The sequence below is a fragment of the Chaetodon auriga genome, chromosome 14 (assembly GCF_051107435.1).
Source record: "Chaetodon auriga isolate fChaAug3 chromosome 14, fChaAug3.hap1, whole genome shotgun sequence".
In the NCBI taxonomy this organism is placed as follows: domain Eukaryota; kingdom Metazoa; phylum Chordata; class Actinopteri; order Chaetodontiformes; family Chaetodontidae; genus Chaetodon; species Chaetodon auriga.
Window position 1 is genome coordinate 21,228,765 of NC_135087.1, and position 67,294 is coordinate 21,296,058.

The 67,294-nt window shown below is 40.0% G+C and overlaps 1 protein-coding gene across 3 annotated transcripts; it reads left to right on the plus strand.

Moving 5' to 3' along the window:
* The first annotated feature begins 1,791 nt into the window (after positions 1 to 1,791).
* Positions 1,792 to 54,317, plus strand: gabrr2a (gamma-aminobutyric acid type A receptor subunit rho2a). Of its 3 annotated transcripts, XR_013078171.1 has the most exons (10): positions 1,792 to 2,267; positions 10,170 to 10,276; positions 24,566 to 24,633; positions 26,464 to 26,687; positions 32,021 to 32,103; positions 36,607 to 36,747; positions 40,617 to 40,769; positions 45,662 to 45,870; positions 51,466 to 52,895; positions 53,036 to 54,311. XR_013078171.1 is itself a non-coding variant. In XM_076749247.1 (9 exons), exons 1-9 carry the CDS (start codon positions 2,146 to 2,148, stop codon positions 51,799 to 51,801), a joined length of 1,443 nt encoding a protein of 480 aa, XP_076605362.1. In that variant the 5' UTR covers positions 1,807 to 2,145; the 3' UTR covers positions 51,802 to 54,317. The 3 variants fall into 3 exon arrangements, 2 of the variants coding, with proteins under 2 accessions (XP_076605362.1, XP_076605363.1); XM_076749247.1 differs by having other exon boundaries at positions 1,807 to 2,267; positions 51,466 to 54,317; XM_076749248.1 differs by lacking the exon at positions 1,792 to 2,267 and adding an exon at positions 3,625 to 3,636 and having other exon boundaries at positions 51,466 to 54,305.
* Positions 54,318 to 67,294: the final 12,977 nt, after the last annotated feature.

A 67,294-nucleotide genomic window follows, 5' to 3' on the forward strand; every position in this document is an offset into this window, starting at 1 on the left:
CCCACCATAATAACACAGTGAGGCTTGCCAAAAACATCACCTCAGACCCCGTCCATGTCCTGAACAGTGAATGCACATTGTTACCCTTGAAGTGGAGATCCAGGTTTCCACAATTGAATAAGGTTGGACTAAAGAGTGCTTCAATACACCAGAATTAAATTTGATCCCAGCTCAAACACTCATTGAAGAGCATTGAATGTTGTTGATTGTATTGTCATTTAAATGTATTAAACGTTTGTGTTTTGCTTATTTTTTTTTCTTTTTTGTGATATTGCAAATACTGTGAGATACTATGATGCAAAAAAATTTTCAGACTTCATCATCATCACCACCATCATCATATTTGCTTGATTTGGTCCTGCATTAGGAGAAATGGGGATACTTTTGCACAGTGGTTTGGTAAAAAGCAACAGCTAACTTTAACCATTGAGCCCTGAATCAATGATCAGAAGTAGAATCTCTGGCTTTTCTTTTTCTTTTTTTTTTTTTTCAGGGTGACCTTTGACCTGATGTTGTTGAAAGCGGTGCAGCAGTTTGTATAGAAAAGCTGAAGGGAGTGTGAACATATTCTGAATGTATCTTAACCAGTTCTATGTGCAGACCTAAACCAACACTGAATGCGCCCACGAAGAAGAGCTGTGTGCTTGTATCTTATTCCTCTGTGCCATAAAACACATCAGCGAGCCACCATGTTAATGTTTATTTTGACTCAGTGCCACATACACAGTCCTGCTAGAGGGGATGTCCCAGTAAGTTTTTCTGGCCCTGATCCCGATCACAGTCATTTAATATTGGGTGTATGCCAGTCCTATTTCATGCTTTTATTTATTTAAATGTTGACTAAATAAATGACACCTTGAAATAAAAGCTGCAACCTTAATCTAACACACCTTATTTTTTTATGAGCTACTTAATAATACCAGGGTTCTTGCCCCCCAAAATATTAAATTCATAATGTTAATCTTAGATAATTGACGACATTAATGAAATCGGAGAATGACACTATGCATCTACTGGAGCTGTTACACCTTAAGAAACACACACGCACACACACACACACACACACACACAGTCACAGAGTGGCGAAGTCAAAGTATTGAGAGACAGACTAGCACATTGTGACGGTAATAAAAACGTAGAATATGGCAAGCATTGACTTTTAACTACATGATTATTCACAAATATATTGACAGTTTGAAAACCCTGCAAGTAAGTAGCCGGTGCCTTTGATTGCTTTTTAAATGCCACGTGTTGACTTCATCGTGACAGGGGCGCATTGCGCTTTGCAATGCCCAACATCCACCCACAGACATTTATGCAGCGATAGTGATGAAGCTGCCCTGTGTGGCGCAAATGGGCTACAGAGTCTTGCTCAGTGACACTTTGACACACTGTTAAGAGCGGCGACTGGAAATCAATCCAGCAGCAGCCATCATAAAATATCATGTGGGATCTCGCATCAAACTGGCGACCTGTCCAGGGTGCATCTAGCCCCCCCCCGCGACCTTCCAAAAAGGATGAGCAGCTATAACGCTGATGACGGTGAATGGTGAATGATTGTGCCCATGGCCCCAAAATGCTGCTGCAGCACTGCACTAAGTGAATAAGTGAAAATGAGGCTTGCATTTAAACTGCTCCACCATGTCCCTGAGTTGAGTGAAACATGGTTCCTGTGATGAGGTTTTTTATTTACAAGAGGGAGGAATAATCTGCCTCTCTTGTTGTGTCATGCCAGGCGGCAAATAATCCCTGTGTGTGTGTGTGTGTGTGTGTGTGTGTGTGTGTGTGTGTGTGTGTGTGTGTGTTTGCGTGTTTTTCTCCCCCCTTAGAGCATGTAGGCTACAGATGTTCTCTCTCTCTCTCTCTCTCTCTCCCTCTCTCTCTCTCTCTGTGTGTGTGTGTGTGTGTGTGTGTGTGTGTGTGTGTGTGTGTGTGGTGTCTGTCTGTCTCTCGTGAGGATAAGTGCGGACAGTGTATGGGATCGCGCACACACGTTCCTCTCCTGCAGTGGGAGAGAGTCTGATGCCATGACCGAGGACACATCCCTCCTCTGCTGAGAAACATGCGCTGCCGGCTGAGCCCTGCTGGAATGAACCGACTGAAAGGGGCTTTCAAGGGACTCACCTGTGGATTTGCGCCGTCAAGATGCCTTATATGACCAAACCTCTAATTTTACTTCTATGTCTGGTCGTTACCGGTGAATGCCGTAGACACGGCCACCGGGTGCGGAGATGGACCGGCACCGTGGAGACCCAAAAGCATGGCACGTAAGTAGAAGATAGTGGGAAATACATACAGGAGACCGGTACAATACTTTTAATTGAATCTTCATCCTCGCAAGATGTGTCATCACATTCGACCGTGGAACTGCGAGTTAATGTGGAATGGAAAGCTTTAAGATGCTCATCCCACTTGACAGGTTATTGAGATTTACACTTCCCAAATTAGTAATATAATGAAGAATGAATTACCAGAAGAAACAGAAGTGGATAGAAGGCTGACATTGAGGTAAATCACAGCCGCTCCATCTGCAGATAGTTAAAGGGGTGTTATGGAGTAGACTATATGTTGAGTGAAAATGGTCTAAAGCCACGGGATCAGTTTGAAACGCATCTGTCTTGACACGTTCTTTTCATTTTTATTTCTCAGTATTGTCATAGACTTAAAAGGATGCTTTTATTTTCTGGTGTGGTAAAAAGCAACAGTTCAAGTCTGAACTTTGTGCGCTGCATGAATGAGGTGTGGTGAGTGGATCTCTGGCTTTATTGCAGAATAGTGATGTCCTGCTGATAACCAAGTGACAGTTTGTATGATAACACTTTAAAACAAGGTTATTAACACGTTTATCACACAGAAGGAGAGGAAATGACAAAATAATATAAAAAAGGTTAAAACAAGGCGAAATTAAAATTGCATGGACTGTACTTCAATGGGAAATGGACCGCAGTTATATCAGCGTAAAGTGCTCTGTCAAACATTTATCCACACACACACACACTCACACGTCATACACAGAAGGTGGTGAAGCTGCCTGCAAAGCACTGACCTGCCCATCAGGAGGAGTTGTGGTTCAGAAGGACTCTGACATGCTGTCTGAGACTGTCCTCTCCAGAAAAGGACGGCATCCATCATTGAGTTGCCTGCAGAACGACCAGTAATTATGTCCACCAGACAAAGGCCTCTAGTGGCTGCGTGGATTATGACTGGTGTTTGTCTGAAGCAAAGGCGAAAGTAACATGACGTTTACATAGAGCCTCAAAACCTTGTAGGATGGAAGCCAGGGTAACAAATTGGTTGACAAAGCTGTTGCTTACTGCACATGTTGCAGAGCACTGATCTTGCTGATCTTGTTCAGCTTCAGCAGAGTCCTCCTGGAAGGCAGCGGCTCACAACCGATTCGGCAGCTTGGTTTGGGGTAGAGGTCTTCACCGGTCCACCTGAGCCCAAGGACCCAGAACCTGACCAGGGACCCGTGAGGGTTTGGATCCATGTTTTATACAGTCAGCGGTGTCAGGGTCTGGTCCCGTTCTCTTACGGGGACAGACTGGGATAGCAATTTAGGCTAGGAGTCTAACCGAACATCAACTCACATCATCGTACATCTCTTCACTCTATTCACGACAGACTGCATATACTGTATGCGCTGTGCTGAAATATTTTTCTCTGTTAATGTTTATACCACTAACATATCTTTTACTTTCGAAAAAAGGAAGTTGTTATACGATGTGCTGAGGACAGCCCTGCTTTTATGTTTTTGCTTTTTAAAACACCAACCACATACCTTGCTCAAAAGTGCTTCTAAATGCTGTGATATCTTACAGTATTTAGCAGCACTTTCCTCCCAGGCTTTTCTCCTTTTAAAGCGCTCCCTCTCAGCTCTACCTTTTCTGTGTCTCTCATTCTCTTTTTCTCCTGTGCTGTTCTTTTTTGTTGTTGTTGTTTTCACGCACACACCATGCACTGACTGAACGTTGTGTTCATGTGCATGTGTATGTGACCAATCATTTGTGATGACAGACAGGGATGAAACGATCAGGTTAAAACCAGGTAGGGCAGCTGACGGTGTGAATTTCTCCCTGATTTACCCAATTCATTTAGCATTTTGAACACTGGCCTGACACTCCAGATCAATGAGCCTGCCAGGCCACTGGGAATTCTCCTAGTGCTCCCGATAGCCAGTCCGAGTCTGCTTTAGGTCTCAAAAGTGTCAGTGTCTATCTTTTTTCCAATCCAGTTTAGATGAAACTACGGACATTTATGTATGACAAACGCCTCGACGGCTGTGTTCCCAAGGAAACTGCCCTCAGGCGGGTCACTCCTCCTCCGACCCCCGGAGATGAGCAGCAGCAGGCTGAGCAGGAGGGACTGTTGCAGCCAAAGAAGTGTGTGTGTTTACTGAAGAAACTACAGCTCTGTACGGCTCTGCTACGCTGTTATCAGCATTGCTGCTGGCTGTTTGTTTTACCAACTGCGAGAAATACGGATACAACCAGAGTTTCACATAATATAGCCATTCTGCTTTTAATCTGTCAATTATTTGTTAGTTTTATAGTCCATAAAATGTCAGAAATTTGTGAAGCTCATTGATCAGTTTCCCGAAACCACAGATTATGTCCTAAAATGTCTTGTTTTGTCCACAACCCAAAGATATTCAGTTTACTATCATAGAGGAGCAATGAAAGCAGAAAATATTCTCATTTTAGAAACTGGAATCAGAGGATTTAGACTTCTTTTTTTAATAAAATCACTCAAAACTGATTAATCGAGTAGCAAAATAGTTGGCAATTAATTTCATAATTAATTAATCGATTGATGCAGCCAGGAATTAAGGTGAAAAAACCCTCAAGAGTCACTAGTCTTGGAGAGTGCAAATGATTGCATTAGCAATGCTAACTTTAGCAGCCATGGTAACAAACGAGCGATCATTATTAGAGTTCAAAATGACAAGCAAAGTTATCTTTATCATGTTAGGTGATCCAACAAAACCTCAAATCTAATTCTAAATGAGGTGTGTTTCTTTACAATGACAGCACGTAGACTTTTAAACTGAAATAACGACTGGAGATGAGTAACAGAAAACCTGGATGTGTGTTTGCATTTTACCAACCTCCTTGGCCAGAAGGATGGATTGTGCATCACAACCAGGCACAGAAGAGAAGTCTTCTTAGCTTCCATTCAGCAAGACACGAAGTTCTGTTTCGACAACTTTATTAATTAATTTATTGAGCCCAATCAGCTCTGAAACCGATTCTGATCGGGTCTGTGTCTCTCAGTAGGCTTCAGGTCTGACATTTCTCGGTTCTGCATGGGTGTGGGTCCCAGCTTTCAAATAATAGATGTGTCCAGTTCAGTTCCAGGTACTATATTTCTGAGTTGGGGACTAGTTTTTGTACTGTTGAAGACCTCCAGCTTGACAGACTCATTAGGAAGATCAAAGAGATTGACCTCCCAACTCATATCATTGTTTCAGCAAGTGGACAAGGGGTCAAGAGTCCTGTCTGTGGCTGGGCTCAGGCAACAAATACACCTTAGTTAAGGTGTTAGAAAGATTGTGGTTTTGGTTAGATGTTAATGTTGTTTTTAAAGGGGTATTTCACTGCTGGAAAGATGGTTTTGTCAGAAAACTGATATGTCTATGCAGTAGAAAGGCACAAGTATTTTTGAAATCGGTGCTGCATTACCAGAGGAAACAGAGAAGAATGACTGTGAGATACCGTTTTGCTCAAAAGGTACAACAACCACAATGCACTGCGCTTGTTGCCTTACAAGGCTACTCCCAGGCTGCTCTTATTGGATATGCTTGACCAGCACTTCCAGGCCACACCACCACCTTCACTTGCCTACACAGCCAGCCAACACTGCACTGATGCCCAAATTTTGAAAGGGAGCTGCAGTAACCCAATTCTGCCAGTTCCGAAGCAGACAGACTTCTGGCTGTGAGGGTGCACTGTGAACTAATTTCCAGTAACTATTGATTTGCTGTGAGATATTAAAATGTCCTCATTGGCACATTTCCAGTCTGCCCTTTAAACTGTCAGTTTCCTCAATGTTGTGGCAAAAGATGAAAAGATACAACAAAGCTCTCTGTTTTCAAACAGAAGTAGTAGGGTTAGATTACAAAATCAAATACTTTTGGGATGCGAACTTCTGAATTATGATTACTAATTTATTTATTAATTACTGCAGTATAACTGCATAAATACCATAAACACTTGATGCAGGTGCAGATTAAATCTATGCCAGCAATAGCTACATGCAAAGAAAATCTACAGCAAGAAGCACTAACCTTATATCTGCTGCTGCTTTGATAGCTCAGTAGGATGTCCTCAATAATGAATTTGGCATGCAGTAATAGAGCAAATGATTGTCTGTCCCAAGTTTCTTGCCCTGTAGAATCTGTTACAAGGAATGGAAATAGGCTGTCAGGCAACATTGTCTGCAAAAAGTAAACACAATATTAGCAGGCAAGCTTTACAGCATGTTTCATAGCAAAGCAATTTAAGTGCTTTACATGATGCTAAAGAATGCTAGCATTTGATGAATATAGCGTATCTAGCAAATATATCACTGCAGGTCCCTTTTGAAGGTCAAAGTTAAAAAAAAAAAAAAGAAAATTATTTGGAACATAGCACCCACTTTTCATAAAGTTCAAGTGTTTCTGTTTATTAGTTTTGTGGAACAAGGACATAACTATGTTTTGCAAACATAAAAATATTTCAGATGAAAACTTAAGCTGGGCTTGCTGAAATGTGAAGTTCCCAACTCCTTTAGCTAACCACTCTAATACTACTCTATACTAAGATTAGGCTAAACTCTGAACCCCAAACTGGTGCAACAAAACAAGTAACAAAACACTGTTGCTACTGCACTTACTTAACCCTCCTGTTACCTTCAAATTTACTAACATCTTTTATCCTTGGGGTCAATTTGACCCCAGCAATTTAAATCTCCAGAAAATTGTTATAATTAAATTAAAGTTCTCACGATAAAGATGTTTTATCAGTGGTCTCATATGATTATGTTAGGCTAGGGTCCTAAAGCTTTTTGAAGATTGGAAAATTGCATGTTATAGTGTCCTCAACATCATCTAAAACAACCACAAAAAATGTGTGGAAAATGTTGATATTTCTTATGTTTCATATAGCAAAAGAGCTTGGGGTCAAATTGACCCCAAAGAACACTGATGCGTACAAAATGTGTACAGGACATTGAAAACATATTATCATGTTAATTTTATGTTTACCCAGTTATCCCCATTAAATTAGGAAGTCATGAAATATGAAGCAGAAAAAATTATGTCAATCATTTATTTAGAGACGTTAAACATTGAATGGGGTCAAATTGACCCCAAAGATAATAGGAGGGTTAATGCTCAGACATTTGTATATTTTTCGGTATCCTGAAATACAGTAAATAGCCCCAAATGTCTGATTTCGGCATTACTCTACTAGAGGAGAAATTTGCCATTTTTATGCAAACCAAGAAGGAAGATAATGTTTTTGAACTGTATCTAGAGCATCACTCCTGGATACGCAGTGATGGAGGCTAAATATTAAAGTTGAAATAGCCTGTAGTTCTTCCAAGAACCAATGACAAAACTGGTTCCATGAAGAAGAAAGAAAATGATATCCGTAATTTGGATTTAATAAGATAAGAGATAAGGTTAAAAATCCTCAAAGTATCCTTTAATGTTGTTCAAGTCATTGGGTGCTTTTTCTGGAAGGTCTGCCTTAGCATAATCATCAAAAAGTTTAGAAATGCTGTTGTCACCACGACCAGATATTCACTGTGAGATATTTAAGAGAAAAACAAAATAATTTGTCAGTGAACATTTTACTGATTACTTCAGTACCAAAACCTCATTATGTTAGCAAAAAATGTCAGCAAACAGTCAGCATTACATTTCCTTCAAAGCATATGTGTTGTTGCAAATTAGTTGTATATAAAAAGGTAATTTCTAGGAGACAGGTTTGGTCATGAGAGACCACTATTCTGTCTCCTACCAAGATGTTAAGTGACTAAGTTAGTGACCCAGGTGCAGACAAAGACACAGTGCAAGCAGAGAGAGTAAGGAGTGGGTAGCAAGTCCAAAATGGTACCCGGGAAGATGCTGGACCGAACAGGAGTCCGAGACAGGGAAGCAGAGCAGACAGAACAAGAAATAGGTTTAGTTGCAGATAACATGCAAGGAGCAAATAAACTAGAAGTAAACTAGAAAAAGGACTGGAAATGGAGACTTACTGAGCAGCAGCTATGATCTGGCAGTGTAGATCTGGCAGAGCTCAGTCTTTATAGGAGTCTTGATTACAGGATAAGATGCAGCTGGAGAGGCTCTGCTCTCTCCAGCATGCCTGTCTCCACTCAGGCAATCACACACACAGATGGTCTTCAGAAGAGAGGTAACCTTTGGCCAGGAGTGTAAGCTAGGTCAGTAGCATGGCAACGGTTGGCCTGGGACTGGGACGAGGTGGAAACCCAAAGAAGGGCAGCTCAAGCTGCCAAACCTGCCGGCAGCAGCACATTTGATCCTGGACAGAAAAAACGGCAACCTCTAGCTCAAGAGAAGAAAACAAGAGGGGTCGATAACCAAGTAAGAATTCAAAAGTTTGAGCTGGGTGCTCCACGAGAATTTGTTGGCAGAAGTCACACCTCGCAGAGCGGTCTCCATCTCTTCGTTAACCTGCTCGGTCTGGATGTTAGACTGGATGATACTCAGAAGAGAGACTGACTATAACATCAACAGCTGAGTAAAAAGATTCACACCTGGGATGTGAAATGGGGTCCTTTTTTAAGGACTATGTCAGGAGGGATGCCATGCAGGTGGAGCACGTGGTTGACAAGCAGGTCTGCACTCTCTCTCTCTGGAAGATGGGAGTTTGGGGACAGGAATGAAGTGAGCTGCATTGGAAAAGATTTAAATGGTGAGGATGGCTGTTTTACCATTAGATGGGACAGTAGGACCATAGCATCAAGCCTTATCGTGGTCCAAGTTGAATAAAATTTCATAACAAGACCACAGAAATGGAATATGTCACATGTGTTTTTCTAACGCTATGTTCTCCAAAAAAGGCATAGCATAGACAATCCAGTCAATTTTCAAAATTCAATACCCTTTGCCAGGTGCAGACTCCAGATTGTATATCAGCAAAAAAACACAATTAAAACCATTTAACTAGATAGCCTACTTACCCATGGAAGCAGCACAAACATCAAGGGAAAATGATCAAATCAGCAAAATCTGTGCACAAGTCAGGCAGGCAAAGTGCTCCACATCTGAAACACTCTTGGTGGGGTATGAAGCCATTAAGAGGATGAAACAAAACTGCGTTGCAGCCGGAAGGCGATGCAGCTGTGTCTAGTGGAATCCCAGGGGAAGTGCAGCCCGAGATGGTGGGTCCTGTTCAGAGATTCCAAGATCTAGAGTGAAGACCATGGGCGACCATATATATATAAAGTATATGTTACCCAATTAATTCCTTGCTGTGTTATGCTCCTTTTATAATGCTTTTATTTTAATTGTCATTTTATTATAAGATAAATAATAATAAGAAGAATAAGAACAGTGAGAATAATAATCGTCATCATCATCATCATCTAGACATTAAGTCAAAAAGTTTCCCGAGAGAGGGAGATAGAGAGGGTAGGGAGGGCTACACATTTATCTCTTCTTTACTGCACACAAAAGTATATGTGTCTGTCCGTCCTGAGAGGTGATTTAACACAGCATGTGGTCTGCACAGTTAGACTGACACCATACCACTGACAATTATCACAGCACGACATTCCATTCAACCAACGACACAAATACAATTTTAAGAGTGACGTCTGCAGTCAGGGTGCTTGTTTTGCTTGAACACAGGGTTGATCTCAACAGTTCTGAAATACATTAGCATTTTCTCTCCTACACTAAGATACTTTCTGTGCAATTGTTCAGCTGCTGACATTTTATTTTTGGTCTTTTGGACATTTGGAATGCAGATGTGATGAGACAAGAAAAAAGACTAAAAGATAAAGATAAAGAAGAGGTTTTATATAAACGATCAAGTTGAAGTTCTTGCTCTCAGTTGTCATAGCAGATTCAATCATTGTGCTGTGCTTTTTATCTTTAAAAACTAAAACCCAGTCTTTCAGTGGACTGCCTTCTGACGGTGAATGTCATCTTCCTCTAGATCTTTGGCAAAGAAGCCTCCAGATGTGACCAAGTCTCGCAAAGTAAAGACGGAGCATCTGCTGAAGGTAGAAGATCATGACTTTACAATGAGACCAGCATTCGGAGGTAAGTGTGGAGTGCTTCGGACATTTGTATGCATTATCTTCGTTATTTTCCTTGTGTACATATATATGCATTTATTCACCATCACAAACACATCGATATATATTCAAGGTCCACTTACTAGCTTGTTCAAGCGCTGCGAAACATATATTATATTCTCAGTTGCAGAGTTGATTTCAGTTTTTTGTCAACACTGTCAAAACTGATATAGCAAGCCTCCTCTCACTGATGGATGAATTCATCATTCATCAGCATTTGTCTGAAAAGCAGAATTGCTGAAATTTTAAATGGTTACTCATTCAACATTTCTAGTTTAAAATATGGCACAGAAGAAAACAATGTCAGTTTGGCAATGAGAATCAGTTAAAACACTAAATTAAAAATAGTAAAAAAAAAAAAAAAAAAGAAAGAAAAAAAAAAGTACTGTGCGTTTTAATGGATCAAAAAGAAAACAAGCTATACTTTCTGCTCTTTTTAGGTGTTTCCACACTACTCAAAATTCAATTCATAAAAAAAAAAAAAAGAATGAACATAGAGCCCGACAATCAGCCCTTTTCAGAGGGAGAGGATGTAAAGACAGAAAAAAACAACCAACACAAACCACTGTGGACAGAGCAGGCTGGATACCAAACAACCTACCCCCATAAGACTTGCATCGACCCCAAACAATGGAGAACCCACTGAGAACTCCACGGGGAGTCAAATTCCAAACAGCTTTTGACCTAATAATAATAGTTAGTTCAGTCTGGGCCCCTGCAGACTTAACAATGATAAACAACAAGGTACAAATTAACAAATCCACTTCAACATCATATAACTGGGTCTGTGGAGTAAAAGCATTTGTAATTGTCCATACCAACGGAGAGGTACCCTACATCATCAGCATTATATATCTTTTCTCAGTTCTCTTAATGTCTCTGTTCTGATGACATCAGTATGACATCATCAGGGTTATTTTCCTCATACTTGACAAAACTCCTCTAATGCCACAGAAGAAATTATACTTACAAGCTGAGTAGTGCTCCTCATGACAAGTGAACATACCTTTATGTGTAATATTGGTGGAGTGTGCCTTTAGCCTTGTATTGGACATGATGCATTGGCCTGCATGATGGCAGGAATAGAGGAAATAGGAAAGTATGAGTGTGTTTCACCTGTTCTCCCTCAAGCTTGAAAAACCAATTACATGTCAGCCACCCGTCTGCACTCATGTCTCAAAACTGATTGGTCTTTGGTGTCCCCAACCTCTGATATGTACGGCTCTTTGATGTTATAGCAATTTAAAGTATCCATCCCTCTCCTGGAATCATCTCAAGGCATGAAGCATCTCTAGCCTGCACCCCTCCACACGAATCCTGCTTCGTCACCAGGTTTTGACTACAATTAACAGGCATTTTTTCTGTTCTGCTGGATCACAAGAAAAACTAGATCTAAAGCTTTTCTTTTGGCTGACAATGTCATTAATCCCCCCTTCTGGGTTTTTTAAGATGAATTTCTCAGCATGGCACATGCTCAAGCATTTAGAAGTTGTTCCCAAGTTAAGAAGCTTTTAAAACACCCCACTGGTGTTGTTCTTTGTGTGATCTAAAGACTGCGGTTCACAAGATGTTTCACACACTTGTGTTCAAGCTGCATGTCTTAACATCTTTTGAAAGCATTGGTTGAATGTAAAGATAGTGGTCTTTTGTCACTGAAATACTTCATAAACTAGCTCAAGGCTAGATCTTTGTTGATATGCTTAGAAGTGTTTGCCTCATGTATCTCAAATGAAATTCATAGGCTTAAAACTCGACTAGGCTTTCATAAAGATATTTCGCATCTAAGATAGATTCACATCTCTGCTTAGAAGAAAGTTGGGAAAGGAACTCATCTTCTTCTTACCCTTCATCTGAAGTTGTACCTTGTTGGAGCAGATGATGAAAGCGTCATTAAGCGAGGTCGCTTCTCCCCTGCTAGTATGATTGTTACTTCAGAGAAAGGCAGAGCATGTGGCAGGAGGTCACAGTGGAAATGGGACTAAATATAGCCTGGGTTCTGGCACAAAGTCTGAGCAGAGGATACATGGCTCTAGTTGCATTAGTGTTTCATACTCCATCCTGTTCACCCTGCAAGGGGTTGCCCCCTCCAGATGGGTTTAAACCCTGAGCTTTTTTTTTATGTTGAATAATGCTTTAACATGGGTTTTCTATTATAATAAACCAGTAAGCTACTGGCTTAGCTGCATCAGAATGAAAGAGACTGAAAATTGAAAATGCCCCCAAGAAACCAACAAACTGGCCAGTGATTGTTTCAAGACATCTTGCTCTGGATTACAGCGTCAGACACTGGATGATGAACATCTCCAGTTTCAAGAGTTACACCTCTGACCACAGCAAAAAAAAAAAAAAAAACGAATCTCAATTAAATTGGCACTCTAATAATCTCGAGCATGGTCATACCCTTCCCAGTATGGGTCAAATTCCCAACATTCAGAGCAATAGCACCTTTTCATTAGGTCCTGGTAAAAACACCTGTTGAGTTTCAGATCTCTCACCCAGAGTGTGAAATGCAAGCTCAATCCAAAATAACACCTTATCTCACCATCAGTGTTACTGGTGAGTACATAGCATATGCACTGTAAAACTATTAGATATGTACACGGTTGTGCACATACAGATTCAAAAAGATTTGGATCAAGTTAGATGCTGCATCTATTTGAGTGGACAGAGGGAGATGAGTGTGGCTAACGTGTGGGGTGTATTATTGCTCTTAATCCTTGGAAAGATAGCACATTAAGCTCGTTGTTAATCCATACTGAAGGGAAAGAGAAAGCCGGCAGCCAGATCATTTGATGTATGGGCTCGGAGCAAGTCATGTTATGATCTGTTAACTGTATACCAAAGCCACTGTGTGCTTTTCAGAAAATGTGGTGGCTTAGCAGTGTTGTGGATTTACCAGAGGTCACAAAGTCAGAGGTGGGTTGTTTCATGCAGCCTATTACTTTAATATATCCTCCACCCATCCCTTAAAGGCACACTGCTATATTCACTGCAAGTAAATCTGTCCAGAAAAACACAGAATGTATGGAACGCACAAACTGGTTTAGACCTCTCATTTGACCTAAAAACTGTAGTAATCAATATTTCATTTAAACAATGGATGGACAACAACAAGTACACACTGGTGGGTGATGGGCTAGAATATAGATCAGAAGGAGTTGTGATTGTTAAATACAGTCACTGATAGCTCTGATACGGCTACAGTTAGCCAAGCATGGTGATGCATGACAACAACAGCTGCACCAATCCACTTTTTTCAGTTCCAATCCAATTCCAATTCATGAATTTGGACATCTGCTGATACGGAGTACCAATCCATTACCAGTGTTTAATAATAATAAGTGTGATTAATAAGCTGTATGCCTCGCTGTGCTTTAATGTGTGAGGCAACATCAGGCTTCACTTAAACAAAATTCATTCATTCATTCATCTTCTATACCGACTATCCCTTTCAGGGTTGCGGGGGGGCTGGAGCCTATCCCAGCTGTCAATGGGCGAGAGGCGGGGTACACCCTGAACCGGTCACCAGTCAATTGCAGGGCAACATATAGCGACAGACAACCATTCACGCTCACACTCACAGCTAAGGACAATTATTAGAGTCACCAATTAACTTAATGAAGCATGTTTTTGGTGGGAGGAAGCCAGAGAGAATGGAGAGAACCCACGCATGCATGGGAAGAACATGCAAACTTCACACAGAAAGGCCCTGCCCGACCCGGGGATCGAACCGGCGACCTTCTTGCTGTGAGGCACGCGCACTACAAATAAATCCAAAGATACACACCAACTTGGTAAAGAATCTTGACCAAGTTTAACTGCCTGGCTTTGGAATGTTTCTCTGCAAACATATCGTAAAGAAACCGTTAGAAGAGTGAATGATGAATGCTGGTGCTGTTTTGCAGCCTTTTCATCTTTTCCAATTAATGTTTGCTAGCTATAGACCAAAAAAACAGAGTTCCTAGAAACTACATGAGTAGTCATGGATTTCGCTAGTTGTTGATGATCAGGACCTGGCAGGTCCAGACGAAAAACCATAGATGGCTTCACGCTATGACCGAGGCAATCACCTGGGTTGCATGTAATGGCAGATTTCAAACTAGTGTCTAGACAACGTTGTGATGTTTGTAATTTATTTTTTACAAAGATTGATTGCTGTGTAAGTGACAAGCTGGTGTTCAAAGATGCTCCATTTCCATTGGCTGCAGTAGTTTCCATAAGGAAAGAATTAGAAATACTGTCGAAAATTTTGTGTTGAGACACAATTCTGAAATTTCCCACATCAGTATTTTGTCATTTGTTTTGTGAACATTGGAGATTTATTTAACGAGAATTTGCAGTATCTGTTTATAATAAAACAGTTTGAAGATTCATTACAAGTTGGACCCACAGTGCATCAGAGTTTTAATCTTTAGACGGTTACTTTTAGCGCCACCATCAGGGCTATTAGTGCCTAGTGCCAGCTGAACAGCAGAGCTGCCTAGCCTCTAAATATGAAACACCAGTTTTCAAAAAATTTGGAAAGGTGGTTGTGGTGCACAGGATTGAGGTAATCCAACGTCTCCTGCATAAAAAGGCAGAATACTGAGAGATAACAGACCCATCTAATGTGCGTGGTTATTTGTAGCAGTCTGAACATGATTTAATGAAGATTAACACGGTCGACATCCGTGCGTAATATTACTGTACTCTGACGCAGCACGTCTCGAGTCAGAGGCTGCAGATTTATCAATGTATCTGCCTTCAGATGGCTACAGGGATTTAATGAGCAGCAGGAAAAGCTGCTGAGAACAACAGACTGTTTTCAGGCCTCTCCAGACTGGACGAATGGCTCATGTTAATTTATAGATCAGTACAGCCTGATTTACCAACATTTCTACTTATTAAATATCAGTTTCGTTTTTCATTGCTGGTTGGAGAGTGTTTCATTAAAATTGTTAATTACATTTTAAATATTATTCCAGTATTGCTTTGTATTTGTTGCAAACATTTATTTTGCTCTTTTGTATAAAATGACAAAAGTGCCTTTGATGTAGAAACAGACAGCACACTGTTGAAAGACATTTTCCACTAAAATACCAACAACTCTCTTTGCCCTGCTTTATTTGAATGAACCTCCCACCTGTGCACCTGTGTGCTCTGCACTGAGCAGCTGTAACGTGTTAATTTAGGACCCAACTGAAGCACTACCTGAAGTAGAGCGATGAAGAGTCTCAGGAAATGTTTGTTGAACCAAACACTCGACAGTCACACGGAGTATTAAATCCAGGAAGGGCAGGGCCACAAAGAAGATCAGCTGAAGTCAGACACAGGCAGGTCCAGTAATGAGAAATCCATCCAATAGAGAACGCTGGAGAGTCCTGCATGATGCGAACAACAATCTGGCACTGAGTGTGGGAGAGCAGCTTAAGTATTGCACTGATTGCTATGAGCCTCAGGTGTGTGATCAGGTGAGCGGGCAGGTGGACATGACTGAGTGTGGAAAAGTACTGACAGCACAGGTGAGCAGGTGAGAAGACAATGAATTTCAAGGTCAGGAAAACTCCTGTGACTGTCGGGAGTGCTGCTTGCACTGGTCTTTGTGCCGAGACGAAAATAGTTCACTACATGTAGTGAGAAATGAGTCTCTCGTAGTGACAAATCCACAGAGAGTTATCACCAACTCTACAGTTCTGTTGTGCTGTGCAAAGCTTTTTAGTTTCTTTAAACCCATTGTTTAACAGCACTAATGTTTTTAAGAAAGGCCAGATAAATCTACTGTTGGCTACCTGCCCAGCATAACACAGCAGACAAAATTAGCAGCTAGCTGTGGGCATCATTTAGCAGCTAAAGACACAAGAGTGGAAACCTGGCCAGAGCCAAAAACAAGACTGAATATTAAACTTATATTTGCCGCATAGCCAGAAACATTGAAAACTAATTCTGCTTTATGTCTGAAGGACATGTAAGCGTTTAAAGTTACTGTTTACTAAGAAACTTGTCATAGATAGATGTCACCTCATGGCTAGCAACTGTTCCACTAGCTTCTGTAATTCAATGCTCATAGAGAGCTGAACAAAAACCAGAACATCAGGGTTCAGTTCCAGAAGTGGGAAAACCTTATTTAAAATCACGTTGACATTTGTCATAGTGCAAATTACTAAAAACTTAAACACACTCAGCAGTATGTTGTGTGATTCATTCCACATGTCCAGGTAAGTGCCACAGCTCACCAGAGGAGACAAGTCCTTGGCTGCGTCAACTGGCCATAGCCATTTCAGAAGTAGTAACTCCAGGAACGTGTTTCACTTTTTCAGAATGACCAATGAAAGAAGGCCTCACTCAGAGACCTGGCCCTCTTGACCTCGTGGGAAGTGGTATTTGTTAAAGGTTGCCAAAAACAAAACCATTAATTCAGTCAAAAGTTTCAACTGATTTTTATTTATATAGCGCCAAAGCACATAGATCTAACAGCAGGGAGGGAAAAAACAATAGCAACAATAAGAGCTATGATAATAATAGAAATATGTAGGAATATTACTAATAAAAAAAACAGTAGCAGTAGGCATCCAGCAGAGCTACCACAGTAAGTGCAACCATGAGCCCAAATCGCTGTATAACCACTAATGATGAGAACCTGTGAGATGAGAAAGCACTAGGACTCCAAGGAAAAAGCCAAGTTAGTAAAATGCATTAATTGGTCATGAATGCTGGAGAGAGAGGAGAAGAGAGGAACTCAGTGTATGATGGGAAGTCCCCGGGCAGTCTAAGCCTATAACAGCATAACTAGGGGTCTGTCCAAGGCAAGCCTGAGCCAGCCCTAACTGCATGCTTTATTAAAAGGAAAGGTTTAAGCTTACTCATAAATGAAGACTTGGTGTCTGGTCCAAGGCTGAAAGGTTGTTCCACAGGAGAGGAGCTTGATAGCTAATGGCTCTGGCTCCCATTCTCTTCTGGAGACTTTAGGAACCGAAAGTAAGCCAGCAATCTGGAACACAGAGATCAACACAGGGTGAACCACTTGGCATACTGTTGAACCTGAAACATAACTCAGAAGTTCTTTTTCTATGCTCTTAAAGACTTCTAAGCTGAAACATCAGATGTTCAATATGTTATGATGTTTCTGTGTTGTTTTTTTCCAAGCTAGGACCCAAAAGGCTATTCTTTCAGCTTATTCTGTACCGCCAAGTGTCCAAAAAAATCCATGAATGCAGCTTTAACTATTGTATGAGTAAAGGCCAAAGGACAGTAGAGCATATTGTGAAAATAACTGGCAGCAAACTTGACCTTGAAGAACACTGGCTTTAAAAAGAAGGTAAAACTACCACAGAAAAGCCAAGTGTTCTTTTGGTCTCTATTCATCTAGGGAAAGTAAAGAGAGCGCTGGGTATTTTTCAGTGACTCCCTGCTGCACCCTCATTCTGGGAGTTTTGCCACTGAGCATTTTCTAATCTTTTAGTCTTGATGAAAAAGTTAAAGAGCCATTGACGCATAACTGAAATGCACAGAAAGCCAAAGCAATTTTTTATTCTATTTAGAGGCTCTTAAAAACTGATGTTGTAAATTAAGTGACTGATATCATCCCCCGGAAGTCTTAAAATAACATGGCATGATATCCACCAAAAATCAGGGCTGTGACTGCTGCTGCCATAGTTTGATGTCAGAACTGTGGAAATTCAATTAGTAGATTGTATCAAGCTTGCTACATCAAAGGAAACTGTAAGAATTCATTGATTTAGACTTATTGCTGCTTTCTTTTTCAAACCAAATGTTGTCACTTTTAAATGTATGCATTATTGAATGATGTGTGTGTTGGCACAAGAAGAGGTGCATCGCATTAGATGTCATGAACAGCAGAAATGTGTCATTTGCTTTATCCCCGACTACCAGAGTGACATGCTATCCCTGTGTGTCATCTATGAGGGATCAGGGGAGCATAACAATACGCACAGCAGTTTCCTCATTTTTGTTGCTAAAGCTTTAAACAGTGCTCACTGATGGACGGGTCAGTAGAACCCAGATACCATCTGGAGATTTGAGGTGACTGGAGTATAGCTTTAGCTGCTAGCTTAACTCAATGTAATTCATCTTGCCTGCAGTGTTAGCCTAGTCTAACTCTGCCTTGCTGCAGAGCAGACCCCACTCCAGCAGTGATGAGCAGATTAAGCTGGCAGCGGTTCCTCCTGCTTACAGCTTAGATTAGCACAGGCATCAATCTGTTACGCCATCAGACAGCTGTTACCCTGCAAATGACACTTTGTCCCAACTGAAGAACAGATACGAGAGGAGATCCAAAACTGGCTGTAAAAGTGCATCCAGTGTTGGTGATGGTACTTTGACATTCTGTATTAAAAGAAAACCCCAATATTTATCAATTTAGGTGTGGTCATCATGATTATTCAGTGTGTATCCTTGTGCACTGTACTGATCTAAGTGTGCACAACATTTGCTTTTGAGTCTGTTTGCTTTTGAGTCTGTTTATTTCATTTGAGATGATTTCTGGCAAATGGAAAATTTGGTTGATGTTCTTTCCGTAGCCTGCCAAATCTCTAATACCGTGACAATAACCAGCCAGACTGAGAAATTAAAGCAGACTCTCAGAGAGATATCAACAACTCACTCAATACTTGACTTTCATTCATTAGGGAACTCTTTGCTGACACTTAGTCAGTATTTCTACACTATAGCCTATGCAAGTACATCTGAACAGTTTACATTAGACCATATTTAAAGGAACAGTTCAAAATCAACTGTAAATAGAACTAGCTGTAGCTAGACCAAGACGGGAACCTGCTATCACTCTGAAATTGATTGAATGATTGATTTCTAGAGAACTAAATCTAAGTTATTAATGTGTTTTTCCTCAGATTACATTATTGTTTGTTTACATCAGTAACATGTTTGAACATGTATGAAAGAAGTCCTGGTATTTCCATTGTAATCAATTAAGACTACACAATTATTCATGTATATATCACTCTTATGTGTCCAAAATGTTTTTGGTTGGCATTAAGACAGTAATAAATGATGCATTCACAGTCAACAGACTGTGCCATGACTGTGTTGGCTCTAATAAACCAAGGCTAAGTGGCAGGGCTGTTAGCATTTACTAGCCTTGAACAAGCACGTTATATAGACATACGAGGCTGCAACAAAACAGTCTTGATAACGCATCTGCTTGATTGTCTGTACTAAAAAGAATCACATAATCACAGAGTTGGAGGAAACAGAAATAGTTGTGTTTGTGAGTGCAGCCAAAACGAAGTCAAATGGGCATCAGTTCATACAATTTTTTAGTGGCGTCAACAACGTGTAAACACTCAAACACTTAATCAGTAACAATGAAGCACTGCTTTGGGGCCACAAAAAACCATTTGAAAAATGTGGCACTTTAATTTCCCTTGCCTCAGGAAAACACAATACACTGTGTATGGCCAACGAAACACAATCTGTCCTTAACAGTTATTGCCTTCTGCAAAATTAGGCATACAAGTAATAAATCAAGTTTCTGTAATTTAAAGAAAAATCATCTTCGTTGTTGCTATTTGCCATCATCTGCTACAGGTGTTTGACTGCTTTCTAATGACTTTCCCTGGCAGTATTGTTTGTATTATGGCAGTCAGTTTATTCCAATATGTCACCTCTATCTTCAGATCTATGATGAATAACCTCCTGAAATAACTTGAAGGCATAGTAATCTGATATTGATTATCAAGCCCCATAAAGATGTGTTGGGATGTTCGCCATAGGACACTGACACACATTGATGACAAACCTTAGTAAACAGAAACTTGTTGGCCTGTTCAACATTATTTTCAGAGCTCTTCCAGACTGTTCAGGTGTTCAGCCCCTCTCACTGAAATAGATGGTGACAGTGTATTCTGTATGACTGTGTGTGTGTGTGTGTGTGTGTGTTATCACACAGCAGCTATGAATTTGTTGTCTGTGGCAGCCAATATTAAACTGAAATAATTGAATTATATTAAATTTTCATTTTATAGATACATGATGCACATTGACAATTAATATTCAGTGTTCTCCAAAGTATAAAACAGGAACAATGATAATGAAATTGAATGTAAAATGGACATTTCATTTTCATTTTGAAAATATGGAAGCTTTAACTTTATTGCCTTTTTTTTTCATCTTCATCTCCTATCCAATTGATAATTAGCAGCTTTTGGCGTCCACTGTTGTGTTGCATTTGCTGAGTGATCTATAGTTTGCATATACAGTGATACAAACTTTGAGTGAGTTCCTAAATGTACCTTTGTTGTTTGGGGTTGGTCTCTTCAATCTAAGTACCATCTATTTTCCTCCCTCGGTCTGCAGTCACAGTGATTCTCACAGTCCAACCTCCTTTAAACTGGTGTAAAAAAAAAAAAAAAAAAAAAACATTGCACAGGGAGCTACTCCAAAGAGAGGCTTTCAGGACTTGACTTGGGAATAAGGGTAGGCGATGCGGTCTTAAAATATTTCTCGTCTTTCTGACATGATACTGCAAGGTAAGTGAAATAACTGCAATCACAGTCTTTGATGCAGTCAGCTACTACAGACTACGTACTTACAATAAAATGCATTTGAAGGAGCCCAGCTGCTTGATATTTACATTTACATCAAACTGGCTTCAACCTGATGCAGACTGCAATTGATAAAACATGTCCAATTGGAAATCAAATTCACTTCAGTCTAATGTGGCCAGCAGCACTGTCTGCTCTGTGCAGCTGTGGTGATTTTTTTTTTCCCCGGGCATTTTCTAGCCATTTTAGTGCCCTGGCCCAGGCATCCCATGGCACTCCTGTGGAGAGTGACATTCTTATTGCCAAATGAGTTAATAGTATTTTATCCTTCACATTCATTTCACTCAATGTCTGGTCTTTGTCATGTCATCAACAGCACGTTATTTAGTTAACCATGTTTACAATGATATATAGAACACAAGAAACCGTGTTATTCATATCCTTTATGATTTAAACATTGTAAGGTTACTGATCCTCTGTGCATAAGTAGGCCTATAAACACCTTAACATCTCAGACATCACAGTCTGTTATTTCAGTGCTGTTCACTTGTAAATATTTCATGAGCTAATGTTTATTGAAATTCTTAACATCACACAGCTTTCAGTGTACACTTAGCCTACAACATGCTTGCATAAAATCAGTAAAGCAATTCTGCATTCAGGAAATATAACCATGCATCACAGGTTTCCTTTGATGGTGTCTCACCGTAGTTTGCATCGTATCCATAGAGGATCGTCATTGTGGATCTGTTGTGGCAGGGATGCTTGGACAGGAGTTAGACTCTTTGAAACTATTGGCTGTAGTTTTTGTGTGTGTGTGTGTGTGTGTGTGTGTGTGTGTGTGTGTGTGTGTGTGGTTCATTCACTTACAGTGCAAGTGGACATATATGACATGAAGTAATGTCAGGAGCAAACATCTGGTAGATCGTCTGGACATCCTTACTTTCACTAAATGTAGTGGATGTAGAATATTATAACTGTCATAATTTTTTTCGTTTTAACTGACTAACGACTTGAGTTGAGGGTGCATGGATCAAATACACGCATAGTATCACATTTATTTATGTGTTGAATCCTAATTTTGATCATATAATATGGTGTTTGCATGGAACATAACCACTTGGTTATTTATACCCATACGTCACTCTGACGCAACGTCTAAAAACATCCCTGCTATTGCCTCAGACATCCCCTCCTGACTCGGATTAAGAATTTATTTTCCCAACATGTAAAAACAGAGGAAGTTTTCTTTTGTCAAAGCTATGCAGCGCACTGCTCTGAGTAAGCGTATGATATGATCAATCAATTACTGTTGCCTGCTGAGCTGAATCCCAGTGATCCCAAGGCGCCTCGTCTTTTGATTAGTCTTGAGATGACGGAGTATGTTCGATCTAGAACCTATGCTCTTTTTCTCTGAAACTTACTGACATCAAACCATCACTTCACTACCAAGTCGCTTTATTTTTTTGCAAGCAACTCCTCCACAGCAGAGTCAACGGCAGCGTTATTCTCACTCTCAGCCATGTGTGTTGCTGCTGTACATAATCCTGATGTACCCGCATATATCAGCATAACAATATAATTAACAACATGATGCATACATTTTTTATCTCATTAAGATCAATACTGCTATCATGGACAATATGATGTTACATCCCTATTTGAATGTTAGCAATGAGACATTAGAAGTGGTTTGTTTTGTGTGTTTTTTCATGTCATTATTGAGAGATGTGGCTCTAATTTATTATAAAATTTATTATAATTTGTTTGTTGATTTTATTTTACTTTTAATTTTATCTTATATTAGTATTTTTGTCATTTTTTGAATATCCTGTGTAGTCTTTGAAACCTTCTCTCTATGCTCTGTCTATATCTATGACAGGGTTTTTTGTAATTATGTGCACCTGACTTGGCTTACCAAATCCAAGTGTTCACCATCATCATGTCACATCTGGATGGGTGCAGGACAATGACAGAATGAAATGAGCTGTGAGACAGAACTAGAGACCTCAAGTGTTTCCACGAAGACAGAAATTCATGACCTATAACTCATTTCAAAGTATGTTTCTGAGCTGTGGTATTGGCAACCCATACTGAGCAGGAGGGTCTGTTGGATGGCACAGTATGATATGAACTCTACACCCCAAGTAGACACTGGAAATGCACAGAAACACATTGTGATTCAGCCAAAAAGGTTGGACAGTGACGGTCACTGAGCTTGCATACTGACAAAAGCACTACTGATTTGCTTGTGCTTGTTGTTCTTCCGCATTGCGAACAAAGATGTGAAATTCTAAATGCCATACTTGATTCTCTGAGTGCCAACCAGTTTGCCGCTATAGGTGGAAATTGCTGATTTAGCTGTTTTCAACAAACCAGTCAAACAAGGGCGAACATGGTGACATTTTGCTGTTTCTTAAGATGAAATAAGTTTCATTTGTTTCCTAGTTTGTATATCAGACCAGAAGAACTGACCCTGTTCTGCTCGCTGAATGAATGACTTCATATTGAATTAGTTGGACACTGGTTGATGAGGTCACTGTGAGAGCAGAAAACCATTTATGCCTAATGTGGCAAGAAGTGCAACACACTTGATGTCATTGTTCCAGTAAGTGAGGAATAATCCCAAACACAGAGATCCCTCCACAGCCCCTCATTTGAAGAGCTTTGGTGACTCTAATCTAGCATTTAGCGTCTCTGCTAATCTCTTTGGATTACAGACTGTATAGATAAGTGATGCAAAGTGGTTCAAATCGCCTGTAAATCTTCCCTCCACTTTAGCTCTGTCTATGCAGTGTGTGCATGCTGACTGGTGATATGTGAGTCACAGATCATGACATATATGGTAAAGACATATGGAACATATACAAAATTTGCTGCCACCCTCAATTTCTTGTCCTGAGGTGTTGAATGGATGACAGACATCACTATCTGTAGCACCTGTTCTTACCAGGGCAGTAATGGACCTATAGTATAGACTTATAGGAATGATAGTTATAGTTTGGGTTTCTTCATGTAACTCCTTCACCTGGTCAACCGTATGGTACAATATTAGCAGTTTTATTTGTTTTGGGAATGATATACAGAGACTTTGAATGATTTAAGCTTAGGCTCGGACAAGAAGGAAGTGTCAGACGCCGTCATCGAAAATGGCTGTTGGGAAAGGGAAGGCAATACGTGATTTTGATTAAGTAGTAATGTAGTTCCAAGCTGTAGTTCAGAACTTGCTTCAGACCCAAGACATTGGCAGTAAATTAAAGGACACATACCAACTGTTGTTTATAATGAATGATTTGACTGTGTTCCTTATCCCTAAGGCAACATGGGCTGATTAATAGATCTATGATACAGAATCAATAATTGTAACTTTGCATTATTATTGTACAGAATATTAGGAACATGACTTGTTCGCTTCCCCTGTAAAAATAATAATAAACTACTGTAGGTGAAGATGCAGAAGGACAGATTCACACAAATTAAGTGCGGACAATACAGATGTGCAACTCAGTAGACCTGCCTGAACATACTGAACTGTCCGTTCTAAAAAAGTAAAAAGTATTTTATCTCATTTATAAAGTGCCACCTGTTAGCTGCAGTCAGCTCATGGTAGAAGGAAACACACTGAGCTCACACTGAGCAGCGGAAGGCAGCCAACTCAGATAGTTCTCTCATAAATCAGCTGGGCAAGACAGCCTGCTGTTACATAACAATGTACTTTCACATCTATTTGCTCAAGATATACTTTTGTTTGGCAGGTCCTGCAATCCCTGTTGGAGTGGATGTTCAGGTGGAGAGCTTGGACAGCATCTCTGAGGTTGATATGGTAAGAAAACCTGTGATTATCCACAGTTGTATTCAGTGCGACAGATTATTACAGATGATGCACGTCACAGTATAGAGACATCTTTATCTGTAACATCTTGGTTTATTGCTGCACATTGGAAAAAATAGAAATTGACTAGTAGTAGTGGTGTAACATCAGGAAGAAGAAAAGTAAAATTTGATTTTCTTTTGTGATTTTAGCACAGCAGTTAAGAATGCTTTGCAACAACGGAAACAGGGAAACAAGAGAAACCAAGTGAAGAATAAAAAAGTAGCAAGAACAAAATGAGGAAGGAGACTAATGAAATATCAAAGCAATGAATGACAACAACAGTGTTTTCAAAAGTCTCTTCCTACAAACATGTACAAACATGTGAAATGCATATACACATAGAGGGCATATTCATAGAGTTCATACATGCATATTCTTACCGATGGAGTCCATTAACAGAAACAGTATTTTTATAATCGTAAAACATGCTTCATTCAAACTGGACACAAACAAAATAAAACTTATCTAAACTGACAATTATTTTCACCTTACATTATGACCAGAGGGCTTTAAATATGTCTGACTTCAACTGATTCTCCTGGTAAATGGAGTTACAGTAATTACCATAAGCCAGAAACCCTGCCCTGCATCATGAACACATTGTCCTATATTTTCAATGTGCACATTAATAAAAATAATGACAACAGGTTTAACTAACTAGTATTCCCACTGCTGACTAGCAAGAGTAGCAATATTTAATTAGCTGCTGCCATTGCTGTTCTGATAATGTGCCACTTTCACCACACATGCTTTGTGGACATTATGTAAGACGTAGCCATGGGGCAGCAGGCAGGATCCTACCTCAGCATCTCTGTGAGCAGGTTGATGAGGAAGTTTTCATTGTTTTTCTTTCTTTCTTTCTTTCTTTTTTTTTAAGGACTTAGCTGCTGCATTCTGTACAGTTTGGGGTCTGTGAATTGTTTTCTCAATGAATGCCCATTAAAATACCTTTTCAGTGAGAAAACACAAGTGTGTGGAATGGTTCTCTGGCAATTTTAACCCTAAAGATATACAGAGCTATGAGGCTTTGAATAGCTTTGAAAACAGTGGCCAGTTTTTCCCAACTTTTTGGGAAAAGCTTTTGGTTGGTTTGTAGCATGTCAGTGGACATTTATTGGGTCTTGACAGATGGTCCTTAAGTTATTGTATAACATTTACTTGTATTATACATCTAAGGATGTTTTCATTTTATATTGTGGTAATCTTTAATCAACATATGGGTCGTATCTACAACCCAACTGTCAGTTAGCCCCTATTTCCCAATCACATGTTTATATGTAGTTAATAGATGAGAAATAGCACTATAAGTATGCCGAAATGAAGGAAAACCAATGGCTACCAAGGAGGAAAGAAGGGAGTGAGCAGAGGAGTGAGGAAGGAAAAAGACGTAAACACAAAAAATGTCAATGTAAGGTAGTCATTAGTCATGTCAGTTGGACATGAATACTGCTATGGTCGTTTAAAGTGAGACTACATAGGTATGTAATGAGAAATAACACATTTGTCCTTTAGCAGTTAAAAAGCTGAATTTATGACCAATAAAACATAATCAATTAAATCAGCTAAATTAAATACACTCTGGAGTTTTGCTGCTACAGTCTTGCTTTGTCTGATATGACTTGCAGTGTCTAACGTTAGCTACATTTAGATGAAATTCTTACAGATTTTTTATTTCATCAGGTCTTTGGTCAGTCAAATTATTTTCAACTTGATGTGTATTGTTTGGTAGTGACTCTCCAGTACACTCTGTCTTACTCACTCTTCCTTCAATTCCTCCAGGACTTTACTATGACTCTGTACCTGAGGCACTACTGGAAGGATGAACGCTTGTCATTTACCAGCAGCACCAACAAGAGCATGACGTTTGATGGTCGCTTGGTGAAGAAAATCTGGGTCCCCGATGTCTTCTTTGTGCACTCTAAGAGGTCCTTCATCCACGACACCACCACTGACAACATCATGCTGCGTGTCTTTCCTGATGGACATGTCCTCTACAGCTTGAGGTCTGTAGCAATTCAGCATCTGACTACTTGACATATTTCAGGTCCATGCGTATGCCTCACAGGATGTCTGTTGTTCAATAGAACTTTAACTTTATCAGATAAGATTCCTTTGCAGCAGGTTTTCAGTATACCTTTTCATGGCCGTCATTTTCAAGAGGCACAGGTGTAATTTTTACATTAATAGTCGCTTGCTTCCAGTAAGTGTCATGGTAAGCCAATCCACTTAGCCAATACCAATAGTATTGGCCTTTCTATTTAAATATCATGTTCAAATGTTCAAATGACTCTAAGCCCAAGAGTTTAGCTACCAAAAGGAATATCTTTGTTTAAAACTGACTGAGACATCATAGCCAGTAGTGAATAACCAAGGGTCTATTAAGATCAGTGTTGGGAATTTTGTCAGGTGTCTAATTTCATCAGTACCACCCCATCAACAGGCACCTCCTGGTGGCCCACCAGGCTCGTCTCGTAAGGGCCAATTTAATGAAGGAAGAGTTTACTTGAATCTGTTTTTATATTACGTCTTTTGAACAAAGCCAAACCTCCTGATCTGGTTGATTGTTGGGAGCAGGGGTTCAGTTGGTTGTGGTCAGCTGAAGGAAGCAGGCTGGAGCGGGCATCCTACTAGAAGTGTCGTTCGAGGAGGGATACAGTGTGGCTTATTGCTATACATAACATAACTGGAGAACCTTGGAACAACAGAATCGCACACAAACAGGCTGAATACTACAGATTCCATCTCTCAAGAAACTGCTGCCACCACACCGGTTGAAGGTATCCGGGCTGCAGAGAGACTCTTCAGAGACATGCCAGCAGAAGAGAACATCAGGTTTAATAATTCTGGAAAAGGGTTGGTCGATGTGAGTGAAGATAAACAAACCAAAAAAATAATTCCCAGCAGGCTTGATCAGAGTTATGTCATTTAGCCATATGAAGTTCTTGTGGTCAGTCCATACACTGTTCTCTTTGCTGTAGTTGCGTTCAGCTGGAGAGAAGAGACATAAGAAAGCACAGCACAGGGGTGGAATTTTTGATCAGTCCTGGAGCACTGAGAGGACTACCCCCGCACTAGTATACAGAGTCCATCCGAACAATGAACTGGTGAGAGGGATCAGGTTGGACTAGGATTAGAACAGTGATGAAGAGACTCCTTAACTCAGATGAAGCTTGCTCAGCTTCAAGGGTCCAGGAAAACGGGATGACAGAAGTGGTGAGTCTGGTTAAGGGCGGTGCCATCCTGCCATGGTTTCTGATGAAGCAGCGGCAGAAATTTGCAAAGCCCAGGAATCACTCAAGTTGTTTATGAATGGTGGGTTGGGCCACTCTACCACAGCTCTGATCTTTTTCTGTCTGTTTTAACCCACCGGCTTTCAATGATGTATCCCAGAACTCACTGAACTGGCATGAAACTCACCTTTCTCTGCATTCTCAAAGATTTTATTGTCCAAAAGCCTTCGGAGGAACTGTCAGACATGAGAGATGTGGTCATGTTCTGGGAGAAGATGAGTAAATTGTCAAGGTACACAAACCCAAAGCAGTTGACCAGATGTATGCATTCCAGAGATTGGGTTTTGTGAGGACTGTGGCATCATGACTGGGGGGAGGAGTGGCAACCACTGCAGGAGGTACAGCAGATTGCCAGCATGAAGAGAGAAAGTCCAACTGACTATTTTCCCAGCAGACCAATCAATATAGATGTTGTTTCAACCAAAGTTGACCCAGATTCTAGACCGAAGGGCCAAATTACTATGTAGAGAATTGTCTTCTGCACCAGAGTCTACTGCCAGCGTCCTAAACTCCACAGAAAAATCAACTATACTCCTTGATCCCTGGCAGGATTTATTACTGACAGGGGAGCACAAGAGACAGGTTCATGGCTGCCACAGTAACAATCAGACTGTGTGACAGTATTCATATTTTTTGACCATTTTGATCCAATGCTATCCAGTTTTAAATCTTTCCTGATGTATTTATTCTACAGCTTCAGACAGCGATTGGTTTCCAATCATCAATGTGCATTTCTGAGGCACATACTACACGCACCACTTAAAAGTACCATGACCTGGATGAATGAGAATCTTCAGACATATCTATGTGCATTATTTAACTGTCACGGTTACTTTATCAATTAATGGTAATGGAATATAACTGCAGATTGATATGGTCTGTACTGCATTACCTTACAACAACGTCCTTTGACAAAAAGCAACTGACTCAATATTCACTGAAACAGATTACCGAACTCCAGCAGGTTTCAGGAATCCGCTAATGATTTTCATACCTTAGTGAAGTTCTGTATGTCTCATCTGCCCGCCGATTACAGTGAAGCAATCTTTGGCAGTGAAATTCTTGCTCTCAGGCTCCTTTCAACAATGCTCATACAATATGTACAAAAGAAAATCACACAAGTGATCACAAAAATAACAAGTGAGAAAAAGAGTAAAAGTCAAAGAGATCAAAGTCAAAGAAAAAAACTGCAGAAGTTAAAACAGGAATATGATATATAACCAACAGTTGCCTGGAATGTAAGAAAGAACCTTATATATATGTTTATATGTGTGTGTGTGTGTGTGTGTGTGTGTGTGGTTAAACATGCCAAACCACTGGTAATGTCAAATGTCCTATGTCCATAAGGAACAGGTGTTGACACTCTATGATACCATACATCAGATTTCAAAAGTGTCTAAATGTCCACCGTGATTGATACAACATATGATGTGATGGCAGCTTTTGGGGGGTTTATTTTGTTTTGGGTTTTTTTTTTTTTTTGTGTGTGTGTGTGTGTGTGTGTGTGTGTGTGTGTGTGTGTGTGTGTGAAAGTCCAAGCCTTCATTTTTATTTATTTTTATTATTTCCTACTGTTAAATAATAAGGTGGGTGAAACTGCCTGAACAAACTTCAGAACATGAAAGGATGTCATTAGCCTGAGTTTTATTGGAGAGTTTTCATGTGTCACTGAACAAGTGCTCAAGTACTATTTCTTACACTTTCTCAAGGAAAAAATAATTTGAAGAAAAACACTCAATGCTTGTCATTTCAAATTCACACAATGTTTGAATTAGTCATCTTATTCTGCTGGCTTTCTTACAGTGTCATCATTTCCTCCTCTTCCTTATCATAGTTCCCACATCCTCCTGCTCTTTTTTCTGCACTAGAATATCATTTAATCTCTAAACCTAATTTTCCGGATCCAAGTAAGCCTGCAGGTTGGTATGTACTGTGGGGAGGTGCTCATTAAAGTGAGCTGTCAGACTGAAATGTGACTCAGGAAATCTAAAAATAATTCATGAGTTTCCATGTAATGCATCTGGAGGTGTGGAGTTGAGTTTAACTACAAACAGAACTTCAAACATTGCCAGAAGACTTCTCTATTCTCCTTATTGTGTCCCCTGCTGCATCATGCATGTAAAGAGTTGTTTGACAAGATGAGGAAAAAGAAAGCAATTAAATTAGATGTAAAACAAGTACATGAATCAACAAGTAGGTGAGTTTGCACACTGATTTCTCTGCAGGCTGAACGGTAGCAGAACATACAGATAGAACTGTGCATTGATTTGTTAACTGGTGTAATGAAAGTTATTCAGGCCTCACTGTAGCCATCAGTGAGGCCGGCCGGCAGGCTCTATTTGTTGCATTGCATCTTGTATTCCGTGTACTTTAGCACTTATTGAACAGCTGAATGAATAAATGTAAAGCTTGGAGATTTTTGAAACCAGGCTGGATTGAGATGCCAGGAAACCCTAGGACAAAAATAAGATGCCAGTCTGCTATAAATCCCCATTCCGTCCACTCTGTGTGCAGCTTTTTCTATGTTGGAATTAGCAGTGTCTCAAAATTACAGTAAGTAATAAAGCAATCAGCATAGTGTACAATAGCCTCAATATGATAGAGGGGAGCTCAAGGTTACACATCAGAGTGTGTTTCCAGGTGTTGCAAAGTACTACTTAAAAAAGTACAAAGTTGTCTGTGGCTCCAGAGGGAGCCATATGAAGTCTGATGAATGTCCTCAAGTGATGTCATTTGTGTCAGTGTCAGCTGGGGCTGAGGACTGGACTTTGAAAACCAAAAAAAAAATCTGTTGGTGTGGAGTTAGAAAGGAGAGAGCTTATCAGAACTCTGTAGCCCGCTCCTCATCTCTGCTTAAGGCTAGAGGCTCCTTTCTACATTAGCAGATACGAGCATAACACACCAGAATCTCAGGCCAAACTGCTGACGGCCAAAATGTTTTGCAGTTAATGTAGATGCCAGATTTTGACAAGGAAGAAAAATGTCTTTAATAAAAAACACTATCTATAATCTCTGGTTCTACTGCATTGATTTGAATCCTTTTTTCAGAAACTGTCCATCATGAGTCTGACAAAGTTATAGGAGTACAATGCTAACTTTGTATCTCTTAATACTAACAGTTGGTCAAATAACTGTGTACTGTGAAATGTGTCATTTATAGTAATTACACCACAGAGAATTATCACCAACTCTGCTTTATACCTCACCTCTACAGAGCTTTTCAGCTTCTTTCAGCTCAATGTTTTGGTTTTATTGCCCAAAGGCTACCACAACTTTACTGCTTTGGTCTAATCTCACTGCTTCCATTAACCACATGTCCAGCAGCAGCACTGCACACTACCTGCCCAGCACCAAACAGCCGACAGACACTGATAGAGTTGATGAACACAGTGAAAGATACATTGAGCAGAGACAGATATTTCCCTCAGGAGTGGTGTATTATTTTTTACTATATAAACCAAAAAGCCTGCTACCGTTTGCAGGATAATGAATCAAGAGTAATATCAGTTCTGATAATTATATGCTGCTGCCTTAATGTAAAGGTGAAAAACATACATGGATGTAAATGTGTTTGACGGAATACTTTAACCAAAGAACATTAATTGAAGATGTCTCTACATGTCTGCCTGTGCCAGCTGAAACAAAAAATGAATAGATAAGCGCCTGTACATGCCTCACTCAGCTGTGGTGTAGCCAACACATCTTTGAAAAAAATTGCTCTGGACCACTTGATCTGTATTGACGTTCTCCTGTAGTGTTACAAACGATGTCTCGGTGAGCCACTAAATTACCAGGTGCTATTCTAGGTGGGAAAAAGTGTGTTCATGCTCCATAAAGTTACTGCTCTGTGGGCACAACATCCCTGCACTCGATCTATGAAAACAGGGCCTTCAGTCTGAAGTAAACATTATTTTCATTGTTTCAAATTAAACTACAGGATTTTTTATGCCTTTATCTGTTGAAATTAGATTCAAAGTGACATCAGTGAACTGGAAGCAGGACTGTTCTCACCATCTATGTCTGTTGTTGTTTCTGTTGTTGGACAGGGTGACAGTGACAGCAGCCTGTAACATGGACTTCAGCCGCTTTCCTCTAGACTCTCAGACCTGCTCACTGGAGCTGGAGAGCTGTGAGTAGATGTTTCATTTGCAGTTCTTAAAATCGTGACGTGGTCATATTCCTGGCAAGTCCAGAACAAAATGATGTGGGAGAAGATGTGTTGAATTATCAGAGCTCACATGGTGACAGAGTGAAGAAGGCACTGCTAGAAATATCAAACATGTGTTGTTTATTTAAGGGAATACTAGTCACTTTAACCAAATGTTCTTTTTAATTTTCAACCCTCATTCCAAAAAAGTTGGGATGCTGTGTAAAATGTAGATAAAATCAAATTGCATTCATGGGACAATGGCCTGTTTACCTCTGTTTGACATCACCTTTTCTTTGAGCAACACTCAGTGTTTGAGAACTGGGGACACCACTTGTTCAAGTTTTGAGAGTGAAGTTCTTTCCTATTCTTGCTTGATACACAACTTTGTTTGCTAAACAGTCTGGCGTGTTTCACATTTTGTGCTTCATATGGCTTAGCATTGTCTTGCTGAAATAAGCAAGGACATCCCTGAAAAAGACATCTGCATGGCAGCATATGTCACTCAAAACCCTGTATGTACATCACAGATGTGCAAGTTACCCATACCATGGGCACGACCAGAACTCTGTACCATCACAGAAGCACTGGGAACAGTGTGGATGGTCCTTTTCCTCTTTAGTCTGGAGGACACGACGTCCATGATTTCCAAGAACAATTTTAAATGTGAGCTCATTTAACCACAACACAATTTTCCACTTGAGCTCTGGCCCAGAGAGGGTAGTGGTGTTTCTGGATGTTGTTGATATTCGGCTTTTGCTTTGCATGATAGAGTCTTAACTTGCATTTGTACATGCAGTGATGAACTTTGTTAACAAACAGTGGTTTTCGGAAGAATTCCCAAGCCCATGTAGTGATATCCTTTATACTATCATGTTAGTTTTGAATGCAGCGCTGCCTGAGGGATCGAAGCTCACAGGCATTCAGCGTTGGTTTTCGGCTTTGCCCCTTATGTACAGAGATTTGTTTTGATGATATTATTGATGGTAGATGGTGAAATCCCTAAATTCCTTGCAATTGTGCATTGAGAAACCTTGTCAAAAGCTTTTGAAGTGAAAACACCAGCACAGTCCCAGCTTTTCTGGTTGTATTCAGTGTTTTACCATTGTAAATCAAGAGCCTATGATCTGATATTCTGGAAATTGATAAGCACAGATTTACTGTTTCCATTGTAATAGGAATTAATTCAAACTGTCAGATTATCAAGTGGCCTCTTGACACTTATAAATGAAGAGAGAGGCATAGTGTAAAATTAGTAAAACAGAAGAAAAAAGTAGAAGTGCTAAATAAGAAGGTTAACACACTGAGGTAAAATACGATAAAAATACAGGCTTGGTGTTGTGAAAACTCTAAAAATTTCATTTCTCTACTACTATCTAAAATTTCAAACATACCTCTCAGTGGCAATTGTCATCCAAACTGACTTGGCGGTTTCAAAGCACAAGTATCTCAGCAAGGTGTATCACTGCAACATGCCGGACACCATATGACCACGGCAAACAAGACCTCATCATTACACACCTGTTACTGTAACATTTCTGTGGTAGATGGGAGACTCAGACACAGGAAAAGACCTGGGACTCAAGGTAGGATTCAAAAAGGCAAAATCTTTAATGGAAAACCAGGTGGTCATACATAGGAAAGCAGACAGAGTAACACTAAGAAAGCACTGGAAAATACAGAATGTGTATGGAAGAACAAAGGCAATCTGGCAATGATACAGGGAAATCACAAAAGTCTATAAATGGGGTTGACAGATAACAAGATCAGGGCCAGGTGAGTAAAGGATGCAGGTATGAATGATTAAGGGGGAGGGAGCCATGCGAGTTCAGGAAGTGAAACATCAGGACATTTTAGTTTAACAAAATTAAACAGGAAACACACCATGCAAAGCCTAATGAGATGTTATCAGGGATGCGTCACACTAGTTTTGCACACAGAACATCCTGACAGTGACATGACATGAGATACACAAACTTGTGAGTAGTAACTGAGGAACAAGCGAGGAATTCATCACAAAGAAAGTGGTCATTTTTCCATTTTTCACTGATATTTTGGAACTAATTGTTACCTAATAATTGATTAATATAAGATATTCCAGTGTGCTCTCTAGTGACTCATCGTTATCGACCGTATAGTCTATTTCAGAGTTATTCAGGAACTACTTAACATTGATTTTTGAATTATCAGGTTGTTCCTGACTCAGTCTGTGAGTCTTTGTAATCAGAGATGACAACTTCAAAGTTGATTTTCACTCACTGTGTAATTATGAAATATTGCAGTTGGCCAGAAGGGGTCATCACTTTCACTATATCAAAAGCTCTGAAACAACAATGATTTGCTGCGCAATGTACGTTTCTCCTGGCTGGCAATTTGACTTGTCAATGCAATAAAAGCACAGGTCTATCATATGACCTGGGCTTTTGGCCTACCTGCAGAGATTTAGATGCAGATCAATACAACTCTGATCTGTATAAAGTAAATATGAAGCTGGAGCCTGCAGATATTTAACTTAGCTTAGCATAAAGCAGATATGCTATTGCTTTAATGATGGAAAGTCTATGCACAGAGGGCAAGAGGTGGTGGGTCAAAAATGGACCCCCAAGAACATTTTTAGCTGGTAATGTCACTAATGAGTCCTTACCCTCTTTAAGGATTGGCTGTTGGCTCACCGTGGCATATGATTGGCTACACCTGGCCTATTGCTTTAAAGTAGTTCTGTGGCTCAGAAAATGTGGGGTTCTCATGTACTGTCTCTAAAGTGCTCTTTAAAATCTGAGCAATCAGAAGGATGAGAGGGTTGGGCAGGGGAGTGGGGGGGGTGACAGTTGCTTTTTAAATTCTTTCTCTTTGAGACACCAGAGATATTTAGGAAATATTCAGAAAAGACCCTGCACACGCTATGGGCCATATCACAAAGAGTCCCCACACATTTGAGATTAAACGCATACCCTCCAGTGTTTTAAAACTCAACTGTGAACTGTGTGCATCTTCAAACATTAACAGTTAGCTTGGAAGACATTCGGGGATTTGAAGCAGCTGTGGGGCACTATTCAGTAATTACAGAGTGTAAAGATAAAAGCTATTCACAAAGCCTCTTCCAGCTCTTAAGGTAAAGAGCTGCTCCCAGTAGGGTGCTGGACTTTAAAAGTTTTTGGGGCCTCTTAAGGAGAGAAGAAGATGGCTGCTGGAGGTGCAAGAACAGAATCTTTGTTTGTGATGTTCATCACAGCTGTGTTCATATATTACTCGTAAAAAATAAATAAATAAATAAAATAATCACTGTTACACCATTAAGCCGGTTTTACAGCCTCAGTTTATTTCATTTCCACTGGACACGCACACTGCATGAGCACAGACAGAATTAATGGACACAGGGTTCTGTTATGTGAAATACATCTGCATTAACAGCTGTTGAACTTCGGAAAACAACCATATTAACCTGCCCCTGAATAATTTAAAGTGCCTGTCTGATAACAGGCTGGTAGCAATGTCAACTAGAAGAGTGCACTCAGTAAAAAGTAACATGAAATCCAAGTGTAATTGGGAAAAACACCATAAAGAAAAGGACAGTTTGAGATGCGATGTGTGATACGAAATCAGTTAGGATTTTAAAGCTGCTGTTGTCTGAGCCCAGCTTCAGCACCTCCATGAGATTGACATCTGTGGCTCAGAGCGAAATGTCCCAACAACTGTTATATTGTCACATTCATTCCCCTCATGATGAACTTTAACTTTGGTGGCTCTTTGACTTCTCATCTAGCGCTGTGAAATAATGATAAAGTTAAAATATCAATTTCTCTGATGCGTTCGTTTATTTATTTTTCTGCCTTTATTTAATCTTTTTATTTTTTTTTTTTTAATGTCATTGAGATTAAGAGAACAAGCCAAACTCACAAGAACGCAGTGGGCAAACAGAAACAACACAAGTAAACAATGAACAAAGAGTTAATGAAACTGTCATTGGAAAGCATGAAAGGCAGGGAGTGGGCTGAGGTGGAGCCTGGAGAATATAAAATCGTGTCATCAGCAAAAAAATGGACATTGAAGAATTGATTGGGAAGAATTGTGTTATCGCTGTACAAGGATAGACCCATGTGGCAACCCGTAGAGATTATATTGGTCAGCATAACCAGCGATCACTGTAAGAATTGTTAGACTGTAGCTGCACTCAGCCGCTTGGCTGTTGACCATCAAAGGTTATTTTTTCTCAGCGGACAGACGCTTTGGGTCATTACCTCCCATCAGCGTTTATGTTCACTCATGAATTATTAGTAACTGTGGAAAATGTGAGCGGGGTGAAATGAAAGAAATCTATACTTCTTGTTATTCAGGTCAGTTTCCTGAAAATTTTAAAATCAATATTGCCCTGAAGTTATGATCTTCACCCACCATTATTCTGGAGTGTGATGATAATTATTGATGAGCCACTGTTTTAAAGTTTTGGAGTCCATGACTAGACTGGACTGTGTTGTGTTTTTGCAGATGCCTACACAGATGAAGATCTGATGCTCTACTGGAAGAGCGGTGATGAGTCTCTCAGCACTGATGATCGCATCTCCTTATCACAGTTCCTCATCCAGAAGTTCCACACCACATCTCGCTTGGCCTTCTACAGCAGCACAGGTACACACACACAGAATTACTGGAGGCAACAAGAGCTCGTATGTATTTGGATAATGTCTGCTGTCATGTTTATGTGTCATTCTGTTTGTCTTTTAATTTGATGGACTTTTTGTTCATGTGGGCACCTGACTTATATTAACTGTAGATTAGTGACCGCATTAAAAAATATTGCATTCAATTCACATATACGATATTATGTCAGTTCACAGAAGCTTCACAACAACAAATGACAAACAATGATTTTACGTTTTCTCCGCTGCCTGAATGTGTACTTTCATTTCTTTTAATGGCTCACAGCAGGTCCAATCCAGTGCAACAGCCAATCAAATATTTTTTAAGTAGGCCTGTAAAGCATTTGTTTTTATCTTATTTGACAACATTACTGCAGTAATATTTTCAGGTGAGTTTAATGGGGCTGAAACGACCAAAAATCTACCACACTGATTTCTCAGAATGCCCAAGAGACAACATCAGGACATGAAACTATGTATATGAACAAAAATATTTGTTTTATCTCCATTTTTCTTGAGACACACAGCCTTATTTCTTTCAAAGAGCGTTGAGCAATTTGTTTTAATGTGTGTTAGTGAGTGCTTCTCCTTTGCCTGGAAAATCCATCCACCTGACAGGTGTGGCAGATCAAGATGCTGACAAACAGCATGATTATGGTGTACCTTGGGCTTATCACAATTAAAGGCCACTCTAAAATGTGCTGTTTTATCACACAACATAGTTTTCAGGGACACATAATTGCCATGCAGAGTGCAGGAATATCCACCAGAGCTGATCGTGAACTGAATGTTCATTTCACTACCGTAAGTCTCCACGGTCATTTCCGAGAATCTTGCAGCACATCCAACTCACAGCTTCAGACCACGTGTAACCACGTCAGCCCAGGACCTCCACATCCGGCTTCTTCTCTTGCAAGATCGTCTGAGATCAGCCACCCGCACAGCTGATGCAGAAGTTGGTTTGCACAACCAAAGAATTTCTGTCACAAACCGTCTCAGGGACGCTCATCTGCGTTGTCCTCACCAGAATCTTGACCTGACTGCTGTTCATCAGTGTAACTGACTTGGCTGGGCAGATGCTCATGTTCGTTGGTCTTTGGCAGTTTGGATAAGTGTTCTCGTCACGGATAAATCCTGGTTTTCACTGTGCCAGGCAGATAGTAGACAGGTTGCATGGCATTGTGTGGGAGAGGAGTTGATCTCAGTGTTGTGAACAGAGTGCCCTTTGGTGTTGGGGGTTATGGTATGGGATGAAAAAAATGACTTTTTTCATGATAAAGTTGCACATTTTAGAACGGCCTTTTATCGTGACCAGCCAAGGTGCACCTGTGCAATCATCATGCTGTTTATCAGCATCTTGATCTGCCAACACCTGTCAGGTGGATGGATTATCTTGGCAAGGGAGACGTGCTCACTAATACAGATTTGAAATTAAAGAAAGGAAGAAAGAAAATTTTTGAGAGAAATAAGCCTTTTTTGCATAGAAAAAGTCTTAGATCTTTTATATCACTGCCTGTTTTTCAGTGTTGTCTCTTCAACTAATGTTCCAAGGTCAGCAGCAGGAAAAAAATTAAAATGTGTCTTAAACAGCCATCAGATCACCAGATCTTATGGCAGCATTTTATGCTTATAACCAGATAGCTGAAGCTGTGCAAATTTACATCTGAGCAAATACCCAGCTAAAGAGGAAAAATACAGTGATGCAAACCTTTGCACACCTGATAGTAAATTGCTTGGTAATGGGCTCGGTCAGTCTTCCCCTATGAACAGTAAAATCATCAGTCTTTGGGCCTCTAGCTGGGCTTTAGACTTCAGTTTTGTTTTTACCATTGACATGATTATCATTTGCAATAATTCCTGCAAATGTAATGAAACCCAGTATGTCAGTAGTAAGATTATGTTACCTGATATTTAAAGGGACACACACAATTAATCCATGATACAGTGTAAGTAAAGACTTATATACATTACAATTTTTTGAACAAAAATTCAAGCAAAAGTTCTTCACACTAAAAGATGGAAATGTGAAATAGACAGGATGGCAACAAAGGGAAGGCAAGTGGATTGAAGTATCACTTAAAATAGATGAACTAATTGTGAGAGGAAAACAAGTTTGAAAACAAGTTCAAGTTTAGTTCAAGGACAAATCATTGTACATACAAATCATTCATTTGTAGGTCTTTCCAAGCTTCTGATATCGAGTTAGGGTCTTCAGCCAGTCTATTGTGAATGACGTATTTTTCTTTGCATTCTCATTTTTCTGTTATTTGAGGAGATGTAGCCTTCACCAATATCACCCTCATAGCGTGATTCAGTAAAGCCTTCCAAAGTCCAAAATATAACAGAGAGGTAAATGAAAAAACACAAAGAAAGGAAAAGGGAAAATCAATGATGATGATAATAAAGAGACAGGGAAAAGAAGAAAAGAGAAGGCCTTGTATGTGCGTTGCTATGATTTGTGAAAACACTGATGCAAAGAATGTAAGTGAACAGCTGACGCACTGGAGAATCAAACTAGTTTTAATTTTTTTTTCTAAATACATGTATTGCTAAAGAACCCTACCCAAAATTAGAGGCAGTGGCTCATTGGTTCATTTTCCACAATAATGCAAGGCTGACCCAATCACATCTCTTACTTGGCCGGCCCCCTCTGTCCTCTCTATTTCTTGTGTTTAATGCTGTGACTCAGAGCCAAACATCTGTGGAGGAAGGAGCGTGTCTTTGTCAATTGTCAAGGTGGATAAGCAAACACGAAAGAGGGGGGTTGCTGAGAAGTTGCAGGCCAAGAAAAGTGAAGAATCACTGTGCGGAATGTCGCCAAATGTGCAAAAATGACAGCAGTACCCCACATTACACAGCACCAGGGGGAAGGAGGAGAGGTGGTTGGCCATGGCTACTGCCAGGCTGAGGAGCAGGGAGGGGAGCAGGCGTGTGACTGGGAAGCAGAGGAACAGTGAGCAGGAGGAGAGTGTAGGCGAAGCATGCAGCATGCAGGGAAGCAGGGACTCTCAGGGAGGCTACAGTACTTAGTGTGCCATGCCGTCATGATGATAATGAATGCTGATGAATTCAATGAATGACGATGATGATAAGATAATCGTAATGCTATCATAAATGTTATCGTGAAGCGAGACCTGCTGGTGCTCACTCAGCCAATCCTCTCTCTCTCCTCGACAGACTACCCTGTAGCTCTCTTTTGAAGTATCTGTATTCACGGTTCAAGTCCCAAATGGGCAGAACCCTTTTATATTTGTATCCATTTATTTATTGATTTTTTTTTTCTTCCTTGCTGAATTTGCTGTGAGGTGGAATGAGTTCAACACATGAAACTTGGCCCCATAACTTCTCAAGACATATGAGCCTATTTGGCCAGATGGTGATGCTGTAGTTAAAGCCCAAAATTTCTATTTCAGAAAGGCCGTGCCCCTCACAGTCTAAGTCCAACTGACTTGGAGTCGTTGCATGCAGGTATATTTTTGGTTCAAGCCCCACAGGTTGTGTTAGTGTTGGTTCATTATTATTGTTATTATTTTTCTGCTGAAACGGCTCAATCTGCTCAAATTGTAGTACGAATAGAACTTGTTGGATTACAACTGTATCAACACAAAAATGGGTATACATCATTGCAGGAGTGAGATACTTAATTCTATAATACATAAGCAAGATCGGTCAAAAAACATGGCCGCCATCAACCAAGAAAACTTTGCAAGGGAAAATGGCCGTAACTCATTTATGATTTGTCCAATCATTCAGATCAGATTAAAGGTCACAGGTTTTGCTCCAGCATCTTACAAGGACTTACAAGTTACTACCACTGCACTATCATTACATTGATGTTGTCTCTCACTGTGTTTGCAGGCTGGTACAATCGTCTTTACATCAACTTCACATTGCGACGCCACATCTTCTTCTTCCTGCTGCAGACATACTTTCCAGCCACTCTGATGGTTATGCTGTCATGGGTGTCGTTCTGGATCGACCGTCGGGCTGTGCCAGCCAGAGTTTCCCTGGGTAAAAATAAAAAACTCTTGTCAAATGCCCTTTGAAGAGATTGTGCACGCCTGAGGGAAATCTGTCTGTGTGAAATGATGAAAGCTGGCTGTGACATGGCTCCACCAATTGGGAACACACACATGCATGTGTGAATACACAAACCTCCCACGCTCTACAACTCTCACTTTTCTTTTGAATTATTTTCTGTATTGGGGCTGTTGCTGTACTTGTCATACAGGCGTCTTTTCCCTCTCGCTAAGATCCTTTTATGGCTCATCGCATCCCTCTTATTAAATTCAGCTGTTAGGATGGAATGTTTTTACAAGTCCCTTACACGACTTTTATACCTATCTCCCTCCAGATAAATTTGCGGTGTGTGCCCTTAGAAAGTCTTAAGGACAACTCCACTGCTTTCATTCAGTGCATTGATATATGATAAAGTGACTGGGCTGCTGTGCGTCATGTATACACAAAACAACAGGAGGTAGGGGATTACAAAAATCTGATTACCTGAGCAAAATTTCTGCTGCAAGAGGAGAGTTTTTCCCTCATATATACACAAGTGGATCCATATGTTTTCATACGTGCACATATGCGCGGCAAAGGCTGCAGAACTACATCAGTGCATGAAAGGACAGATCATTACACCTAGAGATCCATCCTTAAAACTGAAGCTGACACAAAGTAACCCCATCAGCTCAGCAAGTGTGCTGAACATTTACACATTTGTGCTGTAAGGGTGGATTCTCACCGCAGAGTCATCTCCCGGCAGCATCAGCACTCTTCATTTATGTATTATTCATAATTAATTTATAATTAAAAACAAGTAATAAATAACTATAACTATGCAGTTGCTGGGTTGTGAAATGTGGCTATCCTCCTCTAGCAGGGCACTTACATTGTGTTTTCAGCCCTGTAATTCCTCAGGTAGTCTACTCCAAAGAAACTCTGACCTGGAAAAGAGCTACCAGGCATCCGTTTAATCATTTATTAATATTTACAACTGCTGACTTGATCAATTGTTCTAGAATGTTTCTGTAATGGCTTAGTAACTATAACTTCAGACTCCTTGGATATTAGAAAGTGAGAAACTGTGGTCTTTTATTAGTGACTTCATATGCATTTCTAACTCTTGAACTGTGTGACTTATTAAAAAAGTCAGACCCAGTAGCCTTCATCAACGAGGAGGTGAAACTACAGCAAAAGAGAACCTCACATCACATCACATTATTAAAGTTATTCTTATTAATATATCTTCTAAGTGATGTGTAAAAACATTAGCGAATGTTTTATTGACTACTAATGAAGGCGTTACTTTAGTTCAAACTTTTCAACTCTTTATGAAGGGAGACTTACAAAATGATATTCTTCTCCTTCCTTTTCTGTCATTTCTGTCTTGACAGCTTCAAGTGTCAGTGTATAGAAACACAGCCAGTATATTCTCTTATATGGTTCATCTTTCAGGAACATCTCATGTCCCCATGTCACACGTACACTGCCTCTGATGGGTGTGAGTGGCAGAATCATATAAAAAGTGAAAGGGATTTTGTAGTCAAAAATGACTGGCGCACACTGACTGATTTGCAGCCTTCAAAGAATACATCTGGTGATACTCTATATTGCTACTGTCAAAACAATCCATGCACAGACCCAAACCAACAATCAATGCATCATATTTACAAGTATGCATGTCCTGCTGCACCAAATACTCACTGGAGGACTGAATGTGGATTAATCCACTGCTGTAAAAATTCCCCAACAATGAACTATTTCCTCCTGCGATGGGTTTAGGTTATTGAAAAACCTATTTTATTAACTGCCGTATTATACCGCCATTGACTGCTGGCCCCTCTCTCCTTTTAACCGGCCTGTAGGGGCCACAAGAGATCAACAGCTGCGTTAGAGTTGGTGGATTCTTTTGTTGGCATGTTCACTTAGAAATCAACGTTTTACAATACTGGTGTTTCAGAACCCGCATAATTCCACTCCTCTCATGCATACATGCTGGACACACAGCCTGCCCAGCCTGCACTCCCTGTTCCCCACCCAAATGCACCCAGACACACCTGCATTTTCCTGAGTGCACTCTCTTAGTCTCCACTATAGTCTTGTATGATCCTGAGAGCCGTTTTTGAGGACTCACTCTGTCATCTAAACCGCTCATACAAACCTAAGTACCACAATATAATGCAATCCTAGACAACCACACCACATAAGTACGTTTCAAAAGTTTTATTAGAGTTGAATCAACATCTTTCTTACATAGTGTCAACAAATATGAAACACTTTAAGTAAGCTTTTAATGATTTGCCAGTGAGAAGATGTCTGAGCTAAAACTGGGCTGTAGTGTTTGAATGTGAGAGTTAATTCTTGACTGTAATTTGACAAAGAAAATTGTCACACAACAACTGTAATCACGTGACCCCAGTACAGAATCTCTGTCATATCATGACAACTGAGCTATCTCAGTGACAGCTGAATAAATTCAATCTTTTTGTAATAACTGGAGTAAATTTGAGAATGAAAGTTATTCTTCATGTCACATGACATCCCTCAGTTGATGCGGTTGTCCAGTTGTTGTGGAATTGCAGGTGATCTTTAAAGAAAGCTCTTCAAGTGCTTGAAAAGATGAAAATTTGAACATATACAGTTCCATGACAACAGGACAACTCCACCTGGTAATGAAAGTCATTACGATCATTGAGGTGTCAGATGTTAGCATGAGGCCATACGATCTACTTATTACTACCTTGTCGCATGTTATCGCAATAGCAGTGTATCTTCCCCCCTAATGCTGAAGCAGCCTGTGATTTTATCCACTTAGTTACAAACAGGTTGCAGACACAACACGCCCTCCATTTTATTTTTGGTGACTTTAATCATGCTTCTCTGTCCCCCACTCTGCCCAAATTCACTCATATGTTAAATGGTACACCAGGGACATTAAAATACTGGATTTATTTTATCCCTCCTCTGGGAAGATCTGACCACAGGGTGCACCTCCTGCCTGGGCACAAAACTGGCAGCCAGCTGTCATTTGAAAAGATGGTTCAATGAGGCTGATGAGGCTTTGAAGGACTATTTTGATACAACTGCGTGAGAAGTACTTTGTGATGCTAATGGTGAGGACAGTCTCATACACTGTATAACAGACTATGTCAACTTCCCTGCAAACAAAGCCTGGATCACTCCTGACATAAAAGGTGTCCTCAAGGACAGGAATTAAAGAGGATCTTAAGAACGTGCAGATCGAGCTGAAAGGGAGAATCAGTGAGGGAAACAACATCCACAGGAGAAAGATGGAGCAGAATAACATCAGTGGAGTCTGGAGGGGAAAAGATTAAGACAAGACAGGCTGGATGGCATCATCTCAAAGCTTCCTAAGTCCTCTGCAGACCAGTTGTGTGGGATAGTTGAGCGCATTTTCAACCTGAGCCTGAAGCTAGGGGAGGCAACAGCTTTGGAAAACATCCTGTGATGGTGCCAGTGCCGAAGACTCCGCACCCCGATGACTTCAACATCTACAGCGGTACTGGTAGGTGACCAGCAGCAGTTCGCCAATGGACCTGGCATTGGGGTGGATGATGCTGTCATCTACATCCTACATAGATCATGTTTTTTGATTTCTCCAGTGCCTTCAATACCATACAGCCCACGCTTCAGAGGGACAAGTTGGAGGGCATTAGGGTGGACCACCACCTCACAGCATGGATCATGGACTACCTCACCAACTGACCACAACATGTGAGGATACAGGACAGCAGAATTCAGGCTCAAATCTGCTAACTGCCAGCTGCAAAAGTTCTCTGACAACTGCAGTCGTCAGCCTCATCACAAATATGGACAACAGGAAGTACAGGGAGCTGAGCCAGGCATTTGTGGATTGGTGCTAGCAGAACCGCTCCCTGATCAATACAGGGAAAACCAAAGAACTCATGGTGGACTTCTGCAGGTGCAAACACTGTCTTTAATTAATAGACAGGTTAAGAAGGCCAGGTCTGTGCTGGGATACCCCCTCGACCTGGTGGACATAGTGGGAGAAAGGAGATTGTTAAGATATCTTCCCTGATGGAGAACATGTCTCACCCCATGCAGGACACTGACAACATGGGGCAGCTCCTTCAGTGACAGGCTAATCTCCTGCGGCGTGTGAAGGAGAGACACCACAGGTCTTTCCTTCCTGTTACTGTCAAACTTTACAATCAATACAATAGACCAGCCAAACTGAAACTGACAAATCCAGTTGTGCAAAATCAGTCAATACCAAACTGTGGAGTACCAAAATTTCCTATATGGAATAATGTGAACTCAACCATCGTCTGTTTAGTTATCATATTGTTTGCTTACTCATCATTTCCTGCATTTTTCTAATACATCTTATTATACAATCCCCCATTTGTAATTTCTCCACTGTGGGATAAAGAAAGGATTATTTTCTCGATATTATTCTGAAATGGGTCATATGGTATACTTTTTGTACTTCAAGTATATTTTGAAGCTAATACCTGTTTTACTTAAGTAAATTTTTTGAAGGATGACTTTTACTTGTAATAGAGTATGTCTACATTGTGGTGTTACTACTTTTACTCAAGTGAAAGCTCTGACTTCTTCTGCCACTGATGCCTTCTCACCTGCACATCTTTGAAACCATGCTGACTGGGAGCTACACATGGTAGTATTTATTGCAGGGCTATTGGATCACATTGCATCATATTGTATAAGCAGTCATGTTATTGCTTTCACCACCTATCCTTTAGCACCCAACACTCCGCCAGCTTCATGTCCCTGGGAAGCCTGTTATACTGTGTCTACCCTGTGAAAGTGAAAATAGACAAACTCAGAATCAAACACATTTTCAATCTGCATTTTGCTGTACTTGAACTGGGATGTTTTCTATCTGTCATGTCCAGGCATCACCACAGTGCTGACTATGTCCACCATCATCACTGGAGTGAATGCATCTATGCCCCGGGTGTCCTACATCAAGGCAGTGGACATTTACCTTTGGGTCAGCTTCGTGTTTGTCTTCTTGTCTGTGTTGGAGTACGCAGCCGTCAACTACCTGTCCACTGTCCAGGACCGCCGGGAGCGCAAGATGAGAGAGCGGGCACGATCTCAGGTTTGTTTCTATTGTAAGCTGCTTGGTACAGTGAGAAAAAAATCAGCAAAAAGAGACATCCCAATCACTGTCTCTCTCAAGATCATGAGCCAGACCAGCCCCTAGCTCTTCACGAGTATTCAGACTCCAAAAGTTGCAGCAGCTCTCTCTGACTTTTAGCAATTTCACTTACAAGCGCATCTGTCAGACTGTCAGGATATGAAAAAAAACAAAACAAAACAAAACACAAGAGCAGTAGTGGAAAGAGAGAGAAAAAAGAGAGCAACAACAATGAGTGTTTGTGTTCAACAGTTAACAGCGTCGTACGGGAAAGTTGCGAAGTTCAACATCTCAACCCTGAAATATGTGGAACAGTTCTGTTTGAAACATCTTGTTGGACCAGAATAACTGAATCTGGTTTTGGATCACAACAGTCACCGCTTAGGTCTCTGAATATGAACAAATAGAATAGCAAATCCAAAAATACTCAATACTTTTACATACATACAATCTGTGATGACGTGAAAAGTAGTTATAATGTTGTGTTAAAACATAATTAACACCACAAAGTACATTTGTAAAGTGTAAACAAGCTGATAATTCAATTCAACATTATCTTATTTTATCATTTATCATTTTTCATGCGTATGCCTTATCATGATATTTATCAGAACTGGAAAGAATTCTACTAACGTTGTGATATTGATCTCAATCCTGTGCATACAGTAACGCTCACAGCTACAGTCTAACAGAAAAACACCTGCTATCTGGTTTACATGCAGCAAGTGAAACAAATAAAACACTGCGGGAAAACCTGCTATAGTATATCTGCCAAATTTAAATACGAAAAAAATTACATTTATATCAAGACCTAGATATATCATTCTTGCAGTGTTGACAGTGCCCCTTTTACTTAATTCAAGAAACTAACATAACAGATACTGTATTTGAAGGTTGCATTTGTATTTCATACTTTCAAAATTTCTGATGCTTTTCTCTCAACAGATAATTGAATATTGATGAGACAACCATGCACCTTTCTCTAATCATCTTGGCTTAAATAACACTTTGAATATTTAACTTTAAAGATGCACCACTGAAGCAGAATAACAAAGCCTTTAACAGCATCAACAAGATCCGCTGCATCATGTTCCCTGCTGATTGGAAGCCTGGTCCACTGAGCCACTTACCTGAACAGAGGCTTCAGACAGACAGGCCATTGAGGACTCTGTTGGTATTTATTGTTTACATGCATGGGGAATTCCCCTCTCTCTCTCCTTAATGAGTACAGTTTTGAATTGATGCAGAAACATAACAGGGTTAGAATAAACTTGAGAGCTTATATTACAGATGCCTTCACTGTGTTACCATCAAATAGGATACTAGTTTCTATTGTGATTCCGTAGAATCAGTAAATTAGCTGGACCAGTGAAGCGGAAGAACAGCCAGAAAACAAGGAGCTGTAACAACACACGGTTTTAATAAAGACCCAAGAACGAGAACACAAAATCAGCCCAATAAAACAAAAGAGTCACTACACCGTGGCGAGCGGGTAGGAGAAAAAAGCCTAAGCTAAGATGTAACAAAAAGAAACGAAGGAACTCAAACACTGACTACTCAATCTGATCTCAGTTAACAGAAGAACACAAAATCAGCCTAATACAACAAAAGAATCACTACAGCGTGGCGAGCAGGTAGGAGAGCAAAACACACAAGACTTAATGAGAGTAGAAACCAAAACGACAAAACCAGAACTAGAACTAACAAGGCAAGAACTAAGACTGACAAGACAGGGACAAGCAAACAGACTATAGCGCAATGACTAGGAGAGGAAAATGGCTGGAGAGTCTAGGCAAAATGCCACGCTGCCAAGCTGCGTAAGAGTCGACGCAATCAGTGGAGCTCTGCCTCAGGTGTGTCGGAGACCCGCAGCACCGCCAGGCCACACCTCCACTGCAGGCGAGGAGAGAGAGAGAGACAGCCATTAGCCAAAACACGCAAAACATAAAAACACACAGGGAAAAAGTACAGACTATAACAGTTTCAGCTGCCCGGACTGAGAGAAAATGAAACAAATCTATCTTGGTCACAAATCCATGGATACAAATTGCATTTTAAAAACGTGGTGTCATTCCCTTGTTACCAACTGGCTCAAGGCTGGCAACAAAAGGGAGGCCACGCACAGATATATCAGTCAAAAGTTCATTTATTTAACTCAAACAAATAAGCGAAAGTAAATAACTGATGGCATGTGTCAGTAGAAAGGGTATCAGTCATGTTAGGAGTGTATTGATGGGTGAAACATGGTGTAAGGTGTGTTGTAAAGTGCAGCAAACCAAACAAAGGGAAAGAGGCTGAAGAGGCTGCAGCAGGCCCAGCTGGGAGAGACTCTGTGGCCAAAAAGGGCGGTCCTTTATAACCTCTGCAAGCCCAACCCAGAACGGCGGGTTCCAGCAGGCACTCCCTCCCAGCTCCGCCTAGCAGCCAACTCCCAGTAACTGCAAGAGAGAGAGCAGAGTGAGACACAGGCAGGCAGATTAAACATGGTCGCCACACCCTCAAGTTGTGACAAGGTCAAGTGATTATTGAGTCAAAGGTTTCTTCTCGTGGCTGCCAGAATTTTTCTTTTTATTATTAGTTTTTCTCTCTGTAAAAAGTGTTTGTGCAGCAAAAACAATACGACCTAGAAAAATCAAAAATTGTCAGGTTGGTTGCATATCAAACCCACTTCTCAGGCAGGTAATGACACTCACTGACCTTAAGGTGAAGGTCAACCGCAAGACCAGAATAATCAAGTTAACATTTTTTGCAATTATCCCTAAAACAGCTTGACCTAGAGTCAAAATTATTTCATCATTCTCATCTTTCAAGTCATCTGCATGCGGTCTTCTGCTGAAATTTCTCACAATCTGCCTGGACCCTGATTATTGCAACTGTATTTGGTTCTGCTAAACAGAATTGCTAATCACAAACTCTGCAACTCAAAGGATTTCCCATCTGTTTGACAAAGGGAAGACAGACGTTCAACATCAAAGAGAAAACCCCAAATCTGCAGACAATTCATTCAGTTGGTATAACTTTAACTTCTTTCCCAGTTCCCTTCAAAATTGTACAGTTGATGTGACACATCTTTGTCATCTGTATCGTGGGGAAGTTTTCAAGTGTCACCAAATCAAAATAACCAAAAAGGAATCATTGATCATCTCATCAGGCCGATCCCTGATCAAGAGAGCCAGATTCACCCCACCCAGTTAGTACTATGTAATTAGACAGTACATCTACCTTTACCACTGCTGTGCAGTAATCACTTGAAGGCCCTTTCATAAAATAGGCCATATTTCATTAAGAAGTAGTGGTTTGGCAATACCACTTTATTATAAAATATATCCCCTGCAGAGGTTGAGCTAAAGTTTGGAGATGTGTCAGTATTAATTTAATTTCACTGGTGTTTAAACATCATTTAAATGACACCCATAGAAAATAGAGGTGAATAAAATTGAAAGTGTGTATGTACGAGCAAGAGAAAGAGAAGGAGCTTGCATGTATGGGCTGAAGGAGAGAAGAGAATCTTTCTTTTGTAATTCTGTAATATTTAATTCATTTGTTTTATCAGTGAAGTGTATGAACTGTACTGCAGACTGGAATCACCGAAATTATCAACCTCTGGCAGTTTAGATCCCATGTGTTTTTAACCTAAAATTCACTATGACCTACGTTATTGCTTTGTGCTTTGAAATATACATAGTGTAGGTATTTGCTGTCTGTTTAACTGTTGTGTTAAGTAGTGGTTCCCAACCTGGGGCTTGGGATGCCTCACAAGTTCACTACTCAAGTCTCCACAGTAAGCATGGAATCCACAGCATTCAGCAGGGAGTGCAGTCAATGTAAAGGAGATACTGTACAAACATACATAGCCACCAATGCAGTTTGGGGAATTTTACAAGTGGACACAAGTGGACAGTAAACTGATTCAATGCATCATGGTAATACATATGAATATACTGTATACTTAATAATGATAAATGAGACAAACATGGGGATTATTGTTCTTGTAAGTATTTTTCACCTCATTTTGGGGTCACACTAGAATTGAAAATAGCAAACTTGCTTTGCATATACCCGTCTCATTTAAAACTTTCTTCAAATATAAAGTTTCAGTGTTAATTTTTTATGAGTCCAGGCTGTTCACTATTACACATGATAGGAGGTCTGGCACTACTAGCAAATCAATGCCCACTGCTCTTTCTACACTCACTGATCCACTCTTTGATGTCTGTACTTTAGGGCATGAAAAGACTTGCATTTGCTGCACATTAAACACTCTGAAATGGTTTGTCTGTCTTTATCGTTAATTTTACTCCATCAACTAACTCTAAAAAGTCACGGTAAGAAGCTAAGAATTATTAGTGAGCGGCAAAATTAACTTTAAATACATATACAGTATTTTGTGATGAATGAACATACCAGTGTTAATAAAATTGATGTGAAGGACAACTTGTAAACCATTTTTAAAGATAAGCCTGGTGACGTTCTGTATTACTCTTATCCAAAGTCATATGAGTAAAACCTTGGTTGTATAATGTGAAGAATGCCACCAGAGTGTTTCCTGGGGCTGAACATCATGGATTGCTGTACCAAAAAATAAATAAATAAATAAAACTTTATAACTTGGACAAAAACACAACTTGATAACATTATCAGCTGATTTTGAGTGAAACTGGATCGGTATCCATTTTAAGCCAGTGTAGCTGCCTAGACAGGCACATAACAACTTACACCTTATGAAAAATTCTGCACATACTTGCAGGAAACAGTTTTTTCCCACTGACACATGTAATTGTGTATTGGGGTAGGAACTTTGTCAAACACCTTAGTGCACAGTAATATGGTAGGCTAAATGAATGAAATCCAGTGTATACACTGACAAAGGACGAAAGCTGCTGCTAGACTACTGGTTTCATTGGCCCGTTGCTGCTGTCGATAAGGTCTTCTCAATAGATACTTCTCAAGTGCAAGTGGACAATTTCACCTGATGTACAATCTAGATCCCCCTAGTGGATCACATAATCAATTTATGCAGTGGCAAGACTATATTTCTGTTCCGCAAAACTATCTTAATTTTCAGCCTTTTGACTTGTGAATTACTGGATAGTGTTATCTCTGACCTGATGTCACAGGCTAAAAAGCTGAGGAAACTGCATTACAGGAAAGGTCAGAGGAATCAACTGTAACACTGGGATCCATCCTCTGTGGACTTGAATATCCATAGCAGGTTTCATGGTCATTCAGTTTCAGTTTTTGAGATATCATGAACAAAAGTGTTCGTCAAGAGGAAATGGTGACCTTATAAAAGCCAGGTCACCACACTTCAATCATATTATCCTCTATGGACAAGGGATATTCATACTAAATATTATGGTATTGCCTCCTGTAGCTGAGAATTCTTTCTCTGAACCAAAGTGTTGGAGTGACCAAAAAGGTATTTACATGAATTACCAAAGTCAACCATCTACTAAGGACAGTAATGGGTACAGGTTGCTTAAAAATCTCTAAACTTTTCTGTGTTCCTTATCCCAAATGTAATAATGATTATATTGTATGTTTCTTTCCTGCCAGTCCCTGCCCTGCACCTGTGGGATCTCTCAGACACGAACCATGACCATGTTAGATGGTACCTACAGCGAGGCTGACACCAACAGCCTGGCCGGCTACACTGAGGAACCTATGGTGCCAGAGGAGGAACAGGAGGATCTGCACGAGGTTCCAGAGAAACCTGAACACATGGTGGTCCATTTGTCAGTGAGCAGCGAGTCCACCACCACCAAGAAGAAGAAGAGCCTGCGTGCTCTCAACATCATCCAAAACACGCATGCAATTGACAAATACTCCCGGATGATTTTCCCTGGTTCATATATCTTTTTCAACCTTATCTACTGGTCTGTCTACTGCTGAAGGAAGCTCCTGAGTCAGGACTGAGGCCAGGGGGAGAACAACACACAGACAGTATGAATGCTGCATCAAAATGGGACATTTCTGGGCAAATTCTAAGAGAGTTGTTGTACTGTATGTCTGGTGACGACTGACCATGAGGTTTAAGGCCTTGGACAGTAACAGAGCCTGAAAAGATGAATTGTCTTGAAACATTCTACAAAAAGTCAGCATTGAGACTTTGGGATTGATCAGAGTACTCCTTTTTTCCTCATGCAGCAATTTGAATGTTCATTAAGTCTCTAAACTAAAACAAAGAAAATAATCACTTGAATGGTGTTTTTAAACTCCTGATGCGAATTCTCTCAGTCTTTTTTAGCTTCATCAACTGCCAGCTTCTGTTTCAAAGCTTTGTCCTCAGTACTGCTGTTCCTGAGATGAACAGCAGTTTCGTGAGAGAAGAAATCATTTCTTGTATTTAACTCAGCATTGATGGATGGGGATAAGGTACGCTTTGCTTGTGTTCATGCTGTGAGCTACTCAGTTGATGGGGCTATGTACAGTGTTTATGGGCCTATTCATTTGTGATTATAAAGTTTTTAAGCCAATTATCCATCAGTCATTACTTACAAACAGTGATGACTTAATTTCTAATGTGTTGAGATATTTAGTCAAACTTTGACCATATTTTTAAGCCTGTTATCTCAAAAAATATCAAAATTATAACTTAATGTTGACGAATCAACAATACTATGCATCTGCAGCCATGTTAACAACTTTTTGAGGCTACATTTAGTGGTGCATTGAACTAAAGGCCAATGCCAGCATGCTAACATGCTAATGCCTACCTGCTAATTATGCTTAGCAGGTAATGTTTACCATGTTCATACCAAGCATGCAAGCATTTGCTGATGTTTGGTCATAAACTAACCTGGAATTGCCAGACCACTTTCAAAGGCAAATTAGTCTGAAACCTCTCAGTAGATTTTTGGTTTCCAAGGGGTGTTATTAACAGGTGTAGACTAAACTAATTCTGGGCATAACTGCACAGACTTACAACCAAGCAGAATAATGAAACTTGTGATGCAGCACTGAGCAAGTTAACACGACAACTCAAAGTATAGATAAAATGCAAGCTTTTCCCACTGAATTATAGTTTAGGGAAACTAGCAAACTACAACTAATGTTGAGCAGCATGAATTGCGGCCTGTCTTTCTATCTATGGTAACCACAAACACATTAGGCCAATACTCACCAGTTAACACCCTCACTTGTTAAACTCAAAACATCAGCAGTACATGAGTTTCATTGACTTATGGAAGTCAGAATTTAAGCTTTTAATTTAGGCTTTGTTGATCTAATATGAGTACTACTATGTTCAAACCCAATAGCTCACAGAGTGTAGTATCAAATCACAGTGTCAACGTATCAAACCCAGCCCATATTAGATAAAAGGTTGTGATTGACCAAGATGGAGGGAAATATGTCTGAATGTAACGGATACCAGATGCATCTCCCAGACCAAATGAAACATGAGCTCGCAGATTCATCTGGATCCCAAGTCATAAACCACAGTCCTGGAACCTAATGACAGCATCAGATGAAAACTTGCCAAAGTGATTACAATTCATTCTCTGGAGAACATGAATGTCTGTAGCAAAGGTGACAGCTATCCATCTGATAGTTTTTCACTCAAGTGAAATACTTAATTGAACCAAAAATGTCACCCTGCTGGTGGCGCTAGATGAGAAATTAGGGGATCAACAAAGTCATTACGGTTCATCCTCTAGAGACCTTGAATGTCTGAACTAAATTTGACGGCAATCAGTTCCCAGTTGTTGGGATTATTCATTCAAAATGATGTGTGATGGTGCTAGAGACATCTCAAGCCAAGGATCACTAAAGTCAGTACAAGTCATCCTTTGAGAAAAATATTTGTGAAGATATGTCAGTCTGTACCAAAGTAACTATCCCTGAAGCACCCCTAGAGCCTCACTACTAACAGTTTTGTAGTGATGACTTTTATGCATCTTTATCTGAGGATAATAGGCTTCCATACTTCATGGTTTGTCAGAGTGGATTTCATCACTGAGTGACTTCACTCAGCCTTGACATATGAGTCAGGTCTCCATCCAAATGTGGCACAAATCTTAAAGATTTTTTTGGCTTTATTTGATAGTACAACTGGCAAGAGACAGGAAAGGGGGAAGAGAGTGGAGATGACATGCTGGAATCAAACGCAGGCCACTACACTTAAGGACACACCATTAGCACACATGCTCTACCAGGTGAGCTAACAGAGGGAATTTGATAATGAAGTAACAATCTTGAGAAATCAGGCTTAAAAATACATTAGCAGCCATTGCTAATCTTGACTTGCAATGTCATTTTCACTGATTTGGTACCAGTTTTGATATTGTCAAACTGTTCTGATGTGTTAAGACTACAATGACTTTTCAAGAAACTGTCCTGGCTGGTTGCTAGGTGTTGTAACAGAAGCTAATAAAATGACTTCAGAACTTACCAGCAACCCCACTGATGAATGCAGCCATTCATTCATTTTGATTTCAGAGGGATTCATTTCTCTTGTCTATTTGGGACACTGAATCAGTTTCTTACCCATGTTACACTTAGCAGACAGAACACTGAGTTTATTGCACTTCTCATAATGTGCAAAACATGCTTACTCACTTGAAGTAGCTGTTTTTAATTCCCTTTAATCACACACAGTTACTCTTATGCACACAAAGCTCCACTTCAAAAGCTTCTTCAAATCCTCTCCAAAGCTTCTAACTGCATTCTGGTAATGTGATCCATTGTGATACTGAGAGTGTTTGCATGTGACTTGCATGTGGCATACCTGTCAACACTGGGATCTGAAAATACAGTAGATTATCCACCACCCCACCCTGAGCTGTCCCACCACCCTTACCACTGTTCGGATAGCCCTTATGTAGACAAGAGTACAAACTGTGAATCCTAAAATCACCACTAGACAACCACTAGCTTTAAAATATCAGAGCAATAACTAGTTAACTAGTCCCTGCATTAAGTGGCTCCAGTGGTCAGCTGTGAACATCCCTGCATTATAGAAATTAAAACACAAAAAGGCAAATAAATTCAGTACTTAGTTTGCTTATGTATTACTTGAAGGCTATGTACACATCACTGACACATCATGCTTCTGCTGTGATTCTGAAAGAGGCTACTGGCAAGACATTCAAGTGGTAGGAGGGGGTGGTTATGAAAATGCATGGGGGAGACGTGATCTGATATGGCCATATTGGTGTTGTTCCTACAACATCATAATTATGTTGTTCCAGGACCATAATTGTAACTGATCAGTCATGCTTTACAACTCTGGGAAAAAGACCCACATGAGAAGCCTTTCTAACACGTGGATAATGTTGTGAAAGGGTGTAGGTCAACTCTAACCATGAGCTTGCCCGAAACTTAACAAAGTACTTTTCCTGCCTAAATGTAACCATTGTGACAGAGAAGTGAAGATAAAAAATACATACACATATACTAAAATAGTGAAGTCAGTCTGATAAGAAGTGATACAAACCCCAGTCTCGTGGGTGAAGGTCCTATGCTTGACCCTTTCATCCACATCTAACTGACCATCATCTCTGTTAAAGGAAGAGGTGGTCAAGTGTTACTAAATAGTACAGTGATAGATACTCATTTATGTTAATATCTTGGACAGAAATCACATTTCAGCTTTTTAGAAGACTGATGACAAAAACTATCCAGAAGAAAATACATTGTCTGGAAAAAGCTGGTCTTCAAATGGGGGCGGAGTTTTGGCAAAAGGTACAAAACACAAGATTTCAGAAAATAAATAAACTGAAAAAAATTGCAGTTCAGAAAACATGATGTCAGAAAGAACATAAGACCCATCTAAAATAATATACTCAGAAGACACAAAACCTAGTAAAACATATCAGCTTTTCAGAAAACACAAAACTTCTTTCTTCTTCTCCTTCCTTATATTTTTTTTTTTGTCATTTTTACATCAGATGTTACGGGCAGTCTGTGATGACACACGATGTAGGAATTAGGACAAGATGCATTCATATCTTGCTTTTGTTTTGGGTAACCCACATGGGCTGCCAGACTGAATTTACAGTCTGTAATAAGGTTCCACTTGATTTCCTGAAAATCAGTGAAACTCTTGATGAGACATGGACCAGTTTGTCCACATTTTGTAGTAACACCTATAGTAGCCCATTGCTGCAGACGCGTGGTCACCTGTGAGGGTTGTACAGGGGAGGGACAACAAGCTCAACCTGACCATGTACAGAGAGAAATTATTTTGCATTCCATTTAGCTTAAAGAACTGTTGCTGTGGAAAGTGTGTATTTAAAGATTTACTGACTGCCATACTTGACTGTTTATTCATTTATTCCTTTTGACAAGGCACTGTCATTGGCATTGACAGTGCTTAGAGTAGCCTTTTTGATGAGGATGAATAAAACAATATGAAAACAAAGTCAAGCAGCATTAAGAATGAAGAAAATAGCAGCTATCTCCCTCTCCTAGTTTCTAAAGTGTCATGTTTTCTGTAATGTTGTGGTGTCAAGAATGACCTATGTTTAATTTATTTCTATCCATCAATTTTCTATAACTTCTTCCCCCTGCAGGGTAAAGGTGGGCCCCAGCAGGCATGTGCAGTCAAACCGAGGACCTCATTGTTGTGAGACAACAGTGTGAAGCACAGAGCAACTGTACTGCCCCAACCGTGCTGGCATGTTTTCTAACATTTTGTTTTGTACCTCAGGGCCACTGCTTTTCTACCAAAGTGAAGTGCCAAAAACCAGTCAAAGCCAGGAAAGTGACATGTACATCTAAATATTTTCATGAGATGGTGCAGATTGTGAAACTGCATAGTTTTTCTGGAATCATACATCAAGTAAAAAGAATCATTAAAAGCTGAGATCATGTGCACAATTAGACTAAAAAAGCGCTTTGAAAAAAAAAATATTCATATTATATTAATGACATTTGCAATATAGTGGCATTTCAAGTTGAAGAATCTATTGTAACGATGAAGTATTTATAAACTTTTCACTTTGTATATTTATTGTAGCTATTTCAACTAAACTGCAATTTATGCAGCCATTTGACTGGTTATATCATATGACAGCATCAGATGATACTTTTATTGATAACTGGGTACAGTATGTCACATTGCTCAGCAGAAAATTTGATAACATTTGAATGATAATATTTGACGTCCATAGTGAAGTTTTATTCATACACATTGTCACAGTATGCGAGTTCATATAACTTGGAAGCTGTTCCTATTTCATTGAACATGAAGTTGAAATTTAGTTGACATGTTCTGTTGGCTTAAGCATTTATGAGTTTTGCTGAAAGAGTGTTACAGTCTATTCATCAGGGGATATTAAATGGAGTTATGATTAATTAAACATGCCTTTGATTATGAAACTGTTTATAGTACTCACAAGATACCTTTTGCCATTTACTGTGCTCGGTTACCTAACATTGTGATTCTTAATAGATATATCTTATCTTTTCTGTAGGGTACTGGCAAATTGCTGTTTCAAGGCTGAAGTGCAAGTGTCGTTCAAACTCAGCAGTGTCAGGTTTGCTCATCAAGCTGCCAAGCTGCTGACAGGGGGGTCATCTTATGAGTGTTATGACCTTGGAGTCTTGCATAGTTTGTCCCAGTCAGAGGTCAAATTCAAACACACATACAAGCTATACACAATAGAAAGGAAATAATCACTTGTATTACCATCATATGCCAACAAGAGTCTATATGGTTACGAGCACCATGAAACCAATAAAAATTTTGTATGCATGTAGATTTGTTTCCTGAGACATCCAGGTTGTAATCTGTTAAAAACCTTTATTAATACCACAGGACGATTACAAGAATAGTCACCAAAATGTTTCAGTGTTCATTTAAACACCATCATTAGTTGTAAAGTGACATGAGGTAGCTCTGGCAAAAAATACACACAAGGAAGGCACATATTGAGGAGCATTTTAGCTGAAACAGGTGGTGGAATATGAGAAAACAGCAAGGAAAGTGGCTGACTGCATACACTTCAAGTTGAGACGCCAATGTCATGGAATTGTATCCACGAGCCTACACCTAAGTTCTTTAAAAGGACACAGAGTTACAGGTCATTTCACTCTGGATGTTTTGACAGTGAGAGACCAACCGTCACATCAAAAGCTGGCTTTGAATTTATCGAATGAAATATTAGAGAGTTTGTTCAACATGCAAAGTTTCCTCAACACATCAAGAGCAAGGGAAGGCAAATGAAGAAGTTTGCTTCTCTGGCTTCAAATGTACAAGTTTCCAGGTGGCAGGTGGAGTTCACTGGTCAAGGAAGACTTGGGCCTCCGTGAGGTTTTTGCAAATACCAGCAGCAAATGGGTGAAACATTTGTTAGAAAGAGAACATATGGAACCAGAGAGGGATGTTTTAGCAAAAGGGCTGAGAAGGGTTGTGCAGCAGCACCTAGCTGTATTCTGGGAGTGGATTTAATTACTGCAGAATCTGCTATTTGGGACAATAACATTCCTGAAAACAAAATTGAACAGCTTCATGTTCATATTTCCACCACTCTATTCAATGCTAAGCCCCTACCCTTTAATCTCAGCAAACAGGAAAAAGCCTTAACCTCCCTGAGCAAAGATCAAAGCATCGCAATCCTGCCAGTTGATTAAGGGAGGTGTACAGGGGGGTTGAATACTGAGGACGACCTTTCTAAGTGACAATAACACTATAAACTGCTGAGATCCCACCAGTAAATACAAAAACAGGTAGTTGTTGTTTACAATCACTGGAACAACAAATTATGAATCACAGATTATATCATTGACTGCACCCTGAGGAAACTACACTGTTTATACATGGATTGCCTAAAACACACAAAGATGTGGTTCCAATTTAGACCAGTAGTGGCACACAACATACAACTTAGTGACATACAACATTAAAAAAAAATTGGCTGCCATCTTAACACCCTTAGTTGGCAAGATCGAACCCAAGCTACAGAACTCCAAGGACTTGTTGACAAAATTAGGGACTCTCGCTGGAAACAGATGAGACAATGGTGTCATATGATGTTACGTCATTGTGTACATGTGCCAACAGCTCTGGCAGTTAAGATCGTGAGGAAGAGACTGAGATATGACCACACACCAAATGAAAGAACACAGCTTAAATCAGATGAGGTAGCTAGTTGCCAGACTGTTTTTGAACACTACATATTTTAAGTATAAGTATGTATGTAAGTGGATGTAAGTGGAGAGGAAAGCATTGGAAACCTACAAGGGTGATGCCAAAAGCCTCTGGTTCAGGAATGTGAATGATATCTGGGTGAAGATCAAGAGCCAGGCTCTTTCACAGATCACATTAACTCAGTGGATAAAAACATCAGGTTCACTGAGAGGAGATGAGAGGTATAAAGGTGGGGAAAGAGGGAAACACTTAAGTGGAGGTCTTCTGGAAGCCCACCCATTACTGACCAATGTTGACTCTCAACATCTCCTGTAGCACACACTGTGAGCAATTCTTACCTTACAACACTGGGCTGAGACTGTATCCACGCATCCTGGGGCTAGAGAGAAGGAACATGATCACATTAAACAAGCACTGAAACATATTGGTTACCCACAGTGGGTATTCATTAAAACACACACAAAACACAAGGAGATCAAAGACAAATCAAGAAAAACTTGCTGTGTTAAAAAAATATACCCCTGTGCTTTATGGATGAACCAGCTTGCTCCACCTCACAGGACGGAGGAGGGGTGCTACCATTAGGTGCTGAGATACCATCTCCTCTGGCAAACACACTTCAGTGACAATTCAATAGTCATGAGACTTTTACATCTCATGGTGTTTGGATGAACACCAATCATCCTGGTGACTGTTCTTTTAATTGTCCAGTGATTTTAATAAACCTTTTTAACAATTTGGTATGTAGGTTCTCTTTAATGCTAATGTTGCGGTGTGAGCTGGATGTGTAAATGTGCAATTGGTAGCTAACATATTAGCCACATCCACTAAATAAGCAAAGTGTGATGCGTCTGTGACCTGTGCTGTGCAAGCTGTGACCTTATATGAAAATTGTACTCAAGTACAGTAGTTGACTGAATGTATTTAGTTAATTTCCACCACTATTCAAGATCCTCTGGAACATGTGGTCCTGAGGCTTGGTCACTTGGATCCATAGTGCAAGTGGTGAGTAATCACAGGCCAATGGAGTCCTGCTGGTGAAGGCAGACAATTCACAGAGTTATTAGAGGCAAACTATTTGTATAAAGAGTACAAGGAACGAGAGCTGCATATTGTTCAGTGCGTGAAGAAGTCACCACTTTCAGAGCCAGCGAGACCCAACAATTCCAAACTGTGTGAAAGTGCGATTTTGCTTTACATTATGAAACAGTGGGGCTTCTGACAGCACCCTAAAAGTGGATCTGCCGAAAGACACAAACAGGTGCTCATGAATATGTATCACCTGAATGCACATGTCTTGGCAATAGAACTGCATGTGGGTGAGCTGAATGCAAAAAGGAGAAGCTGTTCACTTTCTGACTTTTAAGTTGGTAACAACAGTCATCTTCAGATTCAGTTTAGAATCTTTTGAGAATATATTCATCGTTCATTTGGGAGAGTGTGCTACTGATTGAAGTGAATCTGCTTTGTTTCACACAGAAAACACAGCTCTGAGTTGATATTTCATCCATCTAATAGCTGTTCAGACATTTCACTCAAAATCACAAATTCCAAGCTCATGGTGGTGCTACAGGGGATGACCAAAGTCAGTAGGATTCATCCTCTTGTGACCATGCATGTCTGTATAAAATGTAATGGCAATCCATCGTATATGGTCATTGTTGAGATATATCAGTCTGAACCAAAGTGTTGAATAGGCAACCACCACTATGCTGTTAGCATGACTAACAATTTTGTCAGTGCATTCTGGTGGACAAACTGTGTAACTGAAGCAGTTCTACATTATGTCAAACATATTGTTAAGAATTACACCATTAATATCAATACCAAATTTCATGGCAAACTGCCCAGTAGTTGTTGAGATACTGTATCTATCTTCCTAATAACCACAACTGGAACACACTATCTTACCATCTGATCTGACTTTTGTATTTTTGCGTTTGATTGAGTATATTCTAAAGCAAAGAGGAAACAATAGATTCTTTCTTGTGATTCGAATTTTGACTCATTTATAATAAGGACCAATTACAGTATGAGAAAAATATATCATATAGGCCCATTTTATGATAAAGCATCTCCATTTCTATGTTGTTTGGTGATGATGCCGAATTTTCACTCCATAATGGAGTCTGCTTTGTTGCCAGCTAGGTTAGAATGATTTATCTTAGAAGCAGGATGTGACTGTTGCTCTCCAACCCCATTGGTTCCTGCTGAAAGAGTAAATCCAACAACACCTCACAATTATTTGTTTCACTTTTTAAAAAGAGTTCAGTAATTTGCCAAAACAGCTGGTCACTGTAGTTTCAAACTTAAATCAAACAGGATCAAATTTTGCATTTGTTGGGGACTATTTTCAGCAGCAGATTAATCCACATTTGGCGCTCTAGTGAGTATTTGGGGCAGCATGTGGGATGGATTCAAAATAAACTACAGTGTGTGTTCATCGTAACAGTGCAACAGTGTGACTCAATGATGTGGTTCTAATAGTTTTAGGACGACAATGGAACTCTATAGCACATGAGAAAAAGATATATCAGGCAAGATTCATTCATTGTTAGTTCTGATCTTGATATTTGATATTTGTTCATTAAAGATCAAAGCAGTCTGTAGACTCATCCTAACCTATTACTACTGAGACATGAGAAGAAGTTGCATTGAGTGTGTTATCTGTAGCCCTGCAGGGTTTATTGTGCCTCCTGATGAATCTCTCAGTGTTGCTTGTATTCATTAAGGCTGGAGAAAACTTGGCTGCCTCACACATTCCACATCTGTTTGAAGCACTGGTTGCACATTGTCAGAAATGAACGGCACATATACGCGAGATGCAGTATGCACATGAACGGTAGGAGCAGTGCAGGAGCAGTAGGCCTGTGGGGATGGTAGCAGATGCCTGTTGCTAAAAAGCAGAGGTTGACAGCAGGCTTCTCTGCTGAACTGACTGGATGAAAGTAAAAAAATTAGTTTACAACACAACCAGTTGATAATACAAATAGCAAGACAAAAATCCTATCATTCAGTCCATAGAAACTTACTGGTGCTCCAGTAGCACCAGGCAAGCATGGAACATAACTAAAATTCACACTTTAAGCAGTGTCTACAAAAGTTTAATGGACCAATAAAACTTTCTCTCACACTTTCACTGCAGTCTTTATCTTGAATGATGCCATCATCTGCCTATCCTTGAGGTCATATGTGGTGGCTCTGGGAGACCAAGGTCAGCAGGTCACTCAGGTCACTGAGTTGCAAACCCCAGCTGCCATACATGTCCTCTCAGAGAGACTGGGTAGAGTTGAGAGCCAGCATCCTGCTACAAGAACCACATCAGTGCCACATGAAGGGATCCTCCTCTGATGGGTGACCTCCTCAGGAAAGGAATATTGAGGTTTCTCTCTCTGATTGCTCGAGACTCCCCTTTTGGAAGTGATGAGCAGTGTGATGGCATTGCTGGGTCAGAACAGCTCAAATCCTTGCAATTTGAGGGGACACCCAACATTAGCAACACAGGTGACACTGAGGTGAGCCGGAACATCTCTGGTTCCAGACCAGACTGCTATTCCACACTGTCTATTTAAGGTGTGTGATAAGACTGACTGACATGTAGGACTTACAATGCAGCTACATAAGTAGCCCAGTCAGGCATTACAGTCTCCATCTTATTGCCATTTCTCCTGAGAACTCTCCTGAGAGCTGCCAATAAGATGACAGACATATCTGCCAGAAAATACTGGAAAGAGCTTACCAACATGCCAATTGTGCCAACACAAGTGTTTCACCCTCACTCCCAGGGTGTGTTGGGTAAGGCTGAACAACAAGAGACAGTATTCAGGACACATTCAGCAGGGCCATGGTTGCCAGGTTTAAACCAAGATTCTTCCAGCATCTGCACTAATCCTCTTGGGCTTGTCAAGGGCTCTGGGTGTATGTCAGGCGACAGATGGTTCTCAGCCTTCTATGGAGTGGTTCACTTTTATAGATTTGCAAGATGCATACTTCTACTGCATACTGCATACTGCCCAACTGCCCAGACCACAGACCTTCTCTTCATTTTGCTTTCCAAGGACAAACCTGTTGGTTCAAGTTCCTGCCATTGAGCCCTTCCCTCTCAGCAAGGATGTTTTTCATGGTGGTCGGGGGCTGTCTTGTCTCCTTCTCCAAGTGTTGGGGATAAAAATCCTTCTGTATTTGGATGACTGGCTGAGTTTGCATTCAATCTCTCAGCCAAGCCATAGAGGTCACAAGGAAAGTGATCTCACATATACAGTCCTTGGGTTTCAAGGCGAATGTAAAAGGAAAGCAACGTAAAACCAAGGAAGCTGGTGTTTTTCATGGGACTCTGCCTGAATTCTTTCACAATGTCGGCGTCCAGCATCAGCATGTCCAGCATGGGGAGCAGTTTGGAAAGGCAGGGTGGTGCAAAGCATGTGGAAATCTCTTAATAATAATAATGATGCTTTAATTGATTCAAGATTTATTGTTCCTGTTATATATTTATTCATTACATAATTAAGTATGGTACATTTAATTATATGTGTTTTTTATATTAATATATGAATACCATGGTGAAAAAGACAACAAAAGTAGCTTATAATAATAATTTCCTGCAAAATGTGTCGACAATATTTTTTAAAACTTATAAGGCAATCACGGATCCACAGCAATAAACGTGCATTGGGTCACGTGACCCTCTTTATTGTATATATTTTATGTTTATGTGTATGTTTAACTTGCTGCTTCAACAAAAGAATTTCCCACATTGGGATCAATAAAGTAAAGTCTAAGTCTAAGACCGTCACCTTGTAGGTTGTAGCAGTCCTTGAGAGTTTTCTGCAGACACGGGCCTTAAAGGCTGCCTCAGTCTTCTCTTCTATCCTCAGATTTAATGTATTTTTTCTTTATCTGTATCTTTATTTACAGTGACAATGTGTGGGCTAATTACAATCATAATATTCTCTTAAAAAGCACATTACGTATAATTATCAGGCCTTTGTCAGTGAGATTAAATGTGATTTTAAATAGGGTAAGTACATAATTCATTTTACGTAACTGATAATTAAGTATAATTATGATAATTTACGGAGCATTTCTGATTGTTTTGTTGGATTGTTTTGGTCAAAGAAACCATCATTTCATTGTGCTGCAGGCAGGGAGGATGTCACTGTGAAGACGAAATGACATGTTGATGTATGAACGGGTCATGATTTTTCAGCTCAGTTACAAAGTTCTTTCTTGTTTTTAGAGTTTACTCAAGTCTTTTCTCTTTTTTCTTTTCTCTCTTATTTTCTCTTTGTTACTGCAGCTCCCAAGTCCCACAGTGCCAAACTGAAATGTAAGTAAAAACTAGACTAAGTGCTTTGAAATTGCATGAAATAAAAACTGAAACAAACCCTATCTGTTTACAAATTACTCCACTGCACCATGTGTAGGGTTGGAAAAAAATTACAAAATTATCCCAATGTCAAAGTTATTGAGGATGAATTAGTACTAAATGGAAAAGCATGCACAAAAGAGGCACTCTTCACATAACACCATTTGTAAAGTAAATGAATACCTCATGTGAATACAACTAAATAGCAAACAAAAGATAACTAAAGCCAGACTGACAACAGAGGGCTTTTCTCTTCCGTTCCATCTTGATCTTACATAAACTTCAGTTTGGCTGCATGCCAGCTATTATTTGAATAAGTTGTCCGTTAGGACGGTTTGTGATTTCAACGGATGCACTGTAAAAGAAAAGAGACTGGTGAGACTGCTAAGAGGAGACAAAACTGCATGCTGTTCAACAGTATAGATTTCACAATAAGTTAAGATAAGGTAAGACTTTGTTGATCCCAAGCTGGGGAAATTCACTTGTTACAAGAGCAGAATAAAAAGGAGAGGTAGAAAACAGAACAAGTAGAACAAATAGACAAGAAAAGATAGAAAATGAAATCAACTACAGAAGGCTATGTATATATTATACAGAATAAAGATAAGAAATATTGCCTTTATATGTACATATACACTACTCACAAAAAGTTAGGGATATTTGGCTTTTGGGTGAAATTTCAGGATGAACCTAAAATGCACTACAACCTTTACAGGTGAACTTAATTTGACCTTCTCTAAACTTTTGAATGCACATGTCCAACTGTTCAATGTTTCAGTACTTTTTGCACAACTTGCTTTTCTCTACCAACGAGCTGAACGGCAAATTCACAACAGGTGTTTGATCCATGAATCGACCAATAAATTTCCTGGTTCAGTTAGAATTGGTATTTAAACAGTCCTGTTCATCATGCTGTTCACATTCTGACATCATGAGACCAAGACAACCCCTAACAACTGATCAGCAGTACCTCGCCATTGCGAGGCTTCAAACAGGATGTTCTCAGAGGGAAGTGGCCACTGAGCTTAGAGTGTCACAGAGTGTCATCAGCAGGTTGCACCAGAGATATAGAGAGACTGGAAGAGGCACAGAAAGGCATAGAAGTGGACGTCCTTTGGCCACATCCCACACTGATGACCGCTTCATTGTGAACAGTGCCCTGCCCATCACCGGATGATGGATGCCACTCAACTCCAGGCACATTTAACAGAGGTAAGAGGCACCCAAGTGTCATGTCAGACCATTCAAAACGATTTACATCAGCGTGGTCTGCGTGCTAGATGATCTGCAAGCGCACCTGACCACACCACCAGGCATAGGCGTCATTGTCTTGCATGGGCCAGGGAGCATTTATGCTGGACGAGGGACCAGTGGGCCTCAGTGCTGCTCTCTGATGAAAGTTGATTCATGTTGAGCAGAAATGATGGCCACCAACAATGTACGAGAAATCAAGGAGAGCGCTATGCATCAGCCACTGTTGTCACCAGACAAGCCTTTGGTGGTGGTGGTGTCACAGTGTGGGCAGGTGTGTCTAGTCAATACAGAACTGCCCTACACTTTGTGAATGGATACAGTGATAAGCCCATACTACCTGAATAACATCATTAATCCAGTCATTGTGCCCCTGTGTTAGGCCTAATTTCATCTTCATGGACGACAATGCTCCAGCTCATTGAGGCCACGTCATTAGGGATTGGCTGCTGGAGACTGGGGTACCTCAGAAGGAGTGGCCTGCATTTTCTCCAGACCTGAATGCCATAGAAAACCTATTGGATCAGCCGATTCGCTGTGTAGAGGCTCATTACTCTGTACCCCAGAAACTCAATGACCTGAGGGCCACCTTCAAGAAGAGTGCGATGCCATGCCTCAGCAGCAATAAGTTGACTTTTGAAGAGCATGAGTCGTCGTTGTCAAGCTGTAATTGATGCTCAAGGGCACATGACAAGTTATTGAGACACTGACATTTTTTATTGTAGTACCACCACTGTTGTTGGCTTTTGTTTCAATAAATTGTTTGAGATGAGGAAATCACCATTGCATGCTTTCACTTAAATGCCCTACTTTCATGATATAATATAGCTTGAACTTTTCACATTTTCCATAAATTTCACATGAAAGCCAAATATCCCTAACTTTTTGTGAGTAGTTTGTATATACTGCACAGGATAAGTTGCACAGATGTAATGATATAAGCATATGATGATTAAATAACTGAGTAATACATTTCTGTCATCTTCATTGCTGTTTTTCTGTCACAGAAATAGTCCCTATGAAAGCTGTTGGCAAGGTGTTCATTGGATTACCCAGACCAACAGCAACACTGATTCTGAAAAGAGATGATGCTGTTTTTCAAAGTCATCTTTCAATGCATCGTAAACTAAATTCCACTCCACTCCTTTGCATTGGGATGGATGCAGAAATCTCCGAGGGAATAATCTAAACAGACTATCTCCATTGCTAGATGCTACCAGAGGCAAGAGAGAAAATATATTCTTCTCTAATTGTGTGAATCAACCTTTTAAACTACAACTGGTAGATAAGAAATAAAACATTATCTTGCTTTAACTGGCTTGAGCTCAAAGATTTGTGTGCGGGATTCCATTCTTAGCATGTCAATCATTATGTGAATTCAATTACTTTAGCATAATAATAAATGACAGCAATTGAGTTTGTTGCATTTATAGATACATACATACATACATACATACATACATACATACATACATACATACATACATACATACATACATACATACAGCTAATTAATAGGTCATCAATTGTTACCTGCTGTTGTACCATGTTTGTGTTGATTCAAAGTTCTTTTTCATTCAGTGTTTACCATGTGTTTTTAATAGGAACACAGGATAAGTTCTGAAAGATTTACCGGAAACTGGGTGGGAACTCTTGCTGTTCTTTCTACCAGTAAG

Coding starts and splice junctions, on each gene's coding strand:
- gabrr2a (XM_076749247.1), top strand. CDS start 2,146: ATGCCTTATATGACCAAACCTCTAATTTTACTTCTATGTCTGGTCGTT. Junction 2,268..10,169: donor GAGACCCAAAAGCATGGCAC/GTAAGTAGAAGA, acceptor ATCTTCCTCTAG/ATCTTTGGCAAAGAAGCCTC. Junction 32,104..36,606: donor CTCACTGGAGCTGGAGAGCT/GTGAGTAGATGT, acceptor GTGTTTTTGCAG/ATGCCTACACAGATGAAGAT.